This window comes from Vitis vinifera, chromosome 9, assembly GCF_030704535.1.
Source record: "Vitis vinifera cultivar Pinot Noir 40024 chromosome 9, ASM3070453v1".
NCBI lineage: Eukaryota > Viridiplantae > Streptophyta > Magnoliopsida > Vitales > Vitaceae > Vitis > Vitis vinifera.
The window spans coordinates 21888823-21960911 of record NC_081813.1 but is presented as its reverse complement, the minus strand read 5'-3'; the positions used below and the strand labels follow the sequence as shown (position 1 = coordinate 21960911).

The 72089-nt window shown below is 31.6% G+C and overlaps 3 protein-coding genes and 2 long non-coding RNA genes across 5 annotated transcripts; all 5 read left to right on the top strand.

Moving 5' to 3' along the window:
• Positions 1–16839: 16839 nt before the first annotated feature.
• LOC109123110 (receptor-like protein EIX1) lies at positions 16840–18015 on the top strand. The gene has a single exon (XM_019221980.2). The coding sequence runs from the start codon at positions 16967–16969 to the stop codon at positions 17963–17965; it is 999 nt and encodes a 332-aa protein (XP_019077525.1). The 5' UTR covers positions 16840–16966; the 3' UTR covers positions 17966–18015.
• A 1999-nt stretch (positions 18016–20014) lies between these two features.
• LOC104880445 (receptor-like protein EIX2) lies at positions 20015–21891 on the top strand. The gene has a single exon (XM_019221979.2). It carries the CDS (start codon positions 20127–20129, stop codon positions 21765–21767), a length of 1641 nt encoding a protein of 546 aa, XP_019077524.2. The 5' UTR covers positions 20015–20126; the 3' UTR covers positions 21768–21891.
• Positions 21892–37046: 15155 nt separating this feature from the next.
• On the top strand, positions 37047–38214 carry LOC104880425 (uncharacterized). The gene is made up of 2 exons (XR_786687.3): positions 37047–37802; positions 37923–38214. It is a non-coding gene; the product is annotated as an uncharacterized LOC104880425 (long non-coding RNA).
• A 13893-nt stretch (positions 38215–52107) lies between these two features.
• Positions 52108–65679, top strand: LOC100242837 (mannosyl-oligosaccharide 1,2-alpha-mannosidase MNS1). The gene is made up of 13 exons (XM_059739605.1): positions 52108–52498; positions 52623–52830; positions 55878–56142; positions 56961–56972; positions 58210–58263; positions 61237–61326; positions 61629–61753; positions 61929–61994; positions 63426–63534; positions 63629–63727; positions 64192–64272; positions 64352–64522; positions 64954–65679. Exons 1-13 carry the CDS (start codon positions 52108–52110, stop codon positions 65179–65181), a joined length of 1899 nt encoding a protein of 632 aa, XP_059595588.1. The 3' UTR covers positions 65182–65679.
• On the top strand, positions 56756–57558 carry LOC132254334 (uncharacterized). Its single transcript, XR_009466625.1, has 2 exons — positions 56756–56827; positions 56961–57558. It is a non-coding gene; the product is annotated as an uncharacterized LOC132254334 (long non-coding RNA).
• Positions 65680–72089: the final 6410 nt, after the last annotated feature.

The window sequence follows — 72089 nt, the reverse complement described above, 5'->3', positions numbered from 1 at the left end:
AAAAACAACTAAAAATACGTTAAATTTATTCTAAAAGCATACCCCAAGCAGATGCTTGATGTGAGACTTGTTTAAAGGAGTCATTGTATAGTAGGCAATGTTGGGTTTTTCCTCATGTGGAAGACCCAAAATTGAGAGCCCAAAATTTAAGGCCTCTTAGGCCTTTATATAAAAGGGTTAGAAGAAGAATCCTTTTTTTTCTTCTTCTTCTTCCAATTTTTTGCAGCCACCAGAGGTAGAAGAAAAAGAGAGAGAAGGAGAAAAGAGAGAGAAGGGGAGAACCACCATTTTTGAAGATAAAAACAGTTTTTTCTTCATTGCCCAGATTTCATCAAAGGTACGATTCCACTTCGTTTGTGGGCCGATCGACCTGAAATTTGGAGGAGATGTTCATGACTCATTGATCTTCAATCTGAATGGTGGAGATCGGATTTGGAGATCTGGACAGTCGTTTTTCAGTCCGAGAATAGAGCCTCTTTTTTGATGCGTTTTCTATCCGGACAGTTTTGATCATAAGCTTCGATCCAGATTAATCCGTGGTTCGATTGAGCTGATTTTTGGAGAGAACGTCCGTGAGTTATTGATCTTCATTATGAACGGTGGAGATTGGATTTGGAGTTCTGAACAATTATATTTCAATCCGAGAACAGTGGTGTGTTTGGTGAGATCTCTCCATTATTTTTATCCAAAGTTGTTGAAATTGCCAAAATTAATTGATCTTGAGATGTGGTTGATGTATGTCTCTAGTTTTATCTAGAGAGAATTGTGTAACCCATTAATTATATTAGTGGAGTTTATAAGTGGCCTAAGGGTCCCGTGGTTTTTACTTCTCATATTGGAGAAGGTTTTCCATGCTAAAATTATTGGTGTTCATATACTTGTTGATTGGGTGAATTCTTGTTACTCTATTTGATTGATTCCTATTAGGTTCTCACAAGAGGGGATAAAACCTGGTTGTGCATTCTTTGTGTTTATCCCATCAAAGTAGTATTAGAGCATTGGTTCAAGATAATTTGTGCCTTGTGTAGAACAATGGAAAACAATACAAGTAGAATGATTACTTTGAATGACTCCAATTATCATGTTTGGAAAGGAAAGATGGAAGACCTATTGTATGTGAATAATAATTATTTGCCTGTGTTTGCTTCTAAAAAGCCAGAAAATAAAACTGATGCATAATGGAATTTACTTCATCGACAGGTTTGTGGTTATATCAGACAGTGGGTAGATGATAATGTTCTCAATCATGTTAGTGAAGAGAAACATGCACGGAGTCTATGGAACAAGCTTGAACAGTTATATGCTCGAAAGACTGGTAACAATAAATTGTTTCTAATCAAGAAGATGATTAGCTTGAAGTATCTAGATGGAACTCCTATGACAGATCACTTGAATACATTCCAAGGTATTATTAATCAGTTGGCTGGAATGAATATCAAGTTTGAGGAAGAGGTGCAAGGGTTGTGACTTCTTGGTACATTGCCGGACTCGTGAGAGATGTTTAGAACTTCTTTGTCTAACTTAGCCCCAGATGAATATGGATTTGGTTAAGAGTTGTGTTTTGAATGAAGAGATGAGAAGAAAGTTACAGGGTTCTTCTTCACAGTCATATGTCCTAATTACTGAAAAGAGGGGGATGAGTAAGAGTAGAGGTCCGAAGAACAGAGACAGAAGCAAAATCAAGACTAACAAGTTTGCCAATGTTGAGTGTCATTATTGCCATTTGAAAGGGCATATAAGGAAGTATTGTCGCCAATTGAAGATAGATATGAAACAAGGGAAAGTGAAAGACAAGAATAATGACAATGGTGGTGAAGATGATCAAGTTGCCACTACCACTTCAGATTTCCTTATTGTTTATGATAGTAATGTTGTTAATTTTGTTTGCCAGGAGACCAGTTGGGTGATTGATAGTGGTGCCTCAATCCATGCTACACCTTGGAAAGATTTCCTTACATCCTACACATCCGGTGATTTTGGAAGTGTTAAGATGGGTAATGATGGCTCAGCTAAAGCCATTGGTATGGGAGATGTGTGTTTGGAGACTAGTAATGGTACTGTGTTGATTTTGAAGAATGTCAAACACATTGAGAAGACTGATGCAACATAGTTTCAGTATAGTGATAATCTGATTGACTTAGATCCAGTTCCTTTGACACATCTTCCTACACAGGTTGAAGATTAAGCACATGATGACCAACATGACATTGGTGATGTTGAAACTCCCACACAGGTTGAGATGGATGATGATGTTCATGAGTAGTCACCAGTAGCAAAGGCTCCACTAGATATTCCACTCAGGAGGTCTAACGGAGACCTACATCCTTCCACATGGTATTTTGTTGATGATTATGTATTACTAACTGACGGGGGAGAACCTGAAAGTTATGAGGAAGCCATGGGAGATGAAAATAAGATGAAGTGGGTTGATGCTATGCAAGATGAGATGAAGTCATTGCATGAGAATCATTCTTTTGAACTTGTCGAGTTGCCAAAGAGAAAAAGAGCTTTGAAGAATAGGTGGGTTTATAGAGTGAAGCAAGAAGAACACACTTTACAGCCACGTTACAAAGTTAGATTGGTTGTTAAAGGGTTCAGTTAAAAGAAATGTATTGATTTTGATGAGATTTTTTCTCCTGTTGTTAAGATGTCATCTATTCGTGTTATTTTGGGCTTGACATCTAGTCTTGATTTGGAGATTGAGCAGATGGATGTTAAAACTGTATTTCTCCATGGTGATTTAGACAAAGAAATTTATATGGAATAGCCAGAGGGTTTCACAATAAAAGGAAAAGAGGATTATGTGTGTAAGTTGAAGAAAGTCCTTATGGGTTAAAGCAGGCACCAAGACAGTGGTATAAGAAGTTTGAATCAGTTATGGGAGAGCAAGGCTACCGAAAAACTACTTCTGACCATTGTGTATTTATGCAGAAATTCTCTGATGATGATTTTGTTATATTGTTGTTCTATGTTGATGATATCTTGATTATTGGCAGAAATGTTTCAAGAATTGATAAGCTGAAGAAGCAGTTAAGTAAATCCTTTTCCATGAAGGATTTGGGGCCAGTAAAGAAAATTCTTGGTATTAGAATTGAGCGAGATAGAGCATCCAAGAAGCTATATATGTCATAGGAGCAATATATTGAAAAGGTGCTTGAAAGATTTAACATGAGCAAAGCTAAAGTGGTTAGTTCTCCTCTAGCTAGTCACTTTAAGCTAAGCAGTAGACATTGCCCTTCTATAGATAAGGATAAGGAAGACATGAGAAGAGTTCCGTATGCCTCAACAGTAGGAAGTTTGATGTATGTCATGGTATGTACTAGACCAGACATAACTTATGCAGTTGGTGTTGTTAGCCACTTTCTATCTAATCCAGGAAGACTACATTGGGAGGCAATCAAGTGAATTATGAGATATTTGCGAGGCACTTCTAAGTTGAAACTCACTTTTGGAAGTGGGAAACTAGTACTTGTTGGCTACACTAATTCAGATATGGTAGGGGATGTATATAATAGAAGGTCTACTTTAGGCTATTTAATGGCATTCTCAGGAGGTGTTGTGTCTTGGCAATTAAAACTACAGAAATGTGTTGCACTTTCTACAATAGAGGTAGAGTACATTGCAGCAGTAGAAGCATGTAAAGAGTTGTTGTGGATGAAACGTTTCATACATGAGTTTGGGTTTAAGTAGCAACGCTATGTGGTATACTGTGATAACCAGAGCGCCATTCACCTTAGTAAGAATTTTACCTTTCATGTAAGATCGAAGCACATTGATGTGAGGTATCATTGGATGAGAAATGCTCTCAATGACAACTTGTTTGAACTTGAGAAGATACTTATAGATCACAATGACTCAGATATGTTAACGAAGTCCTTACCAAGGGAGAAGCTTGAAGTTTGCTATTCAATCGCCGGAATAGCGAGTCCCTCCACATAATTGGAAAGGGGGAGATTTGTTGGGTTTTTCCTCATGTGGAAGGCCCAAAATTGAGAGCCCAAAATTTAAGGCCTCTTAAGCCTTTATATAAAAGGGGTAGAAGAAGAATCCCTTTTCTTCTTCTTCTTCCAATTTTTTGCAGCCACCGGAGGTAGAAGAAAAAGAGAGAGAGAAAAGAGAGAGAAGGGGAGAACCACCATTTTTGAAGAGAAAAACACAGTTTTTTCTTCATTGCCCAGATTTCATCAAAGGTACGATCCCACTTCGTCTGTGGGCCGATCGACCTGAAATTTGGAGGAGAGGTTCATAACTCATTGATCTTCAATCTGAACGGTGGAGATCGGATTTGGAGATCTGGACGGTCGTCTTTCAGTCCGAGAACAAAGCCTCTGTTTTGATGCATTTTCTATCCGGATAGTTTTGATCATAAGCTCCGATCAAGATTAATCCGTGGTTCGATTGAGCCGATTTTTGGATAGCACGTTCATGACTTATTGATCTTCATTCTGAACGGTGGAGATTGGATTTGGAGTTTGGAACAGTTATATTTTAGTCCGAGAACAGTGGTGTGTTTGGTGAGATCTTTCCATTATTTTTATCCAAAGTTATTGAAATTGCCGAGATTAATTGATCTTGAGATATGGTTGATGTATGCCTGTAGTTTTATCTAGAGAGAATTGTGCAACCCATTAATTATATTACTGGAGTTTTTAAGTGGCTTAAAGGTCTCGTGGTTTTTACTTCTCATATTGGAGAAGGTTTTCCACGCTAAAATTATTGGTGTTCATATACTTGTTGATTGGGTGAATTCTTGTTGCTCTATTTGATTGATTCCTATTAGGTTCTCACAAGAGGGGATAAAACATGGTTGTGCATTCTTTGTGTTTATCCCTTCAGGCAATGCCATCTTTTTTAACCAACATTTACACATGATTTACATAAATTTGATTCTTTAATGGTCCTTAAATTCATGGACAGTGGAGAAAGCATTAGGCCCACAAACTAATGCTTTCTCGTTTTCCCTTTCTCATTTTCCTGTGTTTTTTATCCACCAAAAAAAAAAGAAAAAAGAAAAAACTCTAACCAAATATGACCCTTGAGAACATAAGCAAATAACTTATATTTGCAAAGATCGTAGAGAAACCAGGGGTTTCAAGAAATTAGATGAAGTAGGAGTGTAGAGAGAGTTTGTTTTATTTTCAATATACTTTTACAAATTTACTTTAACAACTATTTTTCTTTTTATTTTTACAATATATTAATCAAGTTTTACATTAATAAGTAATAAAAACTTTCTTTTGTTAAAGTCCTCATTTTTTTTTCTTTTTTTGTATTTGTCTTTGTGTCACTTGGAATTTCTTTTTAATATTTTTTGTAATTAGTTTTTTTCAATAAATTTTTGACTTCGTAATTTAGTCAAATTGTCCAAAGCTTAGAAATTTTGATAATATAAATTTTAAAAAAATTAGAAATAAACATTAATTTTTTTTTATATTTTTGGGTGGTGAATTTTTTATTTATGAAATTATTATTATTTAGTGTATATATTTGTATAAGATAAACTAAATGAATAGTGCAACAGTAAGTTGATTAAAAAAAAAAAAGTTTGAGTTATGATATGCCAAATAAATAAAGTAAAGGAAATGCATGCAAATTATTTCTATTTCCATCACATTAGGTGAATCATTTATTTTGAATTTCGACCCATTGAAGACATCTTGTGGGGGAAAGTGGTATTGACTTATTGGAAGTCATCAAGATATAATATTATAAGGCTCTTGTGAGGAAATATTTCAGTCCTCTACCGTCCTTTTCAAGCAACTTGGTTCATGACCTACAACTTATCAAGATGAAGAAATCTGTTCCATGGCCCCATAATTCATTTGTCTCCATTAAAACTTGACGTTTAAGTGAAGATAGTGGCTCAAGTCTTTTTTTGTTTGGCTAACACTTCAACATGATTTTGACTTGATATGGTGACAAGCGTAGACGAAAAATTTAAGAAGGTAGGAGAGAGAAATATTTACAAGCCTATTGATGTTATTGGAAGTCCGATTTTGTATATGTTTTAAAATAATTTCAAAAATCATTGTTAGGGATGTAGTGAGCCTTTTAATATGATTTATTATTGTGGATTTTTTCAAGAATGATAAAGATGATTTATAGGGTATTATAGGGTTTTAATGAGATTGGTGGGGTGGTTGGATATTTAGTGTGTTATTGATGGATAAGTATGAGACTAGCCATTTGATTTGATGAGATATTTATTATATTATAAAAATTGATTCTCATATTATTTATCACCAAGTATCATTCTTCTAACCACTTAAATCAATCATTATACAAGAGAGTGACAATTTTTTTCTCTTTTAATTTAGAAGAAATTGTTCTACAACTAGAGAATTTTTCCTCAAAGCATAATGTTATGTAGTATAAAATATAACATCTCATAAATATTTTTTTCCTTAATGAACTTTTATAGATTTTGTTAGATTGCATAGTTAGTAAATACACTCATCTAAAAAGTTATAAGTTCCATAATTAGTTTAACAATTTTTTTTTTTTGAAGTCTTGGGGTTTTGAAACTTTTTTTTTTTTTTTTTAACATTTATAAGTGTGCAAAGGATATTGTAGAAGTCCTGGCACACATTATTGTGAAAATTGTCTCTTTTCCAACTGATAGCGAAAAGAGAATACTAGGCAAGAACCAATAATATTTTCTTATATTTATAATATTACAACTTCTCGGATGAAGGCACAAATTATCATGGTATGGATGTGGATTTCAATAAAAGGAAATGTGGAAAATTCTTCTATTCTACCTTCTTGCATAGGCAAGTTGTGCTTCGTTCATAAAAATTCAATGATATTATATCTAGTTCTTGTTGGTGGCATTGGTCTCTTGGGTGTTGAAGAAAAAAAATCTTTTGATATATATAAGTACTTTTCGTGTAGTGACCTCAAGAGGTCTAGTGAACTAACAACTAGAAAAACAAAAAACAAAGTTCTTTCCAATTGTTAGTAATGAGATTTACTTATAATAACTCAAAGAAATTTATCAATTTTTCTAACCACTATGAACCATGATATATCATTAATTTACTTTTTAGTTTATATAAAATTAAGTTTATGAGCTATGATATATAATTAATTTACCTTTTAGCAAGACCTTGACTTGGGATAGCCCTAACCATAGACTTTGATTACTATGATGCACATAGTTTATTTTTCTTGAAAACGAAATGGACACACGGTTTTGGTGATTTTCTTACCTATTAGTAACTAGCATTTATTATGTATAGATCGATAGAGCTAAATCTTATACAATACCATAAGCATCCAAACTTTCAATCTTGGATACCACACTTCCCCATATGATTTATTTGCTTTTCAGATAAATAAGGATACTCTTGATTTTTGTCAAATGCAACATTGGAAGCAAATTTTTATTTAATTAAAATTTTTAGAAACATTATAATTATTCTTATATTTAATAAAAACATTTTTAAGCACACAAGTTAAAAAAAAAAAAAAAAAGGTTTTAGTGTTATACAAAGATTAAAATGGTGCTAATAAAACTAAAAATTAAATATAAAAAAGTTTATTGCTAAATTATAAGTGTTGAAGTTATAATTTCTCAAATTTAAATGTTGAATTTAATTTTCAAAAAAACATGAAAAAATCATTTAATTCTACACATTTGCCCTTACACCCAAAGACCATAGCTTTTATGTAGTGCTCAGAATATGACATGAAAAAAAAAAAAATCATATTATAATATAACTAAATTTCAAATTAATAACCTAGTTAAATATTGTATTATATTTATATATTAGGAAATCGATGCATTAAAAATCCATTATGTAATTGTTCAAGATTTGTTTTTTTCTTATATAAAAAAAGAACTCCTCATATTTCAATTTTAATAAAATACCATTTGTTTTCTCAAGAAGTATGTATATAATTTTTTTTTAAAATAGTTGTTCTTTTTATGCTCATTCAAATGAAGATAAATTACAACTAAGGATAATTAAAAAAAAATTAATTGTTCTACTTATACTTATTTCAATGAAGATAAATTAGATGCAAGGATAAGGAAGCACATATTTTCACGGTATGTAGATAGTGTGAAAGGGTATAGGTTGTGGTACCCTCGTTCAAAATCCTTTAATTGTCTAATATGTGATCTTTGATGAGCCTCCAAAGTTGAGTAATAGAAAAGAGCAATTTGATACATAAAACAATTCTAAGGCGAGAAAAAAGGTGGAGTTCCAATTTAATGCTTCATCAACTATAGAAAAGAAACTTTCAATAAAATTAAATGAGGAAGAGTTGCAAAATATTGATGATAAAGAAAATGTGTCATAAAAGCAATAATATACTTTGGTTAGGGGCAAAATAAGAAAGTGGATTAAACTATCTCATAGGTATGCTATTGATGATTTTGTTGCTTCTTTACTTAGTACAAAAGACACTAGTAAAAAGATCATTGTATTAGAGAGTCTAATAGATGTAATTACTAAATTTCTTTCTATATTTAAGCTCAAGAATTGTCTAAACTCAATTGGAGATTATTGTACCTAAAATTTGTTTAAGTGTGTGGAGTAAAGAAACATGAAAGATGACTTTCAAGTATGTTTAAATCTTGGGAATTTGAGTCGAGATGGATTTATATTGTTGGAAAGTATGTTAAATTAACATTTGAATTAATTTGTATGCGTTTGATATTTTCTTATTATGATATATTCTATAGAGACTTTCTATTATTATAAAGAAACTATCTTAGGCATCTCTATTAATAATTAGATAATTAGTTCCTTATATTAAATATTCCAATGTAATCAAGAAAATATGAGAAGAAATTTAAGTGAATAAGAAAGAATAATTTTTTTTAGGTATAACTAATTTAGACTTTAGGATTTAAGAGTTGTAGGATTATAATCTTCTTAAACAATAGTGAAAGTTCCTTTTTATTTTTATTTGTGAATGTGGCCTTTAGGGCAAACTACATAAATCATGTTTTACGTGTTTTTTGTTTTTGTTTTCATTTTTTTTTTTTTTTTTTGTGGTTTTAATTTATAACTTCTTTTATTTCTTCTCAAAATTTTCTCAAATGTTTTATTCTTTACGAAAGAAAATTAACTTTATAGCAAATCGAAAAGGAAAAATGAAGACTTGAATGACTATATGCTCCCAACTTGTTTATAATAAGTTATATATATAATAAAGAAATTATGAAGCTATTAAATGTTAGTTACCCAAATTTCCTTATATCTAAATGTATAATTCAGTTGGTTGGAAATTAATTAATCTAAAGCAATTGATTCATTGAAGCACAACTAATTCATGTGTACTTTGTAAAAGCACCAAATGGATTAGGTAATTTTTAAATTTTTTCCAACACTTCCATGTGAGGAAATGAATTGCTAGTGTAAAATTTATTTTACCAAAAAAAAAATATATATTTTCAATGAAAATCAAAATATATAAAATATCTATTATTTACAAATATTCATCAAAGTTCAATAAAATTTAAAATGTAATATTTGACAAGTCATAGACAGTTATAAGGCCATAATCTAGATGACCCAAACATAGAGTCAAAGTCAAGCTAGTGCAAAATTTTCTTGATAAGATAACAAGAAATGACAAATTAAATATGATTGAAAAAAAATGGCCACCTTGGTAGACACGGCACAAACCTTTAATTAAATGAATGAGGAAAATAATGTCTTTAAATTTCCCTTGCATCTTATTCAAAGCTGACTTGATTACACATGACATGACAAAAATGTCTTTAAAAGGCCACAATCTTTGGATTATTTTAAATAGTTGATTTGTTAATTGGATTGGATTTTATAGTGCTGAGCCAGCTTTGATGGGCATGGTCCTATCAGAAATGGTAACCTCATCATAGAAATTTTCAAATGTTCAAGAGATTTTATTTATTTCGAGGTGGCATGCTAAAATTGTTGATGTGTTATTGATTATTTTATTTTATTTTTCCTTAAATTTTTATAAGATTGTGAAATATTACTTGTATACTTATTGATAGGACATCATGAAGATTGTGATATTTTGAGGAAGGTTTTTCCATGACTCAATTCATACAACTAATGATTTTATCATCTATATGTGCATATTATTTCTTGTGTGGGACAAGTAGTAGCAAAGTCATGCTAATAGGATAACAAGATATAATGCAAAGTTAAAGTTTGAGTCAACATAATAGATTAAGTCTCTCTCATTTAAAAAATTAAAATTAAAATTAAGAGATAATAGATTAAGATGGTGATTTTTTATTTTTATTTTACTTTAATCCAAATAGAACCTAATTTGAATTTTGTATCACTTAGTTGTAATTATTCAATTATAAATTCAGATAGAAAATTTTGTTAATTAATACATAACTAATTTGAAGGTAATTAATTAATGGAAAGAATATGGCCAATTGATAATAAAGTTCAAATAAAGTTAATTGTTAAAGCTCTAACCCTATTTAAGTAGTTGATATGATTAAAAATGGTTCCTTTAATAAATGAGAAGATGGTTCTTGACTTCATACTTAGGTTAGTCAATTCATATTTTATTATTTTCTATACATCCTTGGATTGGAGTAAGGAGTACTTTTTGTTTTGTGCAAGAGGACAAAAGGACACGACTTCAAAAATAATGTTTTAAGTGAAGATAGCAACATTTTTTTGGACTTTGAATTTTTAATTTATATATTTGTATATTTTTTAGTTAGAGGCCATTGAAAAGGCTTGAATGTTGATGATCTAACCATAAAGTTGAAGTCAATCCAATGAAAATTTTCCTTAATATGGTACCAAGAAGCGAAAAAATATATTAACAATGAGTGAAGAAAAAGTGGTCATAGTGATAGAAACATTATAAAATTACATGACATAAACTAGTTGCACAATTTTTGGATCACTTCCAACTATCTAAAGTTGACATGATTGGATTAGGTGATAACTATTTTCCTTTCTTTTATATAATCCTAATAATAATGTCATGATAGAAAATTTCAAACTTCTAATATCATTGTCAAACATGCTCTAAGTGATTAGAGTAATGTTTTAAGCTATAAACCAGAAATTGATTTTCAAATTCCTCCAAAGAATTCCTACAATTTAAAATATGTCAAATTGGATTGTAAAAACAACAAAGGATTGCAAAATGAATATTCTAAGAATTTTTTTTTATTTTCTAATTGATTTTATAAAACTAAACTACAGAAGAATTGGGTTTCCAAAGCAATAATTTGGTCTTTCTTTCCTTTTTATTTTAAATGATAGAAGAGAAATATTTACAATCCTATTGATGTTATTGGGAGTTCGATTTTGTATATATTTTAAAATAATTCAAAAATCATTGTCAGAGATGTAGTGAGACTTTTAATATGATTTATTATTGTGGATTTTTAACTTTATAAGATATTATAAGGTTTTTCTCATGCAAATTATAAAGAAAATATCATAGGTATCTCTAACAATTAAATAATTAGTTCCTTCTATTAAATATTCCAATGTAATCAAGAAAATATGAGAAGACATTATAGCGAATAAGAAAGAATCATTTTTCTAGGTATAATTAATTTAGACTTTAGGATTTAAGGGTTATAGGATTATAATCTTTTTAAACAACAGTAAAAGTTCCTTTTTATCTTTGTTTGTGAATGTAGGGTTTAGGGCAAACTACATAAATCGTGTTTTACATGTTTTTTGTTTTTGTTTTTTCATCTTTTTATTTTTCTTATTATTTTTCATTGTGATTTTACTTTATAACTTCTTTTATTTCTTTTCAAAATTTTCTCAAATATTTTATTCTTTAGGAAAGAAAATCAACTTTATAGCAATTCGAAAAGGAAAAATGAAGGCTTGAATGACTATTTGCTTCCAACTTGTTTATAATAAGTTATATATTTAATTTTATAAGATTTAAATAAAGAAATTATGAAGCTATTAAATGTTAGTTACCCAAATTACCTTATATCTAAATGTATAATTCATTTGGTTGGAAATTAATTAATCCAAAGCAAATGATACATTGAAGCACAACTAAATCATATATACTTTGTAAAAGCACCAAATGGATTAGGTAATTTAAATTTTTTTTTTATAGCACTTCCATGTGAGGAAATGAATTTCTACTATAAAATTCCTTTTACCAAAATAAATTTATTTTCAATAAAAATTAAAATATATAAAATATCTATTATTTACAAATAATCATCAAAGTCCTACAAAATTTAAAATGCAGTTGACACTTTCAAATGTTTCTTAAAATAAAGGGAGAAAAAAGCTTAGAACTATTATTACAAAAATACAATTTTTAAGAAATTTCATATATTATGGAGTGCTTTGTTAAAATTTGTTGACATGAACTAGAATTTTAGTTTCTAAGTCTTTATTTTTGTATTTTTTTTAGTCACGGGCAATTACAGGGCCCCAATCCAGATGACCTAAACATGCTGTCAAAGTCAAGCTAATACAAAATTTTCTTGATAAGGTAGCAAGACATGACAAAAAATTGAAGAAAAAATGGCCACCTTGGTAGACATGGCATAAACCTTGAATAAATGAATGAAGAAAATAATATACTTAAATTTCCCTTGACATGGCATGACAAAAACATCTTTAAAAAGTGGTCACAATCTTCATTTGGTATGGATGTGGAATTCAATGAAAGGAAATGTGGAAAATTTTTCATTGTCATAAATTTTCTACCTTAAAAATGATATCTAAGTCCTTGTCGGGGTACTTGGTCTCTTGCATTTGGAAGAAAAAAATTCTTTTAATATATATATATATATATATAAATTCAATTTATTTATTATATTTATTTTGTGAAAATTTAATATTTGTATAGTTTTTATTTGGGTAAATGACCCTTTTAAGTTTGATCAAGATTAGAACTTTATAGATATGTGGTTTTATATATGATTTTAGGATAGAAAGAAAAAATGAGCAAAGAATGAATAGAGATAGTCAAAAGGTGTATGAGTTTTGGGTAAAGAATGGTCAAGATAGTTTGAAGTGTGTAAAGTTTATTAATAAATTTGATCTTTCTTTCCCATAGATGTGGGCGATTATCTCGAACTAGGTAAATATTTTGTCTTTTTTTATTTCATTTTTTTTCTTATTGTATTTAGATGTTTCAAGTTTCCCAACAAATACTTGTTATATCATCAGAAGCTTTGATACCACTTATTGGGCCAACAACAACTTCAACATAGATATGTTAAAGAAAAAAAATACAAAAATAAAGCAAACCACGCACAAAGATTCAACCAACCATGCCTACCTTAATGGATGAGAAATAACATTCTACAATGCCATATAAAATAGTATAGAGAATAGAAATAGATACAACTATTGGGTGTCAAAACATCTCAAGTTTCCCTACGCTTTATCCCCACCTTGAATCATGAGTCTTTTTGTTCCACCAGATATCTTTCACTCATTCTCATATCTACACCTTAGTGAGCCCTCTTACTCCACCAAGTGTCTCTCACTCTTCCTTATATCTCTATCTACCACGCATAGTCCTCACCACCTTATATAAAATATTTCATAATTGTAATTAAATTTCTTTAATAGAATAAGGAAAACTAGTAGTAATATCTCTACAAATATTATGTATCTCTAATAATTAGATAATTAGTTCCTTATATTAAATATTCCAACCAAGAAAATATGAGAAGACATTTTAGCGAATAAGAAATAATCATTTTTCTTGGTATAATTAATTTAGACTTTAGAATTTAAGAGTTATAGGATTATAATCTTCTTAAACAATAGTGGAAGTTCCTTTCTATCTTCATTTATGAATGTAGGCTTTAGAGCAAACTACATAAATCGTTTATGTGTTTTTTGTTTCTGTTTTCTTATTGTTTATTTTTCTTATTATTTTTCATTGTGGTTTTAATTTGTAACTTTTTTATTTTCTTCTCAAATATTTTGTTCTTAGGAAAAAAAATCAGCTTTATAGCAAATCGAAAAGGAAAAATGAAGGCTTGAATGACTATTTGCTTCCAACTTGTTTATGATAAGTTATATATTTAATTTTATAAGATTTAAATAAAGAAATTATTAAGCTATTAAATGTTAGTTACCCAAATTACCTTATATCTGAATGTATAATTCAATTGGTTGAAAATTAATTAATCTAAAGCAATTGATTCATTGAAGCACAACTAAATCATGTATACTTTGTAAAAGTACCTAATGGATTAGGTAATTTTAAAAAAACTCTAGCACTTCCATGTGAGGAAATGAATTGCTAGTGTAAAATTCTTTTTACCAAAAAAAGAAAAATTATTTTCAACAAAAATTAAAATATATAAAATATCTATTATTTGCAAATATTCACCAAAGTTCTATAAAATTTAAAATGCAATTGACAAGTCACAACAATTATAGGACCCTAATCTGGATGACCCAAACATGGAGTCAAAGTCAAGGTAATGCAAAATTTTCTTGATAAGGTTGCAAGACATGAAAGAAAATGTATTAAAAATGATTGAAGGAAAAATAGCCACCTTGGTAGACACGACATAAACCTTGAATACATGAATGAGGAAAATAATGTCCTTAAATTTCCCAAGACATGAAATGACAAAAATGTCTTTAAAAAGTGGTCCCAATCTTTGGATCACTTTAAATAGTTGATTTGATTGATTGGACTGGATTAACGCAGAGCCAACTTTGATGGGCATGGTCATTCTATCAGAAATGATAACCTCAAGATAGAATTTTTCAAATTTTTAAGAGATTTTATTTATTTTGGATGGTATGCTAAAATTGTTGATGTGTTATTGGTTATTTTATTTTTTTCCCTTAATTTTTCATAAGATTGTGAAACATTGCTTATAAACATATTGGTATCCCTTATATACATATTGATAGGACAACATAAAGATTGTGATATTTTGAGGAAGGTTTTTCTATGACTCAATTCATAGAACTAATGACTTTATCATCTACATGTGCATATTTGTTATTATTATTATTATTATTGTTATTACTATTACTATTATCATTGACATTATGCAAAGTTATAGTTTGGGTGAACATGATAGATTAAGTCTCTCTCATTTAAAAAGAAAAAAAATTAAGAGCTAATAGATTAAGATGGTGTTTTTTTCTTAAATATAAATAGAACTTAATTTAGTTTAATTTTAAATACAAATTAAAAGTATTAAGTATTAATTTAATTATTTTTTCACAATGTGAGTTAGGTGTGAGGGGTTAGAAGTATGAATTGGTTAACTTTTTAAATTACGTAAAAAGTTACGTATTTTAGTTGTTTTCTATTGAATTAAAAATATTAATAAATAAGTTAAAAATATATAAAAAAAATTAAAACAAATAGTTGAAGTTTGAAATTAAATTTCATTTTATATTAAGTTAAAAAGATAAACATCACCTAAATTTTTTTTTCTTGGAAATTTTATTTTAGAAAGATAATGGCAAATTCAACTTTTTACTTCATATGCACAATTTGATCATAATCAAGTAGTGGTAATCGGTTTCCCATCGTTTTAAACCCAAAATGGTTGGAAAAGGTCACCTAAATTGGAAAGTGAATTGGTTAGCAATTGAATTGGTTCAATTGGTTGGTCTGATCCATTTTTCAAAATATTGCTAAAAAGAAAGGAAAGGAGCCTATCACTATCATCCATATGGTATCTAGTTGAATTATCTTCTATATATGTCTCTACATCCAAAGGAATGACTACACCAGAAAAAAAAAAAGGAAGATAATTGGTAAGATCTCCACTAATAATGCCAAGTTATTTATAGTGTTTCTCTCTACCTAATGCTGCAAGGTTTTTTTTTTTTTTTTTTTTTTTTGTAGGTGATTTCTATAGTTGGAATGTTTTGATCAATAGCAATCATCAAAGCATATTTGATATTTGTTGAGATGATTTCAATTATATTTACTTTGACATGCATTCAAGTATGTTGTTTACTTAGCAATTTTTAATCTTTCTAAACAAATGAGTGGTTAAGTTAAATATGTTATTAATTGGCCGATGCCTTGATTCCATCACTAATTGAATTTTGTCACTATTTTTATTGTTGTGTTGGAACTTTATTTTACTTGTTTCTACATGTGTTCCTAGATGGACAAAATTTTAATTCTTGGTTTCCTTTTGATCATTTTATGTTTAATAATAAGAGAACTTGCTTGAAAAGGTGAGACCAATTTGAGAAATTGCTTAAAAACTGATAGAGATGCTCTTACTCGCTTCAAAAATGGTCTCAAAAGTTCTAACAATTGGCTTTCATCATGGAGAGGCCTTGATTGTTGTCAATAGGAAGGAATTGATTATGAAAATAAAACAAGAGCTATTATTTCAATCGATCTTCTTAAGCCATATTCTCCAAAGGAAGCATATGAGAATGGGACCTCTATGAACTTGTGTGGAGAGATTGGTCATTCATTGATAGAACTCATATCCTTGAGATATTTAGATTTGAGTGACAACTCATTTTAACGTATTCCAATTCCTGAGTTCTTTGTATTTTTTAGAATTTACGATATCTAAACTTATCAAATTATGGGTTCAATGGTGCAATTCCTCATGGTCTGGGAAACATCTCTAATTTGAAATTTCTTGATCTTTCTAGCCATCAATCTTTTGATTTATTTGTTAATTCTGAATCTTATGATTTATATGTTAATGATCTTGAATGGATGACTAATCTTGTTTTACTTTACCAATAATGCCAAGTTGTCTCTAGTGTTTTCCTCTACCTAATGCTTCTAAGCTTCTCTTGTGGGTGATTTCTGTTGTTTTGATAAACAACAATCATCAGACCATATTTGATATGGAAGTTCAAGTATGCCATCCACTTGACATGTTTTAATCTTATTAAAATTATGATTGATTAAAATATATATGTTATTTAATATCCAATAACTTGAAGTTTTGATTACTTATCAAATTTCATCACTATTTTGATTCTTCTATCGGAACTTAATATTAATTACTTGTTTTTATAGGTGTTCTTAGATGGAGAAAATTTCAATTCTTGGTTTCCTTTTGGTCATTCTATGTTTCATAACAAGAGATCTTGCTTGCAAGGGTGAAACCCTTGAGGGAAATTGCTTAAGAGCTAATCGAGAAGCTCTTCTTGACTTCAAAAATGGTCTCAAAGATTCTTCTAACAACCGACTTTCATCATGGATAGGAGGCAATTGTTGTCAATGGGAGGGAATTGGTTGTGAAAATAACACAGGAGTTGTTATTTCAATCGATCTTCATAACCCATATTATCTTGAAGAAGCATATGAAAATTGGAGTTCAATGAACTTAAGCGGGGAGATTCGACCTTCTTTGATAGAACTCAAATCTTTGAGATCTTTAGATTTGAGTGGCAACTCATTTGAGCATATCCCAATTCCTAAATTCTTCGGATCTTTGAGAAATTTACAATATCTAAACTTATCAAATTGTGGATTCAAAGGTGCAATTCCTCCAACCTTGGGAAACCTTTCTAATTTGCAATTTCTTGATCTTTCTTCCTATGAATCTCAATTATTTGTTAAGCACCTTGAATGGATGACTAATCTTGTTTCCTTAAGGCATCTCAAATTGAACTATGTCGACCTATCAATGGTAGGATCTCACTGGATGGAAGTATTCAACAAGCTTTCATTTTTAACAGAGTTGCACCTACAAGATTGTGGGCTCTCCGGTTCCATTTCATCTCTAAACTCTATCAATTTTACTTCATTGTCTGTCATAAGCATCAGTGGCAACTCTTTCCAGTCAAAGTTCCCAATATGGCTTCTAAACCTTAGCAACCTTGTATACATTGATGTAAGCTCTAACAAGTTATATGGGCAGATTTCACTTGCCCTTGGGGAACTACCTAACTTGCAGCACTTGGATCTATCTTCAAATGAAAATCTCACAGGTAGTTGCTCTCAACTGTTAAGCGGAAGTTGGAAGAAGATAGAATTTTTGAATTTGGCAATCAATAAATTTCTTGGTACGTTTTTGGCTTAGAAAAATTATTATTGCCTATTGATTTTGATACATCAAAATAATGTAGTGGTTTTACAGTTTAACACTTGTTTTAAAAAAATATTTCGCATTAAATTATTCTGACTTTCCAATAATCTCTTACTTTTATCATTAGACCATCAAAGCAACTTCAATTATCTTCTCACCACTCATCAAATTTGTTTCTCATAAACTCTTTTTTTTTTTTTTTTGAAAAATATTTTAAATTAAATTATTTTAACTCTTGATGATGCATGATTTGTCATAAATTCATTGCACAATTGACCAATAAAGGGGACCTTTTAGGGCTTTTGATGTATTTGAAAGATTACACTACAAAATCTAGGTTTTGGTTGTAAACAATTTTTAAAATAGTTTTCTAAAATTATTTTTTGAGTTTTTTATTATAGTTTTACAAATATTATAATGTAATTGTTTTCTTGTAAACATTTTTAAAATAATTTTTACAAATATTATATTATATTTTGAAACAAAATTTTGTTTGGAAACTTTAATTTCTAAAAACAATATTCTCAATTTATTCCATGCAGACACTTGTTTCTAAAAATATTTTAAATTATCTTTTCTTCGTTCATTTGATAATGCATTAAGAAGGCAAAGTTTCTTACCTTTCTCGTGAACTTTCTTATTTTTCATAAAACAATTTATTAAAAACAAATTATTTTAATACTCTTGATGATGATTGCAGGTACAATTCCAACCTCCATCGGAAATTTTTGCAACTTAGAACATTTGGATTTAGGTGCCAATACCTTGATAGGAAGTTTCCCTGAATTTCTCAAAGAGATCAAAAACTGCAGTTTTGAAGGTCCTTTACCAAAACTGAGGTATTTGGACTTGTCCTGGAATCAATTAGTGGGCAGATTGCCAGAACGATTGAGTCAGCTGGAAAAACTTACATATCTCGATCTATCCGGCAACAAGCTTCAAGGCCCTATCCCTACTTCTTTTGGGACATTCAAAGATCTGAATGAGATGCGGCTTAAAATGAATGAACTGAATGGGAGTCTCCCAGTTAGTTTTGGACAACTTTCTGAATTGGTTGTCTTGGATGTTTCTTATAATCGCTTGACTGGAATTCTTTCTGAAGAACATTTTTCAAAGTTAAGTAAACTGAAGACTCTACAGATGGATGAAAATTCAGGTCTCGTTTTGAATGTTAGTTCCACCTGGGTCCCCCAATTCCAAATCACTGATCTTGGTATGAGTTCATGCAATTTAGGCCCTTCATTCCCGACTTGGCTTAGGTCTCAAAAGGAGGTCTCCTGGCTGGATTTGTCAAATGCTAGCATCTCAGGTTCCATACCCAAGTGGTTTTGGAATATTTCTTTCAATCTGGAGGACTTAATTCTTTATGACAATCAGTTACAAGGTCAGCTACCAAATTCATTAAAATTTTCTTCTGGTAATCGTGTATATATTGATTCCATGTAAACACTTGTTTTTAAAAAATATTTTAAATTATCTTTTTTCCACTCATTTGATTTATTATACATTTTTTGAAAATTCATTTCTCTTGAAATTTCTTATTTTTCATAAAATAAATAAATAAATGAAATTATTTTAATACTCTTAATACCTTGACAGGAATTCTTTCTGAAGAGCATTTTTCAAAGTTGAGTAAGCTAAAGATGTTGTTCATGGGCGGAAATTCTGGTCTCATTTTGAATGTTAGTTCCACCTGGGTCCCCCCATTCCAACTCACTGATCTTTATATGGCTTCATGCAATTTAGGCCCTTCATTCCCGACTTGGCTTAGGTCTCAAAATGAGGTCTCCTGGCTGGATTTGTCAAATGCTAGCATCTCAGGTTCCATACCCAAGTGGTTTTGGAATATTTCTTTCAATCTGGAGGACTTAATTCTTTATGACAATCAGTTACAAGGTCAGCTACCAAATTCATTAAAATTTTCTTCTGGTAATTGTGTATATATTGATTCCATGTAAACACTTGTTTTTAAAAAATATTTTAAATTATCTTTTTTCCACTCATTTGATTTATTATACATTTTTTGAAAATTCATTTCTCTTGAAATTTCTTATTTTTCATAAAATAAATAAATAAATGAAATTATTTTAATACTCTTAATACCTTGACAGGAATTCTTTCTGAAGAGCATTTTTCAAAGTTGAGTAAGCTAAAGATGTTGTTCATGGGCGGAAATTCTGGTCTCATTTTGAATGTTAGTTCCACCTGGGTCCCCCCATTCCAACTCACTGATCTTTATATGGCTTCATGCAATTTAGGCCCTTCATTCCCGACTTGGCTTAGGTCTCAAAATGAGGTCTCCTGGCTGGATTTGTCAAATGCTAGCATCTCAGGTTCCATACCCAAGTGGTTTTGGAATATTTCTTTCAATCTGCAGTACTTAAATCTTTCTCACAATCAGTTACAAGGTCAGCTACCAAATTCATTAAAATTTCAATCTGCATATATTGATTTCAGTCACAACCTCTTTGAGGGACCTATTCCTTTTTCAATCAAAGGGGTCTATTCACTAGATCTCTCCTACAATAAATTTTCTGGCCCTATCCTACTGAGCAAAGGTGAATCTATGTTAGACATGCATCACCTTTTGCTTTCGAAAAATCAAATAACAGGGACCATCCCAGATTCCATAGGACACATCACCTCTCTTCAAGTCATTGATTTTTCAAGGAATAATTTGATTGGAAGCATTCCTTATACCATAGGTAATTGCTCTAGCCTAATTGTTCTTGACCTTGGAAATAACAATTTATCTGGGATGATACCAAAGTCCTTGGGCCAGTTACAATGGCTCAAATCATTGCATCTGAACGACAACAAGCTTTCAGGAGAGCTCCTCTCGTCTTTCCAAAATTTATCAAGGTTAGAACTCCTTGATCTCAGTTATAACCAGTTATCGGGTAAGGTTCCTTCATGGATTGGAATTGCTTTCATAAATCTTGTAATACTCAACTTGAGGTCAAATGTATTTTTTGGAAGACTTCCCTCCCAGCTTTCAAATTTAAGCTCCCTACATGTCTTAGACCTTGCACACAACAATCTGATGGGTGAAATTCCAGTCACTTTGTTTGAGCTTAAAGCCATGGTTCCGGAGTATAACAAGAATATATATCCTTTGTATGAAAATGTGAGCAACTCTCAGTATGAAGAACGATTGGTGGTGATTATGAAAGGTCAAAGTCTTGAATACACCAGGACTCTTTCTCTGGTTGTAGGCATAGACCTATCCGACAATAATTTAAGTGGAGAGCTTCCCCAAGAAATAACAAGATTGTTTGGTTTGGTGGTTTTGAACTTGTCTGGGAATCACATCAGTGGCCAAATTCCTGAAAACATTTCAATGTTGCACCAATTATTATCTCTTGATTTGTCAAGGAATAAGCTTTCCGGCAGCATTCCTTCAAGCATGGTTTCATTAACATTCTTGAGTTATTTGAATCTATCGAATAATAATTTCTCTGGTAAGATCCCCTTTATAGGGCAAATGACAACCTTCAATGAGTTAGCCTTTGTTGGAAACCCTAATCTTTGTGGAGCTCCATTGGTCACAAAATGCCAAGATGAAGATCTAGATAAAAAGTGTAGTGTTATTGAGGACAAAAATGATGGTGGCTATATTGATCAATGGTTTTACTTGAGTGTTGGCTTGGGATTTGCGATGGGTATTTTAGTTCCATATTTTGTTTTGGCAACAAGGAAATCTTGGAGTGAGACCTACTTTGATTTTGTGGATAAAATTGTCAAATGGTTGTTGAGAGGAAGAGCAACCTATGCCAAAGATCACCTGCGAAGGTAATAAATTTTGTTTGTAGATCTTTATATGCTCTATGTATAATTACAAGCTTTGAAAGTGAATGTCATTACAATTGCAATAAAAGGCAAAATTTCTCTTTTAATTTATTCAAAGAGAAATTTCTTAATATAAAAAGGACCTTTATTAAGATCAATAGTGATTCTCAAAGGTTATAGCTTGTTTAACTACTAAAAAAAGAGTACGTTATCCCTTTGTGGATAAAATTTATAGTAGCCCCTAAAAATTATTAAAAATGAATAGAAGAAATTCCCAATTTCAAATTTTCAAATTCTCTTTGAAAATATATTTATTAGTTATGTTTCCACTACCTTATTAAATTTGAGTGGGATATGATGATCGTCCAATGTAAGATATTTTAATTATTTATCCCAACTATATTTCTTTATTAACCTAAATCTATGACATTTTCCCCTCTTTTTGGTGTCTACAGAATTTTGGTTAATTTTCACAAAAAGTGGCTAAAATTTATAATTGGGAAAAAAAAAAAGTAGTATGATTTTTTTTTTTCAATCAAATTAAGCAAATCATAACTTTTTGAATGGTGAAAAACAAGAAGAAAATATATATATATATGTGTGTTTTTATACAACATACCCACATTTTACATCACTTTTGAGCTAACTTATTTAATCTAATCCATTCCCTAAGCTTCCTAGGGATGGGAAAGCTCTAGATTATATGTAGGCCTTGTTTGGATAGTATTTTCCTTCTACCCAAAATTGAATGCATAACCCATAATCCTTAGTACAAAAAAACTTTTATTAAATTGAAGAGTCTTAAAATCTTAATTTTCTATAAGTATATAACTTAATTTTATCCATCTTCTACATTATATGTATTTTTTGCTCAATTAAAATGACTTGTATTCACCAAAACATGAATATTTAAACAAATAAGCTCCACCCATGTATCAAATTCAAACTTGGTCATAGAAGTTTTAGTTAACAATCATCATTCTACCATATGAATGCAACAAATGATAACAACAGCCAAAAGCAAGAGACAATGTAACCCCATTTTGGATTGTCTCACATATCTTCTCTAAAATGGATCAAAACCAAAAATGAAGTTTCAAAAGTGAGAAAATCACACATGTTAGACCAAAGAACTCATCAACCTACAAAGAACAGCAACAAAACCCAATTTCTTCTTAGCACAGTCGTTCCTTTATCTATCATGAGATTAGTTATTTCTCAATCAAATTCAAAACCCGTTTTAGTGCCAATTCCATTTGTTGTGTCTCTAACTCTTACTTCTCTATCCATGGGAATTGAGTTTGAGACACCATCCACTAGAGCATACACCATTCCTCCAACTATATTCTTCTAGTTTGCAACTACATTCTATAACTATATCATAACGAAAAATAGTTGAACATAAATATAAATGATAAATTTTATTAAAATTTCAACATCATCTCTATTTATTGATTTTTTCCAAAATTTTTGTCTAACCTAAATGGAAAAAAATCAAGACTGGTTCCAAACCTAGTTGGTTCCACCAATTTACCAATCGTCAAGATCGTATCCAAACCAAGTAGAGCCAACTAATTTGATTGGTTGGTCACATTTTTAAAACATTGGTGTATGGAATTTGTTTGTTGGTTGCTTGTGATATAAAAAATTTAGGGATCAAAGAATTCTCATCCCACAAGATGTCATTCTCTTGCATGAATTAAGAGCACAACAAAGATTCAATCCATGCAAAAAAAAATTTTAACTGATCCTACACTCTAAAAAGGACTAAAAAAAACCCAAAATAAACTTTCAAAGTAGTGTCAAAGACCAATAATTTTTCTTATTATATCCTTATTGGTCGAGTAGCAGGCATTTCTTATTATCTCCTTACTGTTACACTCCCACTTTAAGATGGGCTTGGTCCAGCACAATCAGGCTATTGAAAGGTTATGGTTTTGTCAATAAATATAAATAAAAATAAAATTTATTTAAGTCATATTTATTTATTTTTATTATATCTTTGTTAATTATAAATTCATTTTTTTTATTCAAGTTATATAATATTAAAGTAGTTTAAGTAGTTTTTTTATACAAAAGTGATATAAAATTTTCAAAAATAAATTTAGTTTAATTTTGTATAAAAAAAATTAGATTTGAGTATTATAATAAAGTTGAAGATGGAAAAAGATAACTGAGGAAAAAACAACTTTTTTATTAAAGAAAAAAAAATTAAAAAAATCACTATTTCATTGAGGTAAGATTTTATTAAAAACCTTGAAATTAGAGTTCAAAATAGTAGTTAAATATGATAGAATTTTGGTTTTATGATTTTGAAATTTGTGGATTTATTTTATATATATTGATTCCACTTTTGTATTGTTGGTGTGGTTTATGAGTTATCATTTCATGGGAAAGTTTTAGATCTAAATTTTCTTGAAAAAGAAGGGAAAAAATAGAAAAAAAAAACAAAATTTATTTTAGTCATATTAAATTTTTGAGAATGATAATTTAATTAATTTATGGTAAATTCATTTTTTTAATTTAAATTATACTACATGAAGGTAGTTTAACTAGTTTCTAAAACAAGAGTTATTTAAATTTTCTAAAAATATATTTAGTTTAATTTTGTGTGAAAAATTGAATTTGAGTATTTGAAGTTTAGGATTGAAAAGAAAAAGGTGGGTTTTCCTTTCTTGTTATGGGTTTTGGCCAATTTTGATTGCATCAAAATTTTTTAGGAATTTTTATATAATATTTTTCGATATTTTCATAAAATCAAACTACCAATATTTTGTAAATTTTTTATATTTTTATTCTTATTTTGTAAATTACTTTATTGAAAATTTTGTAGGTTTTTATTGATTACCATTTCAACACCTCTATTCCCTTTTCACATTTAGAGCTATAAAACAAATCTCCAAATTTATTTATTTCTTTTATAAAAGGAACGAAAACTTTGAAAATTGAAAATTTTTATGGTATTTATATTATATTTTATTATTTTTCTTCACATTTTTCATGAAAAATCCAATTTAAAAATTTAAATTCATTTCTTCACTTTTATTTTTCCTAACATTTTCTGTTAATCCACACAAGTCTAATAAATTTCTTTCACATTCAATGATTTTGAACTTGCTTAAAAGAAATAAATCAACAATCATACATTAATTATGATTTATCTAACGCCCTAAGCCCAAATTCTTCTTGGTTGGAAGGCCCAATTTTGAAACCCGAGCCTAGGTCATAAGCTTGAATACAAGGGTTTTTTAGGCTAAGGAACCTAGCCCCTTTGTCCTTACTTATGGTTAAAAGTAAAAATATAATAGCTAACAATAAAAAATGTAAAATGGTTTTGCCTGATCATTTGTTATGTCAATGAAGCCTTGGAGCTTACATTAGAAGAGCCAAAGGCCCACCACTAGTAGGTGTTATAAAAAACTAGGCTCATGTCTGGTCTATTCAGGCCTCCAAGACAAACCTTAACTAACTCACCAACCTATTTGTGCTAGACCAAGCCCACCATAAAATGGAGATAAGGAGATAACAAAAAATGCTTGTAATGGGGTGACTCGTGCCCAATTGGTGTCTCAGCTGATTTGTGTTCAGCTGGTGCTCCTTGATTGAGAAAGTGATCAACAAAATTTATACCTATAACACCATACACTAGGGTAGCAAATACAAAGCTACTATAGTATAGTGGCTCTAGGGTCGTTCACTGGGAATGACTAACAAGCAATCAAGGATACCAATTCCAAGTGAATTGGTCTTGTTTCATTTCACGGTTAACTTAAGAAATAAAACACAAAATTTTGATTGGTAAAGGTTGAGACTTAAACTAACTAACTTAACAGAAGTTTGGAATAATTTAGGAAGAAAAACATTCCTTGGAGATTTAGGTTCACTGGGGTGGTTCCTCATGCAAAAGACACGGCTCTGGTCAGTTGGTTCATTTCCTCGCATTAGAGATTCAACTTATAGTCAATTCTCTAACCGGTGATGTACAGAGACTCCTTCAATTAGATTTCACTTTAATTCTCTCACTGATGCAATTTGCAATGGTTCATGCCTCTCACGAGCACTTACCATTCAAGGTGATCTTTAACCTTGGACTTCCCTTCACAAACTCGCAAGAGATAACTAATGGATGTCTCCTAGGAGTCCAAAAGCTTACCAAGTGTTGGTAATTCCAGAAAATCCTACCTTGAAGTCACCTACCAGAGGCTCGCAAGGGGTAAACTAGTGCATTTCCATGGTTGGAAATCACTTGCCTTACCAAGTGTTGGCCCAGGTGACTCCAAGGTGTTTTAAGTTAACTAAAAACATTGAAATCACTAAAGGTTTTCACTTCCTCTTCATTACTAGCTAAAACCACAGAGCTTTGCATTCTTGCACTTGGAACCTTCCCCGGCAACCTTAGCTCCAAGGAATTGGAGGTTTAGTTACTCATTCTCTGGGGAAAACTCCTCAGAGAATTCATAACTTAGAAATAAAATGAAAATACAAAGTGAGAAGGTAAGGCAGTAGAAAGAAAATAGACTTTACTAGCTTACCAAACGTTTACAGAAGGAACTCCTCCCCGAGAATAGGCTCCCGAGAGGCATATATATCAAACCAATATAAAACTAATTATTACAAAGATATTTGGTCTTTTTACTAACTTAAAAACTAAGGAATCATGTAATTGGTGGTTTACAAGGAGTATTTTGGGATTTAGACAACAAAAATCTAATGGAAAATATCTCCCAATGTCGGTAGCAACTTTCGGAAGGCTTCAGGAACCATTTTGCAGGAGAAAAGTGGTGTCTGCGAAATTTCGCAGACACCCAAGAGGGCTGCGAAATTATTTTGCAAGACCGAGCTATCTTCACAGGGCTGCGAAGTTGGCTTCCACCTTGAGGTTTCCAGCTCCCTTCTCGCGGCATGGTTCGTGCATCGTCAGAAGGAGAAACACCTTACTGTACAAAAGTGCTGCGAAATTCTCGCAACAAATGGCTGATTCCGCAACACTTTAGAGTGATTGACTTGTAATGGCTGCAACTTCTTCGTTTCAACTCCGAATTGCGCACCGTTTGAAGCATTGGATTGTTGACTTCCTGAGCTTTGAAATGGTATATAGCATGCATCATTTGGACTTCAGAAAGTGCTCCAAAAGTGGCTGCTACAACTGTCATCAAGAATAGGCTTCATGGCAGATTCTCTTTGCTTTTTCTCCTTGCAATCCGGATTCACTCTTGGCAATTGAATTCTAAGCTTTGCCCAAGATTCCTCATAGCTCTCCTCATTCTTGACTTGCTTTGGTGATCAATATACTAACAAAAACACCAAAACTTACACAAAGTGATCAAAATTGCTTTAAAGGATCCTTAACATGCCAATTGAGTTAAAAGGCCTAAACTACTACTCAAAAGTGTTAAAAAGGATTAATTATAGGCTATCAAATAGCACTTTTTGAGTAGTAATCACTGGGGCATAGATTGGAAGAAATAATTAGGGTTGAGGTCAACAAATGTTAAAGATCCAAAATTGGAGACGGGTGAAAACAAGGGCCCTATTCCCCATCTTGAAACCACCTTTAAAATGGGAGAATCCTACTCCGTTGGCTTAATCTCCTCCTTCTCTATTGCAGTCTCTTGAGCCACCTCTTATGACATTGAAGTTAGTAGAATGGAGGTTGATTGAGCTGAGGCCAGAGGGATTATCGACCGTACACATGGCTATAGTGCTTGACTTAGGAACTCGCAGTAATGAGAGTGCGAGACACCCAAGCTACCAAAGCAAGATCGAAATTGAAACTGATGTGCTCCAGAATCATAGTAATAAGAAGGGTGAATAAGGGAGCTCCATTGCACATGGTGGGATCGGGTTATGATGTCATGGTGTTAAGGATCACCTAGGCAATGTCGAACTACTACCCAAAGAGAATGTTCTGAATAAAACAAGCCACAAGGTGACAAATTTGAGTACGATGGAAGGAGGAGTAGAAGGAATAAGACATAAACATAGCGAGGACCCAAGCTAACTTGGTGAAGTTAGCAATGGAAACGTAAGTCGACAATGGATAGGACTCGCCATACAAAGTAACAGGAATAGAGACAAGCTCACCTCTAGTGAATGCTTAAACCTCTGGAAAGAAGACTAAAAGCTAGCTGATTAGTAAGAAAAAAACATGCCCATAACACACCTGATAGATCAAGTAGAGACCATGAAAGTCTAGCCATACATGGTAACACTAAATATGAGACCACAAACTACTGAATGGATGTTTGAATTGAACATCTGAATGTAATGAGGATACGAGGTCTCTCAAACAGTCGTAAGAGTTTCCAAGCCCCTAACATGGAAGAAACCAAGAAAGAGGTGTCCTTAAAGGCTCTATGATCAATGGGTAGCTCTACTTTGACTCGATGACCCCGGAGAATAGAGTAGTATTTATCTTGAGCCTCCTTAGAGTGAAAATGCTCCAAGGGAAGATTATTCAAGTCAAAAAGACCCTAGATAGGGATGCCCTGAACAACTTCGTGAGAGTAAGGCTTCAGAGAAGACACCTCCCTAAGACAATAGCGTCCTATCATACAAAAACTAAAAGTAAAAAAGCTCGAAAATAGAGAAAAATATATGAGGAAAATAAACCATTAGAAATGCTCAAAAAGCAGTCTTAAACAATACTATGAAGATGAAAAGATGAAACAAGTCATGAACAGATCACTGGAAGCCGAAAAGCAGCAACCCAAAGTGCTCAAATGAACTAAAGAAGTGAAATAGATTAAAAAAGGTGTGCTAGGAGCATGGATTGAAATTTTGATTTTTATCGGCGATATTTCGCCGATATTTCGGATATCGGATGGCCCCAAAACGATTTTGAGCACTGATTATCGAACGAGAGGAATGTTAGAAAAATATCGTGAAAATCGTCAAAATATCGGCGATATATCGGTTTGGAACCGATAGATCGGCGATAAAATCACGAGTGGAGCAACACGAGGGAGAACGGAAAAAAATCTTTGAAAAATCAGAGATTTTTTGGGGTTTCTTTTGAAAATTTCTAGATTTGAATTTTTTAGATGGTCCAAATTTCAACCATGTTTTTATATTATCCTTTTATTTTCAACACTTTTCATAGTTATCTCATTAATCCTATTTTTAAAAATTATTATCACTTCACTCTTAATTCACTTCACTCTTAATTTTTTTTTTTACATTTATCCTTTCAATTTTATTTAAATTTTAAATGTTTTTATTTTAAAATATTAAAAATATAATTTTACCCAAAAAAATTGATATAATATAAAAAATTAAGAAAGTCCTAATATTTTATAAATTAAAATTAATTTGATAAGATAAATTATTAATAATTTTAATTATTTAAATAAATTAATGTTAAGAGAAAAAGTTGTTATCACATATTTTTAATAAAATTTTAGAAATTAAATCTCAAATAAAATATTTTATATAAATTAATTTAATTTTGCATTTAAAATGTAATAAAACATGTTTTAATAAAAGTATTTTAAAAATTTTAAAATAAATATTGTCTTCAACAAGATGGGCTCCTGTCATCTAATAATATGATGGAACCACATTGATCTTCATTTTGGTACTAAGGACTATTGCAATGACATATGTATTATATTTATGCATAAATTGTTTTTATTTAATAAAATCAAATATTTCTTAACTCAATTCTAACTTTATACACTTCCAAAATTCATATTTATTATTCTTAAAATCCAAGTATCGAATCTACCGATATATTTCTGCCTACCGATGTTTTTCTTCTTGATCATATCTATGTCAATTATACCTACAAAATAACTTTTAAATGTGTATTCTTGCTTATTTTATCATTTTTTGGAGTTTTTCCAAGAATTCTTATGAATTTTGAATAATTTTTGCTCCATCAATATTTGTGAAAAATATCCACCAATATTTATGATATATCCGTAAAATCAAAGTACTGATATATCCATGATTACCGATATTTTCATCCTTGGCTAGAAGGACTTAAATAGTTGCTCAGGCTATTGGATGCAAGATTAGAACTTGAGCAATGCAAGCATTGGATGTAACTTAAGGAGTACTTGAGTAATACAACCACATGAAGCGACACTAGAAACAACTTAGGCCACTTGAGCGCTTAAGCAATGAAGCCAATGCTTGAGCGTTGGGATAAACGCTCGAGGCTATGTGAAAAACTCTAGAAGGATTATGAACGCTAAAAGTGAACTAATAAAACAAATTAAGAAACCAACTAACAACATAGAGACATGTAAAAACCTTAGAAACAGGTCAAACATTCAACTTAAGGCAAAATTCAAATCAAATAACTCACAAAATTAGAAAGAAAAGTAATAAAACAAATTGAATGCCCAAAAAACATAGTTCAACCAAACAAGACTGATATTTTCAAATCTAAAGAACAAGGTTAATCATGATCTTAGTTTGGAAATCATATTGATAACAATCAAAGCATATAAGTTGAAAATAAGCACATTGTACACCATTTATGGAAATCATACTTTCACTATGGTTGTCTTATTCCACTTAGGACGGTGTTTCCAAATGTTGCAAGTGAAAGTATATAAACTTGGAAAGAATCTTGGAAAGAATATTTTAGTTTATTTTAACTAAGAATCCAAGAATGCCTTAAGACACTTTGGGGAAAAATAATACTGAACTTAGACAAACAAGGCAAGTGAATGAAAAAGAATTAGGCATGATATTACTTCCAAAGAAAAAAACAAATTCTATTTTATTAGTTAAACTTAAGAATATTCCTCATGGATCACTTGCCAATTATTTCCTTTTAGATATCCCACTATACAAAGATTTGTATATACCTTGATTCTTTACCTCAAAAGTAATTAAAAAAATTCTAGGGAAAATAAAATCAACCCTTGTAGGTTTAGTATATTTCACTCAGACTTAAAACTTGAGAGATTGAAATTCTTACTAATGAGGCAAATGAAAAAGGGTATAAGACCAGTGCTCTAAGAGGAAGATGGGATTGACCAAAGGAAAGAAGATAGATAAAAAACACAAATCCTTAGGTCTATACCCTTTTGACTTTTAGTCAATTAGTCATATACCCAATGACTTCTTAAGGAATTCAAACCTAAGAGAATCCAAGCGTTTAGTGAAAATATCTGCCAATTGATGTTTCATTGAGACAAACTCTAGAGAAATGACTTTATCTTCAACTAAATCCATAATAGAATGATGACAGATGTCTATATTTTTAGTTCAAGAATAAAGAACAAAAATTTTTGAAATGTTAATAGCACTAGATTGCCACAATGGATACTCATAGTGCCTTACTCAATGTCATAGTCACCGAGCATCTGTTTCATCCAAAGGAGTTAGGTACAACAATTTCCTATGACCATATATTTCGTTTGTGTGGTGGATAAAGAAATTAAATTTTGTTTCTACTTAGCCAAGTGACTAAACAATCCCCAATAAATAAGTAAGCCCCAAAAGTGTTTTTCCTATCCTCTACATTTTCGACCCAATCAATATTGAAATATCCAATAATAACACAAGAGGAATCATAAGGACATCATAGCCCATAATCCAAAGTCCCACTAATGTAATGAATGATTCTTTTAACAAAAGTTAAGTGTGACTCTTTGGAATTTTCTTAGTACCTAGCACAAACTCCCACACTAAAGGAGATGCCCTGACAACTTGCAGTAAGATATAACAAACTCCCTATCATACTCCTATAAAGCTTTTTCTCAACATCCTTCCCAAAAGTGTTCTTACAAAGCTTAGTAGTGGTGCTCATGGGTATCTTAAAGTGTTTAGTGGACTCAAGTCCAAATTTCTTTACTAACTCCTTAACATATTTAGACTAAGATAGAAAGATATCATCTTTAAGTTGTCTAATCTGTAGTCCTTGAAAGAAATTGAGTTCACCTACCATATTCATTTCGAACTCTTTTTTCATATCCACAACAAAGTTAAGGGTAAGGGTGACTCTAAAAACTATACCATCAACATAAATTTGAGTCATTAATAATTTAGACTTAGACCTATAAATGAAAAAAAGTTATATCAACTCTCATTCTCTCAAACCCTTTTTCCAAAAGGTAAGTTGTAAGCCTCTCATACCTAGCTCTAGGAGCTTGTTCTAATCCAAAGAGGGTTTTCTTTAACCAATAAACATAATTGGGAAGTTTAGGACCTGCAAAGCCCTTAGATTGTTCAACATAGATTTCTTCGTTAAGAATCCCATTTAGGAAGACACTTTTAACATCCATTTGAAAAAGTTTCATTCTCAATGAGCATGCAATATCTAGGAGGATTTTAATAGATTCTAACCCAGTTAAAGGTGCAAAAGTTTTCTCAAAATCAATCCCCTCAATTTGGGAATATCCTTGGGCTACTAGCCTAGTTTATTCTTCACAATGAACCCATTTTCATCTTTTTTATTCTTATATATCCATTTTGTGCCTATTATAGGTTTGTCTTTAAGCCTAGGGACTAAGTACCACACATTCTTCCTAACAAATTGATTTAATTCTTTCTATAGTGTAGTAGTCCATGATTTATCTCCTAAGGCTTCTTCTACATTCTTTAGGTCTAATTAGGAGGTATAACAAATATATATATATATATATATATATCATTCTGTCTAGATTGTCTCCTTGTAACCATGGAATCATCCATGTTTCCTATTACATTTGAGATATGGTAATTTTTGGGTACTCTGGATTTATGTTTACTTTCCACTTTGCCTAACTTAGCAATTTCAAGTGGTTTTCATCCCTGTTGGGGTCAATTGCCTCTTTAGGATACTTTTAAGACTATCATCTAAGTCAACTTTTTCGAGGTTATTCCCAATTGATTTTTAGGTTAAACTTTCAAAGTCAATGACTTCCTAATCATATCCAAAATCATTGATGACTACATTTGAAGATTCTTGGGTAACTTTAGTATTCTAATTATAAACCTTATAAGTTTTACTTTTATTGGAATAACATAGGAAAATACCCAAATTAGACTTAGAATCAAATTTACCTAGGTTTTTCTCTATCCTTGAGAATATAGCACTCACTGCCAATCCCTAATTCATATGATGTTTTCTTTGTTCCAATCCACAATTTATAGGATGTTTTCTTTGTTCCATGCCTAAGGAAAACCTTATTAGCAGTATAGCAAGTCATGTTAATTATTTCAGTCCAAAACTGCATAGAAGTATCATGCATGTTAATCATTACTCAGGTCATTTCTTAAAGAACACAATTCTTCCTTTCTACCACTCCATTTTGTTGAGGAGTTCTAAAGGCAAAATATTATGTTTAATCTCATTTAATTCATAAAAGAGATCAACTTCTACATTTTCAAACTCTTTCCCACTATCACTCCTAATCCTAACAATAGGATTACCTATTTCCACCTGAATTCTAGTGCACAAGGACTTCAAGTGCTCAATGTTTCAAATTCGTCCTTTAGAAAACTTACAAAGGAATATTTGGAAAAATCAATGACATCTTTTACTCTCCATTTTCATATAGGGTCCATGAGATCCATGTGGAGAAGGCTTAAAGGCCTAGAAGTGTTATTCCCTTTAATATTTTTGTGTGAGTTTTTTACTTGTTTACCTTTTAGGCACTTTCCACAAATAGATTTAGGTTGACTACTCAACTTAGGGATACCTCTAACTGGGTCTTTGTTAGTTATGTGGACCAAGTGTCTATAGTTTATGTGATCTAGCCTCCTATGCCATGACTCAATGATATCAAACTTAGCCCTACTACAAACCAAAGAGGTTTTAGAACTAGAATTTATTGCATAGCAATTATCCACTGTTCTAAGCATAATGAAAATGACTTCTCCTTCCTTGTTTATCACTTCACACAAACTTCAAAAGAAGTTTACCCTATAGTCACTATCATAAATTTGGCTAATGCTAAGAAGATTACCCTTAAGTTCATTAGCATAAAGGACTCCATCTAAATCTAGGCATATGGGGATAGAGATACTACTTTTACCTCTCACACGGGCTGCACTACTATCCCTAAAGGTGATGTTTCCTCCATTAAAATCCTTAAGAGAGGTGACGAAAGACTTATCACCTATCATATGCCTAGAGCTTCACTAAGGGCTTTAGCTCTAAGGGTTGTGAAAACAATCCAACACTTAAGCCTATCTTTTCTCATCCACACTTGTTTTAGGTGGTGACTTAGAGGAGCTTTGTTGAGTCTTAAGCTCTGTATTGGTTTTCTTCCCTCTCATAGTGTTCAAAATATTATTCTTTAAAGATTTAAACTCATTCACAAGCCTATTCAATTGAGACTCATAGCTCTCAAGAAATCTAGTGTGACACCTACTTTGAGTATATTCAGACTTCTTACAGTGTGTGAATAGTGAGAGAGTGCTAGAAGATGTTTCTTGGTTAGGAGTTTCCTCCTTACCTTTAACTAATACTATGTCTCCACTTGTGGAAGTCTTGGTTTTGCTAATATAGTCGAGGCCTTTCTTATCTCCTTGGGACTTGCATTTCTCAAGAATTTCATCCAACACTAGTCCCAAGGTGAAAAGCCTTATTGATGGTTTTTTAGTCTCAATTTTTAAAGTTAGAATATTGTTTTTCTCAAGAAAAGAATGATATTCAAACTCAACGAATCAAATTTTCGCAAAATAATTAGTCTTTTTTCACTAAAAATATTCAATTTTAGCTTTTTATGAGTTAAGAATATTATGAGTCTTCAAATATTGTTCAATCAGTTTTTGATATTCAATGGAAATATTTCTAAGAAAACTAGCATTCTATTCATTAGTATACTCACTCTCATGACTATTAGTATCATGCTTAGAGTCAACAGATGCAATAAAATTTAAATAATCATTTTGCTCATACCTTACATCTTCAAAAGTCATAGGGTCACTCTCAACAGAGTAAGTGTCGCTCCATGTAGCCTGCACAATTTTTTTTTAATGTCATTGAGACTAGGACATAGTCAATAGAAAAATGTTCCAAACCTCCATAATTAAAACACTTTACCTTTTTTCTCTTTCGTAACTTCCTTATCTTTTTCTTTAGAAGACCTACCAAATCTTTTTTCCTTTCCCAAGTCCTTGTTCTTATTAGGTCTATTGTTAAGTTTCAAACCCATTTAATGCGTTTAGCCATGAGCGCTAGTTCATCCCTAATTATCTCATTATGATTTTCAGACTCTTTTTCTTCAATTTCATTATCCTTAAAAGTAGAATCTTTAGGCTTGTGAGAGTTTAGAAAGGTCATTTCATAGATTTGAAAAAAACCAACAAGTTCATCAACCCTCATAGAGTAAGTATCCTTGTTTTCCTCTATTGTGGTGACCTTAGGTCTAAACCTTTTAGGAAGGGATCTCAGGATTTTTCTACTTATTTTAAAGTCAGGGATTTGTTCTCTTAAGTTAAAAAAAGAAGTTCACAATGTCACTTAATTCAGCATAGAATGCAAAGAAAGTTTGATTCTCTTGCATTTTAATGCTTTCAAACTTGAAGGTTAACATTTGCAATTTAGCCAACCTCACAACTAAAGTGCCTTCATGAGTAACCTGGAGAATGTCCTAGGCTTTTTTAGCATCTTTACAAGTGGCTATCTTGCAAAACTCATTATGACTTACCTTATTGAATATGCTAAAGAGAACCTGAGCATTGGCATCACTTTCTTCATTATCTAATTTATGCCATTCTTTTTTGGGTTTTAATTCATCAATAGATTTCCCATTCACATCTAGTTTCAATGAAGTCTTCATCCATATTTCGTTGCATTCTAGACCTTTTCTCCTTGCATTTTCAAAAAATCATTCAAGCCTTTTAGTTGGGATAATTACTCCCATCGAAATAGGGTGGACTATTTAGGGGAGCTTCAGACCTTGGTTGTTCCATATTGGACTTGCAAGATCAATAAAAATATGGTTTTTATTTAGAAAAGCTTGTTTTAATACCAATTGAAAAACCTTTTGTCCAATAGGATAACACCTGAGATGGGAGAGGAGGGAATAGGTGTTTTTAAATAATACAATATAAGCGATGAAAAATTAACCCAAAATAAAACTTGAAGATATTAGGGATAATCAAAGTAATCAAATATCAAACAAGAGACATAATAATTTTTATGTGGAAAAACCTAACACTAACTGTCGAAATAAAAACCATGAGGTCTAAGACCTTTAATATACAATCCACTATTTCAGATCAAAGTACATAGATTTACTTGACCATTTTACCTTAAAAACTTATTCTCTAGCACCTATACCTTGATCCACATCCACAACATAACGCCTCTAATGCTCTAGTAGATTCTTCTCAACCTCTAAGGGGATGCAAGTTCTTCCAACAACCCGAAATTCAATATTATGAATTTTTTCTTGAAAGATTAGGAATGATAGGTTAAGTTGGTCAACTCTTTCAAGGTGTCTAACCCTAAAAGGGGTTAATAGAGGGTTTATATAGGCCTACAGGCCTAAGGGATCGATATATAGAATTTCCAAAAAAGAATACTTATAAAATTTCGAAAAGAAATCTACCATATTCTAGCAGATTTGGGACAACCACTTGAATGCACTTAACCATCGCTCGAACGCCTTGTGAACTTGAGTGTTGGTTCCACTGCTCGAGTGTCTCTTGTTTTTTCCAAAACATTAATTCAAGTATTTTTAGCTTATAAAAAAAATATCAATCCACTTTAACCCTTTAATCATTTAACTTGCCACTAAATAAACATTTTTAAACTTACATGTAGATTTATGGTTTAACCAACAACAACCTTGAATCTTCAATGAAGAGTAAGTCACTATTTAAAAATTTTCATAAGCCAGAATATATTGAAACAAAATTGCCAACATATAATGTACTAGACTCATTGTCTTAGCATAATAGGAAGATCGATTAAAAGGAGGTGTGTTTTTTTTAGACTTGAGGATTTCAAGGTTTTCAAAGAAAGAAAAATGAAGGAATAGATTATAGGGCCATGGATATCTTTTAAATGACATTTTTACCCTCTTATTGCATCACATGTGGAGCACATCCATTTAATGAAAATAAAAATTATCCAAAAAAAAAAAAGTTGAGTGCTACCCATTAAGAAGTTTGAAGGGTGTTGGATTTTGAATGTGGGACAAAGTGTATGAGACACAAAAGGTTGAGGGGATAAAATGGATTTTATTCTTTGTTTTTAGGTCATGCCTAATAAATTTAATTTTCTTTCGGGCAAATTTCTCATTCACAACCAAACAACATAAAACTAAGTTAAAATTGATATTGATTTATAATATTATAATAAAAATACAATTAGTATAATGAATATGTTAAGGGCTTACTATAGGACAGGTAAATTGAGTTGTTTTCTGGCCATTTTTGGGGCTGTAAGTTGGTTTGTTGATTGATCATGTGAGCATTTGTGTGGTTGACTTGCAAATAAGAGTCGGAGTACATGTATTTTGGTTTTGGGAAAGTAAGGCAAGATTTATGGGAATGTTTTATTTTGGGGCACTATTTTATAGCAACCCGAAAATGAAAATGGGGTTAGTTGGAATGTCCCAGTTCACAGAAATAGGCTACAAAACCTTTAGGAGTGTGTATATTTATGGTTTTGGAAATTCTTAATCTTCTGTAACATTATCTTTGATTTAATACAAGAAAAGAGTAAATTAACTAGTTGATGCAAGCAGTCATGAAAGAGAAAGCTTTTCGTTCTTTTGATTCCTTTGTTTCTTGATTCTCTCCTCTAGTGTGATTTTATGGGTGACTTTCTTAGGAAGTGGAGTGATTGTGGATGACGTCAATCCAAGCTGCATATTAATGAACTGCACTGAATCCAAACCTATCAAGAATTTTGAGCCTTTTTTGCAATTAGGGACCAGAAATTTAGCTCCCACTTTTCACCATCTGACCTTTTTTGTTTTCTTTTGTGTCTGCCTAACATGTTTATTCTAGCCAACGAGCAGTCAGAACTGCATTATGGTGTAACTTCCTCGTCTTTTCTCTCAAGTTTGGGGTCTGGTTAACAACCTCTAGCCATGTTATGTTGGCTGAAGTTGTGCACTCAGCCGCAGATTTTGCAAATCAGGTACTCCTGTTAGTCTGATTGTTCATCTTCCTGACATTCTTATCTTTTACTCTTGTTTTACATTTGTGTTGATTTTGTAGTTATTGAATGCAGAGAAACTAATACATATTCACAATGTAGGCTCTTCTTGCATATGGTCTGAGTAGCTCAAGGCGTGCTCCTGATGCTATCCACCCGTGAGTATTTCATTTCAGAGGTCACCTTTGGCATCAATGTTCTTGTATTTGTTATATTTACATTGACTTCACCATTCAGCATATGGATCAAACTTTATCTAGATCATAGTTGTTAAAAACTTAGGATACATGATACGAGGCGCTTAGCAACCCCTATCTTATTTTAAGTGTATCTTATGAAACATATATGATACATCATCCAATGCTTGATAAAATGATATTTACACTTTTAGCTATTTTTCATAATTTTTAGCAAAAGTATTTTGTTAAAGGAAATATATACAAAATGGTTAGAAATTGATCATAATAGGAGAAAGAGTAAAGATAATCCTACATGAAAGCTATATTCATGTTGTCAAAGGCCAAAGTGGAAGTTAAATAAATTTATTCTTATAATGAATATCAGAGAATTTCCATTTCGATGGTTTTGATATTGACAATGAAAATGATGGTAATTAGTGAATAAAAAATTTTTACTTAATTTATTAGGGTTTTTTTAGGCGAGGAAGAGATAATGACGAACATGAAAAGTTGGAACTTTGGAGATGGCACAAAGAGACATTTATATCAACAACACATATAAGTACTTATGCCTAGGTAGAATTTGGAACTAAAACCTAAATGTAAAATTCTAAGAAGTTTGTTTTTATGGATTTTGTGATGAAATTTTATATTAAACTTATATTTTGTTAAATTGAACTTTTTAAAAATCTAGCATTCAATGTTTTCATATGGTATGACATATTTTAATTCTTTAAATCCTACTATCTTTCATGAAATTTGTTGTATATTGCGTTTTTTCCTTTATATTTACAATATATATGCACTTGTATACACATTTATTCAAGTTGTATAATATTGAAGTAGTTTAACTAGTTTTTTATACGAGAGTGATCTAAAATTTTCAAAAACAAATTTAGTTTATTTTTGTATAAAAAAATAACTTTGTTATTAAGGCAAAAAAAAAAAAAAATCACTATTTCGTTAAGGTAAAATTTTATTAAAAAACATAGAATTTTGGTTTTATGATTTTGAAATTTGTGGATTTATTTTATATATATTGATTCCACTTTTATATTGTTGGTGTGGTTTTTGAGTTATCATTTCATGGGAAAGTTTTAGATCTAAATTTTCTTGAAAAAAAAGTGAGAAAATAGATAAAAACAAAATTTATTTTAGTCATATTAAATTTTTGAGAAGATAGTTTCATTAATTTATGGTAAATTCATTTTTTTATTTAAATTGTACTACATGAAGGTAGTTTAACTGGTTTCTAAAACAAGAGTTAATTAAAATTTCCAAAAATATATTTAGTTTAACTTTGTATGAAAAATTCGATTCGAGTATATGAAGTTTAGGATTGAAAAGAAAATTGAGGATTTTCCTTTCTTGTTATGGGTTGTGGCCAATTTTGATCACATCAGAATTATTTAGGATTTTTTATATAATATTTTTCGAAATCTTCATAAAATCCAACTACCAATATTTTGTAAATTTTTTATATTTTTATTCTTGCTTTGTACAAGTTTTCTCATAAAAATTGTTTATTACTAAAGAAATAAAATATTAAAAGCAGCAAAACTTTGAAAATATATTTATCAAATTTGAAAATAAACCTTTAAAATTGGAAATATATATATATTTTTTATTTTAGTTCCAAATATTTCTTCTTATTATTTTTTTAAAGTCAGTGGTATAGAAAAAATTACTTTATTGAAAACTTTTGTAGGTTTTTATTATTACCATTTCAACACCTCTATTCCCTTTTTACATTTAGAGCTATAAAACAAATCTTCAAATTTATTTCTCTTTTATAAAATGGAAAGAAGACTTTGAAAATTTTTATAAATTTTATCGTATTTTCCATTTTATTTTATTTCACATTTTTCATGAAAAATCCAATTTAAAAATTTAAATTTATTTCCTAACTTTTATTTTTCCTAGCATTTTATGTTAATCCAAACGGGGCTAGCAAATTTCTATCCAATTCAATGATTTTGAACTTGCTTAAAAAAATAAAATAAATCAATAATCATACATTAATTATGATTTATCTTACACCCGCATCATCGGTGAGCCCAAAACCTTCTGTGCTGAATCCTTCATGAAGGCCCAATTTTGAAACCCAACCCAGGTCATAAGCTTGCAAGGGTTTTCTGGGCCAAGGAACCCAGCCCTTTTCTCTTCACTCTTCCCATTAAAACATAATACGATTCTCTACAAAATAATATTAATATTAATAGTTCTTTTAATTTGAAATATACTTATGATTTTTTTCCTTTGTCTCCAGCACTTAGCTAGGTTTCTTTCTTCTTCTTCTATTTTTGTTGGATTTTCTTTGGGGTTTGTGATTGTTTAGAGGATTTATTTGATTGGTTTGCTACCTTATATTCATATATATAAACAAGTTGATGGAATTGCATAATTCAAAATCCATGATAATGTTTTACATTTTTTTTTTATATATTTATATGAAAATTTAATTAGTAAATTAAAAAAAAAAAAGTTTCAATATAGCAAAAAAAAAGTAAAAAATAAATTTGTACATATTTCTAAAAAAATGAAAAAGTATATGAAATAATATAATTTAATATTTTTTAAAAAAATATGAAAAGAAAATGAATATAACATAAATGCATTATAAATATCAAAAAATATTAAATCAAGTTTGGATTATACCGGATTATTCAAACCTTGGTTTGAGCTCAACTCAAATTGAGTGTAAAAGCAAAGTTTAAAACAAAAACTGTCTTAAATAAAGTAAAAAACTTGACCCAAGAAAAAAAAAATAGTTAATTCTTATTTTATTATTTGCAGGTTATTCTTATTTTATTATTTCATATTGTTCCTTATAATTGAGTAAGAAATGGGTTTTGCATAAGAGGATTAAACAACTTGATTCTAAAAAAAAGTTTAAAGCAAACACTTGACTCATAAAAAAAAAAAAAAAAAAAAAGTTTAGTTCATTCTTATATATGTTGTTTAATTCATTTCTTTATTCAAATTATATTACATTAAGGTAGTTTAACTAGTTTCAAAAAAAAAAAAAAAAAGAAGTTATCTAAAACTTTCAAAAATAGATTTAGTTTAATTTTGTATAAAAAGTTTGATCACAGTATTAAAGTTTAGAATTGAAAAAAAAAATGAAAATAAAGTCGTGTTTGGTTGGCCGGATATAACATCAAATAGGATAAAAAATAAAATATTATAACATGTTTGATTGATCTTTTATAAGATAAGTTATTTCATCATTTATCTTATCCAAACATGAGATAAGATAAGTGGGGAGATATATTATTCACTTTTTTCTTTTATTCAATTCTACATGAAATATATTAATCTCATACTAAGATATATGATATGCATATCTTATATATGATAAATTTATTTTTTTATTTTTTTATATACTTATTTCACAAAATAATTTTTTTTATAAATTAAATTTATGGTTAAAAAAGGATTTTTTAAAAAATATTTATAAAATAATAATCATATATAATATATGAATTATTTTTATATATTTAATAACATAATAAAAAAATTACTTATAAATTTAAAATATTTTAATCACAAATATTACTAAATATAAGAGAAATTTCATTTTTTAAAATAAAAAAATATTGGATGTGATATAATTTTTATTTTAAATATTGAAAGTAATATATATTTCATATTACCTTTTTTAATCATTTCAAAAATTAAATACCATATCTCATTGGATATGCTATCGTACAATATTATGTTCATAAAATATGTATATTCAAGAATAATATATCTCATTGGAAATTATATGTTTTAAAACATGTACTTTTTATCCAATGAGATATGATATCTTATGATATACATATCTTACCATAAAAGAATATAAAAAAAAAATTTAAAATTGTCTTAAAAAATATGATAAGTTAAAAAAGTAGTTCTAAATAAAATAACTTGTTTTAAAATTTGAGTAAAAATAAAACAAACAAACAAAGAACCCTCACTTTAAATATTTTTATGAAAACTACTCTCTACGATATGCATTTGAGATCAATTTAATATATATAAAAAAAATATAAATATTTTTTAAACAAAATTTAAAACTTCAATACACGTATTGTTATTTATTATTATTGTTATCATTTTATTTTATTTTAATTTCTTTTTTCCTTTTATCCCCCTTCTTCCCTCTTCAAAATATTTTTTAAACAAAAGTGAAATGATTTTTTGGTGTTTGGTTTACCATGAAAAATATAAAATAAAATCAATTACAATTAAATTTATTTAAAAATTTATACATTTTTTAATCATTGGAGATTTATATAGATGAGGAAAAAAAGTGAAATGAATTGGAATTATTGGATAGAACCCTTAAAAGTAAGGAATAGTGTAACAAAGTTAGTTTCCACTATATCCTTATTTGCATTTGAGCATTTTGATTTGCACTACTTGAATTGCACATGACTTGAGTAAATTATAAGTTGGATAGATAATCTAAGTCATGGATTGAGTTTGGAGACAAACTTTTTATACCTTATCAACTCCCTTGTGTATATTTTGTAATATCTTCATACTTACTTGGAGGTAGTTGTACATGAAATCTATTGAAAAACACCTTTATATATTACTTAATGGATGATAGTGGGAGTTTTTGTCTCTGTTCCTCATATCATTCAAAAAATCCTTTTGATTTGGGGATAGAGTGGTTTCATGACTCTTTGTAACTTTTCTCTACAACTTTCTATGTGTTTGATGAGCTAAGTAGTAACTGTAGGACCCCAGGTGCTACCAACTCTCCTAAAAGCAATTGTTGTTAGGAAAGGCGCATACCCTAACCTTATAGTGCATTCACCCAAGTGCCCACGGCGAACACAAGGGGAGTTGATGGATGCGGTCAACCCTCCGATCTGCCAACAATCTCCCTCCCAACGACACCCCTGGGGTTCGAACCAGTGACCTCGGCTCTGATACCACTTGTAGGACCTTAGGCGCTACCAACTCTCCTAAAAGCAATTATTGTTAGGAAAGGCGCATACCCTAACCTTATAGTGCATTCACCCAAGCGCCCACGGTGAACACAAGGGGAGTTGATGGACGCGACCAACCCTCTGATCTGCCAACAGTAACAAAGTCATGCTCAAAGGGACAAGTGGATAAGGCACAAAGTCAAAGTTATGGACCAAAATGATAGATTGAGTCCTTTTCCTTTCCAAAAATATTAAAGAGATAATAACTTAAGTCTTTTTCCTTAGAAGATAATTTTAAAAAGCATAGTTAATGATGAGATTTTTCTTGATATATAGTAGCAACCCAATAAATAGTTATGAGAATTTAGATTAGGTTTATTCTTATTAAACCAAATGTTTGGTAATATATATTATCATGCTAAATTATTACCTTATAACATGGTATCAAAATTTTGGACTTACAAATCTTGTTAAGTGATTAAATTTTATCGATGTTTTTTTTTTGTTTTTTTTATAATTTATTTAGGCTATTAATGAAGTGAAATGTTGAAGTATTGGAAATTTCAAGGATCAAGTTTAAAAGTAATATTAATTCATAATCAAGTAGTAATTGCCAGTTTTAAACCTATTTAAGCCCAAAATGGTCAAAAAAAAGGCCACCCAAACCAAAAGGGATTGGTTGACAATTGACCCATTTGTCCAATCTAATTTTGAAAATATAGCTAAAATTAAAGAAGGGATTGACTATCACTTGTAGACCCTCTATTTTGTCCTACTAGCACATGTTCTATTACGTGTCCGTTTGATACTTTATAATAATTCTCTGATGACCCATTGGGCACCACCTTAGGCCCACTTTTGCACCCTAGGCCCATTTAGATACACCTGGCCCGGTAGGTACACTCCTAAGTCACTTAGCATGTTTTTTTATCACTTGGACACCTCCTTGGTTTAGTTTCCACCTAATTCACCTTGACACTTTCCACTTAGGTCACCCAGGTCACTTGGATTTTTTTTATTTTTTTTTATTTTTTTTATTTTATTATTATTATTATTATTTTATTTTTTATTTTATTATTATTATTATTATTATTATTTTAAGCTTAATTATTTAAGATTAGTTTCTTGATTGATGAATTTTTGAGACTAGGTGAGTATTCAGCTTGATATTTCTTTATTATTTTATTTGGGTTGCTTGAGATGAGTTTTCGATGTTTAATTGTATCAGCTTGATGTTCTATTTTTATTTTCATTTTATCTTTTTATTTATTTATTTATTTATTTATTTTTAGTTTTTTCATTTGTGTTTTAGTTTAATATTTAGATTATTGTTATGTGCGTGTGGTATTTATTTATTTTTCCTGCTTTATTTGTTCATTGATCCACTTATTTATTTTCAGAAAATCGTAAGTGACTAGGGATCTTATATTATCATTAGTACCAGTATTATAAGTTGTCTTTATTATTATCAATATTATTATTATTATTATTATTATAATCATTATTATTATTATTTTTTTATCATCACCTTTGTTATTCTTAGTACCATTATTATTTAGTTATATTATGCTTTTACTATGTCATTTTATTTTCATTTTTTTTTATTGTATTATGTTTTTTTTTTATTGCCTTATATACTTTGTTTTTATTATATAAAAAATAAATAAATAATGGAAAAGGAGAGTCGGTGGACTACATAAGAAGAAGAAGAAGAAGGAAAAAAAAGATATTCTATTGGAAAAAATTAAAAGTCAAAAGCCAGCAAGAATCATGGGGATTAAAAAAAGTTGTTATTTTTAAAACAAAGAGAGGAAGGGTAGAAAAAGGGATTTTTCTTGAAGAGAAAGAAAAAGTGGAGGGTATTTCCCGAAGAGGCTGTGGGAAATTGGAGAGAAAGGAAGTCTTGAAGAGGAAGAAACGAATCGGCTGAAAAATGAGGTTTTCGAGGAGTCTGCATGGGAAAGAGGCAGGGGCCATTTTCTAGATGAAAATGAGGGGTTTTCAAGGGAGGATATAAAAGGGAGACTGAGGAAAAAAAAAGAAGGAGGTCTGAGAGGAGAAGGTCGGGAGGTTGGGAAGAGGTACAGATTCGAAAAGGAATGAGTTGCAGAGGAAGAGAAGACAGGAAAACCAGCAGAAAAAACGAAGGATAGGAGAAAGCATAACAAAGGAAAGGAGCGGCCGTAGGTAAGCTGATTGTGAGTTTTCTTGCTTACTTTGATTAATATACTTGTCCTCTTTTTCTCATTTATTTGCTTTGCATTGCTTGTTGATTTGGGTGCGGGTAAGATGGGTTACATGCTGAACTTTGTTGATTTATGGATTATTTTTTATATTTAGTTGTTGCTGATCTCACTGCCATTCTTGAGGACTGGCTCGGTGCTAGTGTGACTCTATTTCTCTGCAATTTTCATTCTCTCTTTTTAATGCTCTGCGTACACGCGTCAAATTCTAGATTTTTTTCCCCGAGAATCGCAGAGAAAACCAGGGTGTTATTTTCCTTGGTTTCCAAACGCATGCTTTTCTATCTTGCATTGCGGTTAGAATAGGAAATTCGAGAGTGTTGCAGGGCGATTTTTCCACTGTGTCTCTGTAGATTTCAAGTTCTATGCGCGTCAAACCGAGTTTTGCTGAGAAACGCAGAGGAAATTAGGGGGTTTTTTTTCTTGGTTTCGGAACGCAAACTTCTGCTCCTTGCATTGTCATTGGAGCGGGAAATTTGAGAGTTTTTAGAAGTGATTTTCCCTGCAGTTTCAAGCTTTACTCTTAAGGCAGGGAAAATAAGGGCATTGTTTTATTGTGGTGCAAACGCGGAAAGCACCGGACAGGCTGTCTTGTGGGTTGTTTGAGAAAATTGCAGAATTGGTGTTTGTCTTCTGTGGTTGAGGAGTACCAGTGCATGCAAGAGCTCGTCTCTATGCAGTCCATTCACTTTGCTCCTCTGTTAAAGTCAAAAGGAAACAAAAAGAAAGAAAGGAAAAAAACTATTAAACCATATATTTTATTCACTTTTCTGGCCCAAATAGTGTTTTTAAAATCCTTGTTTTAAAGTTTTTTTTGGCAACAGGCACAAGAAAGTTTTCCAGCATGTGTCAAATGACCATTGTCAATGTTTATTAATTATTATGGGATTTCATGACATTCAAAGTCCACTAACTTTTATTGTTTAAAGAATTGTTGATGCATAGTGGATATAGCATTGCGTGTGGACTTGTATTATAATATGCATGAATGTTTATTATTTTTATAGGCTCTTGTATTTTAGGTTCTAAGCTATTGCGTGTTTATCATTTTATTTTAAGTGTTCGGTTTGATCTCACGGCATAAGAATTTTTGTTTTATTCCTCATAAATTTTCTCTTTTAATTAATTTTAGTTTTGGTCAAATTTTGAATAATAGTAGAAAATTGGAATTTTTTTTTAAAAAAAATAAATTTAGTTTTGATCAATTTTAATAATAATGGAAAATTAGATTTTATTAAATAATAGGATTTTATTTTTATTTTTTTCTTAATTTTGGCTAATTTCGAATAATAGTGGAAGCTTGAGCATTGTTTTTTTTTTTTAATATAAAAAACTCAAAGTAAGATTAATGGCCGGCCATGAGATGTTTCATGTTAGTGGTTTGTTTCATTGAATTAAAAATTCAAGTGAATATGGTGGATCATATGTTATTGGTTTACATTGTTATAAATTTAAAATGAAACAAAATGAAAACTAATATCTATGTAGCTTTATAATATTCATGAAATTTTGTTTGTTTATTTATTGTTATTATTATTATTATTTTTCTTCATTTTCATAAAATCATTTGTTGTTAATTTTTTTAAATATCTATGTTAATTTATATTGCTCATTAAATTTTTATTCTTATTTTTTGTCAATCTATATTAATTTACATTGTCATTAAAATTATGAATTGTTATTTTGGTTGACCCATGTTAATTCTTTGTAGTCCTTTGAATTTTTAGTTTTTTAATTTGATGGCCTATGATAATTTGTATATACCTAGGAGTTTTTAATTGTTGATTTTAATAACTCATGTTAGTATATATTGCTTCTTGAATTTTTAGTCTTTGGTTGAACTGATCCATGTTGACATATATTGCTCTTTGAATGATTAATTGATATTTCGGTTGATCCATTATTGTTCAATAGTTTTCTTTAAATATTAAGGTTTTAGTATTTATTTACCTCTTATTAGTTTGGGATTTAAATATCCTTAGACGTTAGTTTTTATTATTTTCCAATTATGCATTCTTATTGAACCTAAATTAGTTCATGTTTTTTTTTTTTTATTATCTCTAGCATTAGTTTGGTCGTTCCTCATTAATTTAGGTTTTTAATATTCCTAGTTGTCAATTTATTTTATTGTTTCATGTTAGTATATACTCTTAATAATTTTAGGGTTAGTTTCCCTTAATTAATTTTATCATGTTCTGATATTCAGTTGTTAGTTTTCAATATTTCATGTGTAAATAGTATTAAAGTATGTGAGGTTGAGATTGTTTTATTATTATTATTATTATTATTATTATTATTATTATTATTATTATGTTATAAGATATTCCATCCCAGGACCACGCTTTGCATGGCCACTTTCGGGATGCGAGTCCCACCGACTACGTACCATCTTTTTATTTATTATTTTTTTATTTTTATTCTCATACATCAAAAAATATAATTTTCAAAACGTTGATCTTCACGTTTCGATTTTCAAAAATTCCAATTTTCCAAAAATTTCTATTTTTGAAATAATTTTCCAAAATTTCATTTTTTAAGTTTAATTTTCCGAAATTCCATTCTCGAAGTCCCAATTTTCCAAATTTCCAATTTTTAAAATTTAATTTTCCGAAATTTCATTTTTAAAAAATAATCCTTCCAAATTTTCAATTTTTTTTAATTTAATTTTTCAAAATTCCATTCTCAAAATTTCCATTTTCCAAAATTCAAAATTTATTTATTTATTCGTTTTTTTTATTTAATTTTATTTTAAATTATTTTTTTATTTATTTATTTTGAAATACCATTCTCAAAGAGATTTCCAAAATTTTCAAACTCATTTTTTTATAAAATAAAATTCCACACTTCCGAAATTTCAAATTTAATTTTCAAAATTCCTTTTTTCAAATTTTTTTTATTTAGAAATGAATAAGTTTTCATAATTCCAAAATAATGGAATTTATGAGAATTAATTCATAGCAAAAATAAATTGGGCTTTGGTGGGGGCCCGACATTCATAACATTTTCTTCGAAAATAATTCAAGTAAGTTGTGCTCTCCATTCTGTTTGATTTTAATTTAGTTCTGTATGAGATTGTTTTTACACTTGTCATTGTACACTAACCTTGTTTTCATGACAGCGCTTTATTACCTGCTAATAAGGTACACTCTCACTCTCACTTTGTTTATTATTTCGTTATCATGACTTTATTTTTGAACTATGATCATTTTGGTATCCATTGATCTCCTAGTTAATTGCCATGTTTGCTTCACCTTATTTAGTAGAGACCCTTTTTTAGGGGCTTAGAGGGGTGCTACGGTCTTTATCGTACCTTCCCAATAAGTAACCTGATCCCCGGACCCAGACTTAGGTTTTTTTCGCAGACAGCTTTTCCAAAAACAAAATCAGGAGTCCATCCAGGGGTTTTGTTCTTACTTGTTTTCCCCTTTAAAAATAAATAAAAGTAAGTGGCGACTCCAAGTCTTTTCTGAGAAACATATTTTTCACCCAAATAATGAAAAGTGAGTCTCGCCGATCGAGTGGGAACGCATCATTAAAAATGCGAGGTCCACATCACTATCATCCACTTGGCTTCTTTTTGAATTATCTTCTATATATTTCTCTTCAACGAAAGGATTGAGGACAACCTAAAAAGAGATAATAGGTAAAATCCTACTTCATGAGTAATAATGCCACTATTCCTAGTGTTTATTCCTAATGCCTTTTTTTTCCCCTGTGGTTGATTTATGTAGTTTGAATGTTTTGATCCATAGCAATCATTGAGCATATTTGCCATTTGGTGAGATAGTCACAATAATGTTTTCTTGATATGTCTTCAACTATGTTGTTCACTTAACATTTTTTATCTTATTAAACTAATGAGTAGTTAAATTAAATATGTTATTTATTGTCTAATATCATGATGCCGTTGCTTATCGAATTTTGTCACTATTTTTATTGTTGTGTTGGAACTTATTGTTACTTGTTTCTACAGGTGTTCTCAGATGGAGAAATTTTCAATTCTTAGTTTCCTTTCAATCATTCTATGTTTAACAACAAGAGTATTCACTTGTAAAGATGAAATTCTTTTGGGAAATTGCTTAAGGGAAAATAAAGATGCTCTTATTGACTTCAAAAATGGTCTCAAAGGTTTTAAAAATCGGCTTTCATCTTGGAGAGGAGGCAATTGTTGTCAATGGGAGGGAATTGGTTGCAAAAATAATTCAGGAGTTGTTATTTCGAATGTTTTAAAAATCGGACCTGACCGGCTGGTCCGACCATCGACCGGTCACCGTTCCGGTCCGATTTGGTCATTTGGACCGGATGGGGATCGAACCGAGGTTGGACTGCTGAACCGACGGTCCAACCGGTGAACTGGACGAACCAGCCAGTTCAATTGATTTTAATTTATTTTTTAAAAAAAACAACATCAAAATGACGCCGTTTTGGAGTCCTATATAACAAAATGAAAATCTCAAAATCTACAGGCTACAACCTCCAACCCTTCCTCCTCTGTCGCCGTCAACGCTTCCCAGCTGTGACACCAAAACAGATCCTGCTGATGGCCTGCGATACCCACACAGGTCCCGCCTGCGGCCCACGACACCTACACAGGTATCGCCAGCGTTGGAAAGCTCCTCCCCTCTCCTCCGCCCGTTGTCGACGCATCCCTGTCGCAACACCAAGACAGATCCCGCCGACGACCTGCGACACCCACACAGGTCCCGCAGGCGGCTCACGACACCCACACAGGTATCGCTAACGTTGGAAAGCTCCCCCCCTCTCCCAGCTGGTAGCCCGCCCCGACGTTGGAGTTTGCCCAGTGAGTTTTCCCTTTGGCCTCCTTAGCTTTTATACCCAAAGCCACCTTCAATTCATCCACAGTCACTTCCTCTCACTATTCTAGGTCTAACCATGTGCCCTTGCATGGTTAATTAGCCTTAAACCTCTTACTAAATAATGCATTGATAAGTAAAAATAGGTGTGTGTCTATAATTTATGTTCTTAAAGTCTCTGTGTGAAGCCAAAATGAAAGCATGGAGTGACTAGTTAGGAGTTTGAGGGGTGTTGAATTATATGGCTTTGATTTTGTCTCAAAGCGGAAAACATATGTACATTTGTTAAAGTGGGTTGAAATTGAATGGGTGGAACGTTGAACAGAGGAATGGTGGGGGTGGTTGAGACCTGAGCCAAGAAGAAATAAAGAGGAGTCGCCATCCAAATGTTAGAAAGCATAGGAGTATAAGACAATTGAATGGTGAGATTCATCCATTCATAGTGGCATGTGATTTCATTAATATTTCAAACTTTAATGAATGCCCAAGCACGTGATTCTCATGGTTTGCTCCTTGTATCCCATCAATATATCTCTACAAAATTACTTTAGAATTTAGATAAATTTATAATTGGATCAAAACATGCTTGTTATAATGACCATTATTCTTTTAGATAAATTTACCCATTGATATGTGATTGTTATAAATTGTTGATGACTTGATTATAAATCATTAAATTGTTGATGACTTCCATTCTCTACATTAATGTGAGATTTTTGTTTCTAAGTTGATAAAGAAATAAAAAATGGAATCAAACATGACTCCATCCTTTGGTCAAGATTCAACTACCAATTCTCAATCAACTAGAAGTAAGACCGATCTTGCATGGGAGCATGTTTCTGAAGAAAGATATGCAAATGGAAGGAAAGCTCTTATTTGTTTGTATTGTAAAAAGATTACAAAAGGTGGGGGTATTTATAGAATGAAACAACATCTTGCTGGAGTGAAATGAGATATTGGTCCATGTAAATCGGTTCCTCCTGATGTAATATTTCGAATGGAAAAATTCTTTGCAAGAGTTTGGGAATTCTAAGAAAGCAACCCAAGAAGCATATGAATGTAGAAATCCTTATGGTCCTAATATGTCACAATTTGAAGGGGATATGGCAGAAGGTGAAGAAGAGGTTCAAGAAATGCAAAGTCCTATGGCAGCTAATAGTGGAAAAAGGAAAAAATCAACAGTGGATAAGTATTTTGCACCAAGAAATACTCAAGGAGCTCAACCTTCCATGAGAAGTGTACTAGTTGGGAAATAAGCTATTTGGAGAACGGATATGGCGGTTGGGAGATTCTTTTATGATACATCCATTCCTATTAATGTAGTGAATTCCTTCTACTTCAAGCCAATGTTGGATGCTATATTTGCAATTGGTCCTGGATATAAGAGTCCAAATTACCATCAGCTACGAGTTAATCTTTTAAAGGATGCCAAGAAGGAAGTTCAGTTACTTGTGGACTCTTATCGTGCAATTTGGGCAAAAGTTGGGTGTACAATAATGGGTGATGGTTGGACAAATAATAGACAAAGAACACTCATCAACTTCCTTGTGTATTATCCTAAAGGAATATCGTTTGTGAAATCCGTTGATGCTTCGGACATTGTCAATGATGCAACTAATTTGTTTCAGTTATTTGATGAGGTGATTGAATGGGTTGGTCCACTCAATGTAGTTCATATAGTCACTGATAATGCAGCAAATTATGTGGCCACAGGGAGATTGATTTCTCAGAAGCATAAACACATTAATTAGTCACTTTGTGCAGCTCATTGTCTTAATTTGATCTTTAAGGATATTGGTAAGATGGACCATGTTGCTGAACTTGTAAGACGTGCATCAAAGGTGACAATTTTTGTTTATAATCATGTTGCTTTGTTAAGTTGGTTAAGAAAAAGAGAAGGATGGATAGAGATTTTGCGACCTGGTGTAACTCGCTTTGCTACTACATTCATTGCACTCAAGAGTCCTCATAATCATAAACATGACTTGCAAGCTTTGGTGACTAGTAAGTTTTTTGTGGACTTTAGATATTCAAAGGATTATAAAAGCAAAGTTGCAATTTCCATAATCTTGGATAATAGATTTTGGAATGATTGTTTGATTGTTGTGAATCTTATGTCTCCACTAATGCGCTTATTGCATATTGTTGATTGTGATGAGAGGCCTTCGATGGGATATGTGTATGAAGACATGTATAGGGTTCGTTTGGGCATTAAGAAATTGTTTAACTACAACGAAAGACTATACAAGCCTTATACAGAGATCATAAAGCAACGTTGGGATCAACAACTAAAGAAAAGCATTCATTCAACAGCTTATTGGTTGAATCCATGTTTCCAATATGATCAGGAAAACTTTTGTAATAAGCCAAATGTTATTGGAGGTGTCATGGATGTTATTGATCAGAAAGTTCTGAAAGGCAAGCTTGAAACAATGAATGAAATGAAGTTATTTCGTGATCAATTGGGAAGTTTTGGAAGAGACCTTGCTTATTCTTCATGTGAAGTACTTCAACCTGGTAAAATATTATTTTCATTTATGAGTATGTTTATTCTTTTTTATTGGTTACCTACTTACTATTTAATATTTTAAACTTGCTAATGTGTTTTATTTTTTTCTTATTTTTAATGTGAAATGGTAACTAGATGAATGGTGGAGGCTACATGGATACAGTGCACCACATTTGCAAAAGTTAGCCATTCTAATATTGAGCCAAACCGCATCGTCTTCTGGATGTGAGAGGAATTGGAGTGTCTTTGAACGTATACATACCAAAAGAAGGAATAGATTGGAACATCAAAGGCTTAATGATCTTGTATACGTTCATTACAATTTGTGCTTAAAAAATCGGTATAAATGATTTCTTAGTTGTTTTGAATTTAAATTCTTCTATTCACAATTATGAATAATTATATGCTTTTTTTTTTTAGGTTCTATAACAAGAAAAGAATCTATGATCCCATTGACTATGCATGCATTGATGAGACCGATTTTTGGGTAGTTGATGACGATCAACTAGCAGAGTTAGATGTTGAAGAATTGGAAAATCTTCTATATGAAGAAGGGTCAATTCTAATAAATGAAGTGGAAGGTTCAAGTTCTCACATTGGTTAATAAAATATTTAAACTTATAAAAGTTCAATAATTAAACGAATTCAATAAAACCATAAGGTAATAATGTTGGCCCAAGTTCCACTCAGTCTATGCTTGTGAGGAATGTTGTATTCTAGTGAGTTCCTGTGCCCCTTATTATGAAAGCTATCCATATGTAAGTTAGGGTATAGGCTATTTGGCTTGGTTTTATTTGTTCCAAGGGATGAGTCCTACAGCTTTATCTAATTTTCTGATATTGTGTCATTGCTTTTAGTTTTAAGGTGGTTATAAAGGATTTTATTACTCTGTTAACTCGATAGTGAGAGGTCCCATAAGAAGATAGGTGGAAATAAGATCTCACTTATTTCCATTCGCCAGTTTAGGTAAAATATATACAAGTAAATATAAGCTTTAATGGAAAGAAAATTACATCACTTTACTTGAAAGGAAATCACATTGCTAATTGCATCAATCAATGAATATCACTAGAAGAAAAGTTGGATACAATCACATAACTTTAGTAGAGGTTAGCATAAGTTGTGTCCAAACATGTTGGTATCGTTGCATCTTAAATTCATCTGTGTGCAAAGAATTGGATGGAGGTAAAATTTAGTGGAAAAATTGGCATTGAGATATGTAGTGGCAACTAATTTGAGAATTGTGTGTATGGTAGCATTATAGACATGGTGAAGTACTTGGTATATATATATACTTTTTAATGCTTATGTTGCTTCTCTCACACCATTTCTGTTTCTATCCCAAGCTTCTCTAATTTCACACCCAACAATGCTCATCTCAAAAATCATTTTTTCCTCTCATTTCTCACTACAGTATACACAAGTTCTATTGATATCTCTCTATGTGAAAAATTAATTTCTCTATGTACAATGCAACTTCTCTTTCTATTCGACTTCTCTAATGATTTTAACAGCATAACTGTGTCTACCATGGTTCAAAGTCACGGTATTAGTCATTAACTTGAAAGGTCTCGAGACACAACAATCTCAACTTCTCAACTCAATATTGGATGATATGCAAAATAAAATATTTTTAATATTAAAAAAATAAGTAGAATTAAATAAGCTTAAAAAATTAATAAACTTAAAAATATATTAATATAATAACATTCAATTTATTATGAACAATAAATTAACATATAAAATACTTCATTATATATGGTAACATTACCATATAAAACAATATATTATATATGCAATTCATATGATAATAATAAATTATTGAATTTTCACTTTTTCTTTTACGGCACAATTAGCATATAATACAACATGCATTTAAATAATAAATCACTATTATATAACAAAATACATTACCTCATTTTCGCCGAATCCCTAATCCCAAACACTAGTAGCCAAGGCACGTTCTTCACATCCCAACATAAAGAGAGAGACTCAAAAGGGTAGTCTGAGGTCGGTGCAAATTCTCAACGGAATCTAAAATTCTCATAAGGTGAATTCAAAACCCTAGATTATGCAAATTTGGTCAAGATTATTTTTAGGTTTCTACAGATTTAGGACTGTTGAATGTGAATCTTTGGTTTTCGGTAAAGTAATTAAAACCTCTTAAGGAGTGATGGTTTCAAGCAATCACATTTCAGATTCCAAACCGTATTAAATAATCATGTTTATTATATGGTAAACATACCTTGTAAGAGTGACTTTCTTATATGGTAATTTTGACAACGACAACCTTTCTCCAAAGCTTGATATTTCCCTTAGGGCTTCTCCTTGGTCTGCAATTGTCATTTTGGATGTTGATACAATAAAGTCTAGGGAGTTGACATTTTTAGGTTCAATTAATCCTACCATTAGTATGTGCTTATCCAACACCTGATTTTATTGGATGGACACACATGAAGACAGTAAGCCTGGATGACTTATCCTATATTTCTATTAATCATGGTAATTTTTATGAAAAAAAATTAAGCTAATGAATATTCTTCTCTACTGTTCACCTTGAGAACAATCAATCGTTTGCCCAGTTGTCATATTGATCAATTCTATAAGTTTTTAAAACTTGGATATCAATTCTAAAAGTGCTTAGTAGTTTTAAGGGTCTCTAACATACTACAGGGACTAGGGGCTGCACTAATCTTATTTTGCCATTTAGCTCCATCGAAAAAACAAATATCATAAACAAATCATAGATGAAGTTCTGAAAATGATTCTATGCATGTAACCAAAGAGGTCTTCTTTGTCTTTGAGTGGCATTTGCTTTTTGTGAAGCAAATCACGCATATACTTCTGTTGAGACAAGAATACATCATCGAAAAAAGGCTTCACTTCTACTCCAAGAAAATTGTTCAGTGATCCAAGTTCCTTAATTCAAACTCTTAGCCAAGACGTTCAATTAAAATTTGAACAAAATCATCATTACTCACTATGAGAAGAACATCATCCATGCATATGAGAATAATAGTTGTAATATCATTGGTGCGATAGACAAAGAGTTAATTAAGCATTAAATTTGTTATAATAGAAGCAAGTTGTAGTAGATATTAAGACAGTTGATCGAACCAAGAATGAGGTGCCTACTTCAATCTATAGAAAGACTTTTTAAGTAAGAACATGGCCTTGCTTGGTGGAATCAATGAACCTCAACGGTTGCTCCATGCAAACATCCCTCTCAAGGTTTCTTTGCAAGAATGCATTTTTAATGTTAAGTTACCTTATCTTCTGTTTGAATGATGAGGAAAGGCAATTATTAACCATATAGAAGTTGGTCGAACTACAAAACTAAAGTTTCATTGTAGTCGGCATTCTTCATGGAGAAGCACCAACACGCAGCAGCCTGAAAGGGGAGACAGTCCATCTTGGAAGAATGCACAGTCCGCTAAGGGAGTCAATCACGCATTATAAGAGGGGCCTTCTCTTACACGCGAATACGAGTTTCTTCACAGCCACCCTCCCAACCACACAGTCTGCATCATTAGAGATCCCTCTTAGCATCACACACCAAGGAAAGGGACCATCAATTCGAGAAGCATCACAGCACACCATTGGAGAAGTTGGAGTCCACCAATCGCGGCTGCAAGAGGCACACACAGAAGAGGCAACCACGCACCACAGTTTGGGCAGCATCTTCCACAACAAGCAGCTGCACGGGACTCCACTGGAGAGCATTCTCCACACACAGCCACATAAAGACTTCCATACATAGTTGAAAAGATTTCCATAGGACACACCATACAATAGTGGTAGTAGCTGCACATTGGACTTAAGAAAAGCCGCTGTCACTTTTGACGCATCATAATGGAGAAGAGATTCACACACGCAGCCATGGGAAGGTAAGTTGATTTTTTTTAGTTTGGTTTTTGATTAATTATAAATGTTTGAAAAGTTATTTTTTGATTTATTAGCACTCTTTTTCGCAGTTCCTGTTTATATTTACCAGAGCTTTTCACCAAACTTGGGAGATTAGTTAAGACATCAGTTTGACTCTGGGGAATAGGAAGAGAATCGATATTAGATGGGCAAAGAGCACTAGTAGAAGGATGATTCTAGTGGGATAGTTCTTGAAAAAGGTGGATGTATGGGAAATTGAAGGTCTTCAATCTGTTGAAGCTTATTCTTCCATGAATGGGCATTTATTGGGTTCAGTTTGATTCTATATATATTTGTCCTGTTTGATGAAAGAAAGGATGAGAAAGAAAGGATCTCTCATTCTTAGTAAGAATTCTTGTGGTTCCAAAGTATCAACTATGGGAGAGCCTGGAAAATAGAGCTTTCCTTTTTTGGTAACTGGTCACTGCAATCCCCTTTATGAGAAGGCACCTCTTCTTACAAAGTTTTGTGTTTGTTTTGTTGAATTCCTTAGAATGAGGTCATACTCTTACATATTCTTTCCCCTCCTATCTATTTTGGTTTCAGGTAGAGGTACAGGTATGTTCAAGGTCCAATATAAGCTCCTGTCGTGGGAAAAGCAAAAACAGTTTGAAATGGAGAACAGTTGGGAAGTGATGAAACCAAGAAGATTGAAGAGAAAAACTATAGGAAGGTTGGGTTCACCTTACTAAGTGAAACAGAGACATGGATGGAATGAATGCAAATTTCAAGAAAATAATGCTACCGAAAGGCCATGGGAACAGAAATTTGAAGTAAGAAAAGATAATGGCAAGAAATACAGAAATTTAGGGAAGAAGAGATTAGGTGTATGGGAAAGATGTAGCAAGAAATTAGTTGGTTGGGCCCTTGGAATATTCCAAGAGGCGCAAATATGTCTTCATGAGCAAAAAGAAGAAAACTATGTTCTAACGCATAAAAGATAATCATGAGACAATTTTTCTCAACTTGGGAATTTTCATCTTTAGAATATGTGAATTTTATAGAGGGAGGTGGTGGCTGGTGGCTGTCTAGCCTAATTTGGTATATGTGTAAATTGGATTGCAAGAAATTCTCATATGAAGGCATTCCTAATATACTTGTGCAAGACTATATTTATAAATTGAATTGCAAGAAATTCCCTAAATGGAGGCAATCTTTATATACTGGCATAAGAAGGAAACAAATCTTAGAAACCTCATTTGTATGGTCTTGGGCAATTGGAGTTAGAGCTGAAATTTTGTTAGCTATTTATTTATATGCTCAGGAAGATTTTGGATAGGAGGTGCTCTTGTGCTTGGAATTCCAGGACCTATTGGCCTTAATCCCAGGCTAGTGAGCAGGCAGTGTTTCCATGTATTTTGATGTTTGAGTGATCCTTGTATTCCACTACACCTAGGTTGCTCCTCCGTTTGTTAGGTACTTACTAATTAATCGTTTTTGGCCTAGAAAAGAATCTTTGTAACATATTTTTAGAATTTTCTAATTTATTATTCCATAAACTACTGTAAAAATAAATGTCTTAATAAGTAATTTAATTTTTATGATGCAACAAATGAAGTTTATTGTCATCTCCCGTCATTTGCTATTGATAAATTCTATTTTAAAGTTTCTAATATGATTACACCCGGATCAACTTGATACTGAGTTGGAGATGCTATGAGGATTTGGATGCAGAGAAGAGAGGAGAAGAAAGAATAAAATACAATAGAAGAGAGATGGAAAGGGTGTAAATCCTTTCCCAAGTCATATTTTTATATCTAAAAGTAACACAATAGTACCATTGACAATGCCTCAGTTTACTGCAAAAATACTGTCACATGGAAATGCGCATAACCCTGGATGGACTGGAGTAAGTGTCTGGTTTCTGGTTGTTCTTTTGTCACTATTTATTGGAAAGTTGTTTTATTTATTTATATGTTTATTATTGCCTTCTGTTGATTTATTATTCTATTTTGAGTTGTGTGAAGTTATAAAATGTGTCTTGGGCTTAGGTGTGGAAATTATGTTTCTTAGTTGTGTGGCATGAGGGAAAATAGAATGCATTTACCATTTTCACTATGTAATTGCTGCTACTTGCTTACTCAACAATGACCTGGAGTTTTTACTTGACTTGGTTTGACGCTGACCTAAAATTGATCTTCTACTGGTTGGATTTTTGCATACATCATGATGTGATTTGGCTTCTGCTGAAATCCTTATTTGACCTAAATATGTAGCATGATTGCATGAACATGAACACTAGAGAGTGTTCCACACATAAATGTAAATTTGGTGAGGAAATGAGTAGCTGCTGTTGTGGGGTGATGAAATGCTCTTAGAAAAGGGTGAGATGTTTTATCTCCTATGTCAGATTTTGGTGTGGGAAAAACTTTCTTCGTTTTCCAGATCTGTCATACATTTCAATTAATTGAGACAACATGGTGGCAAATCATCGAAATGCGGAAGGTGATCAGGATTATAAAAAATGAAGGTTTATAGAAGTTTTCATAGTTGTGAGTCAGAAATGGTAGAATTGTTCTTGTCTCATATTCAAGATAGTGTGTAAGCGGGGAGGATAAACGAGTGGAAGTTATCTGAAGATGGTTGCTACTTGCTTCTATGTGAAATCACTGTGAAGCCATGTGCCAGGAACTTTGCCTGTTTTCCGCATAGAAAGATTTAAGGATTCTCACCCATTCCCTGTGTTCATTTTTACTAGTGGAGTGGGATTATCGCTAGTTGGTACTGTTTGCAAATAGGATGGGTTGGTATAATAATTTGTTTATGCATTTTGATACCTTGAACAACTTGAAGTTTGTGGTCTCTTTTGTTTGATCCCTCAGTATTTCATGGGTATTTCCTAAGTTAGCTTAGGACACCTTAGCCAGTTGGCAGGGATGGTCTGTTTGCAAAGGGAGGAGGAAATTTTGCAAATTATTCCCCTCTGCCTATTTTTCTGTTCATGGAAGGAATGAAATTAGAAGGATCTCCAATGCTTTGGAGCTGTTGGAATTGCAAGTAAAAATATGTTTGTATGAAACCTATACTTGTGTGATCCAGAAGATTTATAGGGAATGAGAGACTATCCTTTCCAGATTTCTTTGATGGCTTGATATTTTGGGGTGTCCTTAATTTCTTCCCTATTATATTTTATTTATTGGGTGCCTTGGGGAGTAAGGCACTTGTTAACATAATCCTTTGTGGGCCTATCGATCCTCATACACATATCCAGAAAGTATACAAAGATTGCCAAAACAGCAATGGAAAGACTAGAAAAACAGCCACAGCACAAATTAACCCACTCCCAAGCAATCAGTGGGCTCTAGAAAAGAAATATTGGCTTCATCCACAGGATCTCTTGACCATTCAAACAAGATTTGAGGAAATAAATTCTGAAAGCGATCACTATACACTGTATCTTTAAAAACTCAGCTAATCTGCTCTCCCCAGATACACCAAATCAAACATAAAGGGTCATCCTCTACACCAAATCACTATACACTGATTCCTCTTCGTTTTCTGTGTGCACAACACCTGTTAACTGAATTCTAACTATTCCTCAAGGCAATTGGTTATAAGGTTATGCTTTTACCTATCAAAAAAAAAAAAAAAATTTATAAGCATCTTTTTCCATACTGCGACATCATATGAATCAGCCAAACAAATATACCTTCCAGCCACTACAAACAACTCTGGATTGGATTGGCTGCAAAGGCTATCCCACCAACTCCAATTTCCAATCAAGCTCTTAAGCAAATATGGATTTCAATGGCCTTGACCATTATCCTCCACTCATAAGTTAACAATATTTCATGGAAACTTCTAGCAACAACTATCAAGCCAAGACTAATGGATCACACACAAACAGATCCTCTTAGTGCTTTCCAAGATTCAATAGGTGTGTCTTTTTCTTTCTTTATTCTTCTTCTATTTATTCTTTAAAAAACTATATAAAGAGAAAAAAGGAAAAATGGTAATATTCTAAGATTTCTACTGATGTGTATGACATGGTGTTTGAAATGGTCATGGATCCTTTTTAAAATTGTCCAAGCTACTGCTACATAGCTTAGGTCTGTTTCAGATCACTTCTTGCTTTTGACTTCTGTTAGATGCTTAAGTTGAAGCTAAAATCATGATTTTAAAGGAGGAATCTTGGTATTATTAAAAGTTTGAATAAACATGTAACAGCTTATCATATAAACCAAGAAAGGGCTTCCACTGGAACCTACATGGTCCTTGCTTCCCTGTTAGTCTCTTTTTTATGCCAAAAAAATCTTACCCTGAAATTATAAAAAAACCATACATAAGCTCTTATGGAGCTTTCAAAAGGAAAAAAAAAAAAAGGCTTTTGCTTTGAGGAAGTGAATCTAAACAGGGCCTTAATTAACTATATTTCTTTTTCTAGCTTCCTATCCTCTGACAACAATGTTAAGATGCATCTGAAACCCGGTGTTCTTAATTATGTGCAGAAGTCCATCTTAGTCTCTAAAACCATTGCATTCTACTGCCTAAATCGCTTTCTGTTGTTTTAGGTGCAATTTCTCTTTCTTGTTTGAATGGTTTCATACTAATGATTTAATGTCCACAAATAAATTAATAAATACATGAATTATTTGCAGAAGTCCATCTTAGTCTCTAAAACCATTGAATCCTAATGCCTAAATCTCTTTCTGTTGTTTTAGGTGCAATTTCTCTTTCTTTTTTGAATTGTTTCATGCTAATGATTTAATGTCCACAAATAAATTAATAAATACATGAAATGGAAAAAAAAAAAAAATCAAACATATATCCATGGTAATTGATTTCATTGTTTTTTAAAATGTATAATTTTCCTTGTTCCTAGGGTGACAGTATCCTAGCCGATTCCGGCACAGAGCAGCTGGAGTTTATTGCCCTTTCTCAAAGGACTGGTGATCCAAAGTATCAGAAAAAGGTATATTCCTCTTATGCTTATATGTGCACACACCAAAAAAGGAATTGTTTTCATGTGTCTTAAAATGCAGATGACCTTTGACAATTATCTAAAGTAATGTCAATTACTATCTTGTTGTATTGACTAGGATTAAATCCTAAGACTAAGCAACTTCAGTTAGTTATCATCTTCTCCATACAAAGTTTAAATTTTTTGGTAAAGAAACTAGAGTCAGAAGACATTGGTCATTAACTTCTGCTTCCAACGAAACAAGCATTTTCTCGGGAGGTTTAATTTGCTGGCATTGAATTCTGATGTTTCAGGTTGAGAATGTTATCATTGAGCTTAATAAAACATTTCCTGCTGATGGTTTGCTTCCCATATATATTAATCCTCATAGAGGAACATCATCTTATTCGACCATAACCTTTGGAGCCATGGGTGACAGGTATGACCATTTAATATTTCTGTACGATTTGTGATATCTTTCTTGAGATCTGGGTCTCATTATGTCATAGGAATTCTACTACTTTATCTATCTCCCTGATGGAGGAGCTGAACTATGTGCATAATTTTGTTAGTTTGATTGACATTGGTGATTAACTTGAAAAACTTGATTGCAGCTTTTATGAATATTTACTCAAAGTTTGGATACAAGGAAATAAAACTGCTGATGTGAAGCATTATAGGTGAATCCCTACATCTCCCATTGAATTCTGGTGAAATATCATTTGTGTGCTACATAGGGCATGTGTTTATCAATACCACATGATGATTGTGATTTTGACTGTCAGACAGTTTCTCTTGAACTACTATGGGCCAATATTGTTTATTTGCGATATCTGGCATCTTATTGAATGACATGATCCTCGTTCCTTCCTTTTTCCTGTTTGACTAATTAAAATGAATTGTTTTTAATGGGAAATGAGCTACTTTGGTATAATTAATTAGTTGCGGTACTAGTGAATGGCCCTTGAATCCTAGAATTCTAGGATCCTGTTGTGGAGGTCCTCTGGATGTACAGAAGAGAATGGTCCTTTCTTTATGGGATAGGATTTACTGTTCCTCTGTCCTACTTTGTTTACATCCCAATTTATTTCATGCTATTAAAGCAAATGAACACAAAAAAAAAAAAAACAAAAAACAAAAAATGTGTTTCCTGTTAAGGTTGCCTCTATTATTAAGAAAACTGAGTTTCTTTTTGGTTTGGCCCAAGGATGCTAGTTTGAGAACCCCCAATAGGTGGGAGGTGGTGTCTACACCTAGGAAAGAAGGTGTATGCTTTTGAGGACTCTGTGAAACTGAGCTCCCATTGGAAGAGGGATTTGGAGATTCCTGAAGTGGAATTTAACTTGGCATGTTGTTAAAAGTTGACATTGCAGGGAAAATTCAATTCCCAAGATCTTCTTTTGCTCTTTTCTATTGTGAGGTTTGTTGCTAGCAGTGGCTCTAAAATTTGGTCATGGGTGAAACTCTAGTGGAAAATCAGCCTTTAGAAGTGTCGTAAAGCTAAACTTTATTCTCTTAAATAATTTCCCTCCTGGGATATTGGTTTTTGGAGGAACCTTAACACAGCTAACACTGCAATGAACTACTCCTACTTGGAGTCTTGGGCTTAATTTGGATGTGTGCTCCCTTGGGGGCCAGATGGGAAGTAAGAGAGCTATGTGGGAACATGGGAGTGTCTTTTTCCATGCTTTCTTTGAGGCTTTGTTTGGGCTTGATATGAAGTAGACAACTTTACACTTTTAGTGAGTCCAAGGGAAGCCTCTTGCATGGGCTTTTTTTTAATTTATTTTCAGAGGGAACATTTTTTTTGTCATATATTGGGTCTTGTCAGTTGTGAAAGGCCCTTAGCTTTTCAATAACTAGAATAAGAGGAATTTGGTGGATGCATTTAACTAGAACCTTAGATTGACTAACAAGTCTGATTAGCCTTTGTTCCTTATTATTTTTTAATCTTTTCATTTGCTCATTTCTTTGGGAAAAGGTGCATACTTTTTATTTTAATTCAACTCACAGATTTTCTTTTAAATATCCAATGTCTAAAAAATGTCGACAGTCTTTCCTTCATAGAATCTATTGATATCAAAATTCTTTTATTGGTTTGTTGGAAGCAGAGAAATGTGGGAGACATCTATGAAAGGTCTGTTAAGCTTGGTCCGAAGAACAACATCATCATCTTTCACATATATATGTGAGAAAAATGGGGATTCTCTGCATGACAAGGTAATATTTGATACCAAAATACTCATTTGTTCTACTGCACTAATATTTGACCATTAGCATTTTGGTGCTATTTGTTTTTTCTATATATGTGCAGATGGATGGATTAGCATGCTTTGCCCCAGGAATGATTGCTTTAGGATCACTTGGTTATGGTCCTGAAGAATCTCAGAAATTCCTATCCCTTGCCGAAGAGGTATTTTTAAATTCTCTTCATACCATTTCTGATATTTTGTGCTTGATAGGAAAATGTTTTGACCTTAAGCTTTAATACCCATCTAGAGCTTAAGCTTTAGTAGTTGTTTAGCTCCTTGAACATATTTGCCATTGCAGCATTTTTTTGGTCTCCATTAGCACTAGCCACTGATTTTTTTGATGTTCCCATGACATTAAGAACTTCATAAGCTAGAGGCTTCTTGTAAAATCACAAGCCGTACCCGGTTTATAATGATAGTATTTCAATTTTTTATTTATTCCATGTAATATTATCATTTTGCATATAATGAAAGAGCCATATGAGATGAAAATTTCACACGCAGTTCTAAGGGAAGGAATTGTAATGATTCCTTCTGCCCTCCCTGAGTTTTCTCTTACTTTTCCAGCATTTGGATGCTTTTCATGTGGTTCCTATGAGTGAATTGCTTGGCCTATTTTTTGCAGCTTGCCTGGACATGCTATAATTTCTACCAGTCAACACCAACAAAATTGGCTGGAGAGAACTATTTCTTCCACTCTGGGCAGGTTAGTTTTTCTCTTTTCTTTTTATATACTAGTTATTTCTTTTACTGCTCAATCTCATTTCCATCTAAAACATTTACAGGATATGAGTGTGGGTACATCATGGAACATATTGAGGCCCGAGACAGTTGAATCACTGTTTTACCTCTGGCGTTTAACTGGCAGCAAGACATACCAAGAGTGGGGTTGGAACATATTTCAAGCATTTGAAAAGAACTCCCGCATAGAGTCAGGATATGTTGGACTGAAGGATGTAAGTACACTCTTCAAACTCACTAATCCCTACTTCAGACTGGCTGATTTGCATTTTTAGTATTTACTTTTGAACTTTGATTCCTGAAATCTTAGAACATATCTCTCATTACTTGTTACCCTGAACAAATAACACAATGAAATCTTAGAATATTTGTAGATTGAGTGAGTTTTTATAATTTTTATTAATATGAAAAACCTATTTAGAAGTTATCTATTATTACTAGATAAGTTTCAATCATGAATGACAGTTGCCAGCCCAGCAGGTGTGGTGGTTTTACACTGAAATAAATGTGCTCACTGATTATGTATTTTATCTAATCCTAAACACTCTTGGCTGTGCTGGTTATCATTTTCTTTCATTGTTACTTTCTTTTGTTTACTGCTACATCTGTGCTCTTTGCTTACTCTGCTGGTTCTGGGTATTCACAGGTAAATAGAGACGTCAAAGACAATATGATGCAAAGCTTCTTCCTTGCTGAGACACTCAAATATCTCTATCTTCTTTTCTCACCTTCGTCAGTCATTTCATTAGATGAGTGGGTTTTCAACACCGAAGCCCACCCAATAGGAATCATGACTCGTCATGACAATTCTATAGGTTGCATGGCAGGAAGGAAGGTCGGTGAGTTGATGATTAGGATTCTTTTCCTCTTTTAGAAATTTTTTTGGCGGAACCCCTTTCCAAATTTTCAGGCTCTAATTAGGTGAAGAGCCTAGGAGTTCAATACCATAGCTTTTGAAAATCAACCAAGGGCCTCCTACATTCAGCTCAATAATGTTGGCCCTAGTTCCACTCAATCTGGGCTTGTGAGAATGTTGTATTCTAGTAAAGCTACAGTGCCCTTTATTATGAAAGCCATCGGTATGTAACATAGGGTATAGACTATTTTGCTTAGTTTTATTATTTGAAGGGGTTTATTCGGATGAGTTATACAATTTCATCTGATTTTCTGATACCGTGTGTAATTCTCATGTTTTTGGGCGGTTATTAAAGGATTTATTACTCTTTTAACGCAATAGGATTCAGTCGTTAAAGCTCATATAGGAGCATGCTCAGATGGGCTAGATATTGTAATTGAAGAAGGCTTGGCTTGAACCGTGTGTGCTCTCTTGTACTCCTTGTTTCTTCGCAATTAAATGATAGTTTTCTTTGCCTGCCTTGGCATTTAAAATTGTTGGATGAGAGAGCCCTTTCCAACTTTACACTTTGTTCCCTCATTAGGATATTTGGAAATTGAAATCCTAAGGCTCGCTCTCATTAGGTCTTTTGTAAATGGAAACCGAAGGTTTGGTTCTGGTCATGGGCAGTACGAAATAATGAAGTTTCTTCCCTTTCAACTCGTCATTTTCTTGAGAGTTGGTTTGGATCATGGAAATTAGGAACTATGAGGGAAACCTTTGTTCCCTCGTATAGGTTTTTAAAATTTGAAACTCTAAGGTTATGTTTGTTTCCAAAAAACTTGAGGATTCAAATCTTTGTATCACTCATAAGGGTTTTTAGGAAAGGAAAACCGAATGTTTGGTTCCGGTCATAAAGAGTTCGAAGTAATAAAGTTTCTTCCCTTTTCAACTTCACATTTTGTTCGGTCATTGTGGTTTTAGGAATCAAAATCTAGAGAGTTGGTTTGGATCATAGAAATTAGAAACCGAGGGAAAACTTTATTTCCTTGTTAAAGTTTCTAAAATTTGAAACCTAAAGGTTATGTTTGGTTCTTTGAAGGAAAAAAAAAGTGTAGAAGAAAAAAAAACGTGAAAGAAAATAACAAAATAAATTTAAAATTAATAAATGATTTTTATATGTTATTTCAAACTCATAAAAATTAAATGATTAAAAGATGCATAAGTTTTTAATTAATTATATTTAATCTTTCTTTGAGTATTTTCCACGATACAATCAACCATGAGAAAATAATTTTTTTTAAACATTTTTTTGACATATTTTAAGAACTGAACATAGCCTAAGATTTAGTTTGTATAGTAGAAAGTGAGAGAACAAGCTTTCTTCATTTCCAACTTGATACATTGTTTTCTTATTAGGGTTTCTGGAAATTGAAACCACAAAGTTCAATTTGGATCATAGAAACTATGGGGGAAAACCGTGTTCCCTCATGGCTTTTGGAAATTGAAACTCAAAAGCTTGGTTTAGGTCATAGAAAGAACAAGGGAACAAGTTTCTTCCTTTCTAGCTTGACACTTTGTTCCCTCATTAGGGTTTTTAGGAAATTTAAACCCCTTCTAATTCAAAACTTTTTTCCCTCATTAGGATTTTTAGAAATTGAAAACCTAAGACTCAATATGAATCATAGGAACCATGAGGGAAAATTTTATTCCTTTGTTAGGGTCTATAGAATTCAAAACCTAAAGGCTTGGTTTAGGTTATAGAAAGTATTGAGGAAAAAATATTTAGGTAAATTTTTAGAAGAGGCTTCTTATGGAAAGCATTTGTCTTTGCTTTCAAAATGCTAAAGTATTGAATGGTATGGGAATTTTCGATGATGAAGGTAAAAAATAAAAAAATAAAAAATGAGACTTTGATTTAGAAAAGAAAAAAGAGATTATTTTTAAGACACAAAGCAATAAGACTTTTTTTTGGTTCATTTATGGTATAAAGGAATAAGACTTTCTTGTCTCTAATAGGATGGTGCTTTTCGCTATGGTATCGAATAGTACTTTTTTTTAGAAAGATCCTACATATTTCTTCTAAAATTAATTGAACATGTTTTCTTATTAGACTTAAAACCATAACTAATTTTCAAAAGTCAATCCAAAAATGTTTTCTCATAAGAATCCTACTTGATGGCAAAAGTGGCAACAAGAATAAAATAAACTCCATTGAATATCAAAATCATGGAGGTGTACATATCAATGTTTTTAAAGTTGAATTGGTTATTGAATAAGAATTTTTTTTAAATAATATAAAATAATTAAATAACTAGATATAAATATAAAAATTAAAATTTATCATTATTCCAACATCATCTCTATTTATTTGGACTTTTCCCAAAATTTTATCTAAATTTCAACTTTTGGGTCTAGGATGGGAGCAAAATGATATGTTATTTTGAAGTTATAGGAAAAACAATCAACACTCATTCCAAACCCAATTGGTTCAATTGGTTAATTGATCTAACTACTAGGTTGATTATTCTTGATCGAGTCAACCCTCGAACGAGCCAAAACCTTACTTAGACTGTATAAGGCTAGCCGATGGCTTGCATTTGTTGTTGGCAACTTGTGAAAGAAAAAATTTATGAAACAAAGAACTCTAGTCCATCAAGATACCACTCTTTTGAAAAATTTATTTCATTTTCCATTCATTTTATATTTGAATATATTATTTTTTGGAATGAGTATAGAATACAAAATTTATTCTCATATAAATCAAATCCCACTTTTGTTAGGATTTGATTCATCTCTTCCACATGGCATTTTACCTTTATTCTCAATCCCTTATAGCCAATACACCTCAACATTGAGTCCTTTGAAGATTTTAGCATGGTTGGTAACTTAAAATATCACCGAAGTTGGATTACTCATGCATAAGAGATCTTGCCAAAAAATACAACCACTACATAACTTTGATCAAAAGTTAAAAAAGAAAAATAAAAAAATCTAAATATTGGTGGAAATGCACAACTATTATTTACCAACTATGGACTCAAAATTTAAAAGGTAGAAATATCCAACAAATTAAAGAGATCAATTGGCTCTCCCTTTTGTTAGTAGATCTACACAATGGTTTGATGAATCCAATAGAACAACCTTATAAATCTAAAACAATACCAAAAATTTGGTGCAACCAACTGTCAGACTTTCATGAAACTCTCCCTTTCTTATTTACCTAAAACTAGGACTCCTGTAGAATCTCTATCAATTGGAAGTTTGGATTCTTAAATCTTAATCAAATTCTTTGATCTCCTAACAAATAGAAAGTTATTCCACTTCAGTCTAGAGGAGGAACCACTTAAGTGAAATATTATAGTCTTAACCCAACTTCCTTATAGTTTTGATCAAATTATTAGCTTAATAGAGCAAATTTTTAAGAATCAAATTTAAAAATATTTAATTCATAATCAAATACTAATTCTAAGATCATTCAATCTTGTAGGGGGCTAGATGTAATGACTCAACAACTTGGATGAAATATAAAAGAATTGATAATCATTAATTCAAACTCTCTTGTAACTTAAAATAGTATTTTTTTAGGTGGAGTTAGTGAAATTGATTAAGTAGCTTTTTATAAATTAAGATAGAAAAATATGTTAATTAATATATAACTAATTTAAAAGGTAATTTATAGAAGGATTATTAATTGTCAATCAAGTTTAACATTAAATGAATTACTTTTGCTATAACTCTCACATTATCTAGGTAATTAGGTGATTAGAATTGGTTATATATATATATATATATATATATATATATATATATATATATATATATATATATATATAATAAAATGGTTGTTGATCCATAATTGGATTAGTTCATTCTTAATTCATTATCTCATATCATTTTTTGTAATTGGGTAAGAAAAAGATTTTGTATAAGAGGACAAGACCACATGACTCTAAAAATAACTAAACTTTAAAGCAAAAACATTATCAAAAGGAAAGTTTAAAGCAAGCACTTTATTAGAAGAAAAGTATCCTGGACTTGGAATTATTATGCTTTATGTTAAGAAAAGAGAGGTTGTCACCATCTTCCATTAGACTGTCCTATCTGACCATCACACTATTTGGGTAATTGTATATATTCTTTAATAAGATGGTTGTTGAATTCATCAGTTGATTAGCTCATTCTTATTTTATTATCTAATGAGAGCTAAGTGCCTAGAATGAAAGGATGTTAAAGACGTACCAATGTGGTTATTGGGGAATTTGTACAAGCTATGCTCAATGTTTCCTTGAAGAAGAATCTTCTTTGTATTCCAGTATTTAATAAGAAATAAAGTAGGATGAAATTCCAAAAATAAATTGTTGTTAGTGCAAAATTTAGAAACACTAATAAGATTTGTAGCAAAATGAAGAATGCTTCGTAACTAAAAGGACTTGTGAGGAGTTTGAAATGACTTGGAGCCAACATGTGAGACGGATAATTTCTTGCCATTTCCAACTATGACTTTGCAATTGTCGTGGTATGGATGAGTGTTTATGAGAGTATTATCACTTAGGGAGAGATGGTGTGTCGCCCTAGGGTTTAGGGTTTTAGGGTTTAGGGTTTAGGGTTTTCGGGTTTAGGATTGATGGTTTAGGGTTTAGGGTTTTACAATTTAGGGTTTAAGGGTTTAGGGTTTAGGGTTTCAGGGTTTAGAGTTTATGGTTTAGGGTTTAGGGTTTCAGGGTTTAGGGTTTAAGATTTTAGGTTTAAGGTTTTGGGGTTTAGGGTATATGGTTTTAGGGTTTAGGGTTTTAGAGTTTAGGGTTTAGGGTTTAAGTATTTAGGTTTAGGATTTTAGGGTTTAGGTTTTAGGGCTTGGGGTTTAGGGTTTAGGATTTAGGGTTTTAGGGTTTAGGGTTTTAGAGTATAAGGTTTAGGGTTTAGGGTTTTCGGGTTTAGGATTGATGGTTTAAGGTTTAGGGTTTTACGGTTTACTGTTTAAGAGTTTAAGGTTTAGGGTTTAGGGTTTAAGGTTTAAGGTTTATGGTTTAAGGTTTAGGATTTCAGGGTTTAGGATTTAGGGTTTAGGGTTTAGGGTTTCAAGGTTTAGGTTTAAGATTTAGGGTTTAGGGTTTAGGGTTTAGGGTTTAGGGTTTAGGGTTTTAGAGTTTAAGGCTTAGGGTTTTAGGGTTTGGGGTTTAGGGTTTAGGGATTTAGGGTTTAGGCTAATATTGTCAAGAAACCAAGATATTGTAGATTAAAGGAAAGACCATCATCATTTGTATATCATTGCTATTAGGAGTGCTTGATGAAGGTTTATAGGCAAGGGATTAGGTCCTTGAAAATTTATATCAAACCTATGATTTTTCCACAAAGTTGGCATTGAGGTTTAGTACCATTGCCACTAAGATTTGTTCAATGATCTTGCCCATGGCCACCTGAACATCCTCTTCCTTGATGATGGTGGGAGCTAATTTGGTTGCTGAAATTGGAGTTAGTTTCCCCATTTTGGTATCTTCTTGGGTGAGCAAATTGTCCTTGTGTGGCTATATGAGTGGAGATAACTTCGTTTTCTATTACTAAACTCCAAAAGTTGAGTGTTTGTTCAGAGGTGAGTAAAATGTTGTAAACTAATGCAGGGGTATATCATCTTCACGAGCTATAAGGGATGCAACTATGGAGTTGTAATCTGTTTCAAGGTCACCAAGAAGTTTCAAGATTTGGTTTCTTTTTTATACCTACTCTCCAATGGTAGCAAGGTTAATCAATGAGCATCTTCAACTTGAGTATGTATTCCATCATGGAGGGAGCCTTTCCAAGTTGTTTGAAATTCTAACTGAAGCTACATTGCTTATGCTTTTGATGAGGTGGAGATCTTCTCTAGAGCAGTCCATGTTGCATGAGAAGTATGATATCCAATTATTTGTCCCATAATTTCGGGAGTAAGGAAAGTGTAGATCCAACTCAGGATGATGCAATAAAAATGTCGCCAAGTTCAAACCCATTGTCAAAGATCATATTCTCCACTAGATAATGTAACTACTCCTATTTAGTTTGATAGGAAGAGGATGATTCAACATATGCAACAGTTGAATCAAGCTAAGAGATTGTGAGGAAGTTATGTCCAAAGTGTTTTATGGATTGGAAAATTAGGTTAAAGTAGCCCTATGATGGTGTGTGTTCTTTGAGAGAAGAGAACGACTATAATCAGGCCAACAAGAAGGAAGAAAGCAAATCTAGAAATGATGAAAGGGAAAAACTCGACTTTAATACCATAAAAGATTATCAACCAAGAAGAACGCTCCAAGAACTTTTGTTATCAAGCTATTTATACAAGCTATTTAAAAAATGATTTAACAAACTATTGGTTCAACAACCTATCTAACTAAGGGTAACTATCTAACAAATCAGTTGCTATTCTGGTGAAGACTTTTGATGTTTATCATATACTACTTGTTGAGAAAACAAAAGTTTTGATGTTAGCTTGTTGGGAAAATAGGAGCTTTGATATCACTTTTTAAGAAAATGAAAGCTTCGATACAATTGTTAGGAAAATCACAACACTCTCTTATACAATTCGACTTAATCGCCTAGGTCCACTAGAAAGGGAGATCAAATTTATTAATAAATTTCAAAAATACAAACTCAAACTCTCTTAACCTCTCTTTACACAAAATCTAATACACCATCTCTCTCCATTCTTTGCTCACTTTTTTTTGCTCTTTTGTGGAAATCTCATGTAGAATCACATATTTATAAATTTCTATTGGCTAAACCCTAAACTAATAGTTTCCTAATTCTAGTCAAATTCAAAACCATAATTTGCCCAAACACAAACTATACAAATATTGACTCTCCTAAAAATAAAAAATAAAAAATTAGAGTCAAATACCAATGTGTTTATAAGGAACCGACACTTGAAATTATTGAAAGATTGATAGATAATGAAACTAATGTAGTGCTAG

What these genes read in the sequence shown, in the direction of transcription:
- LOC104880445 (XM_019221979.2), top strand. Translation starts at nt 20,127, where the DNA reads ATGTTGTTCATGGGCGGAAATTCTGGTCTCATTTTGAATGTTAGTTCC.
- LOC109123110 (XM_019221980.2), top strand. Translation starts at nt 16,967, where the DNA reads ATGGAGAAAATTTCAATTCTTGGTTTCCTTTTGGTCATTCTATGTTTC.
- LOC100242837 (XM_059739605.1), top strand. Translation starts at nt 52,108, where the DNA reads ATGCGCTTATTGCATATTGTTGATTGTGATGAGAGGCCTTCGATGGGA. An exon ending in ATGTGAAGTACTTCAACCTG is followed by an intron (nt 52,499 to 52,622) that starts GTAAAATATTAT and finishes TGAAATGGTAAC; the next exon opens with TAGATGAATGGTGGAGGCTA. An exon ending in GGGATTCTCTGCATGACAAG is followed by an intron (nt 63,535 to 63,628) that starts GTAATATTTGAT and finishes ATATATGTGCAG; the next exon opens with ATGGATGGATTAGCATGCTT.